The sequence below is a fragment of the Rhinoderma darwinii genome, chromosome 7 (assembly GCF_050947455.1).
Source record: "Rhinoderma darwinii isolate aRhiDar2 chromosome 7, aRhiDar2.hap1, whole genome shotgun sequence".
NCBI lineage: Eukaryota > Metazoa > Chordata > Amphibia > Anura > Rhinodermatidae > Rhinoderma > Rhinoderma darwinii.
This window is the reverse complement of record NC_134693.1, coordinates 41,946,785-42,018,873: the sequence shown is the minus strand read 5'-3', so window position 1 is coordinate 42,018,873 and position 72,089 is coordinate 41,946,785. Positions and strand designations below refer to the sequence as shown.

Sequence of the window (72,089 nt, the reverse complement as noted above, 5' to 3'; positions counted from 1 at the left end):
CCCCTCTGCCTCTCAGCAGCCATAACTTTTTATTTTTTCATTGACGTGGCCGTATGAGGCCTTGTTTTATGCGGGAGAAATTGTATTATTTTTTTCGCTGTTTGGGGTTACAAAAAAATATATTTTTACTGCGTGAATATAGGAAAAAGCGATTCTCTGCATTGTTTTTCTTGTTTATTTTTTATCCTGTTTAGTAACCTGTTAAATTAATTCTTCAGGTTATTACGGTCGTTTACATACATAATATGTGTAGGTTTTTTGTTTTTATGTAATGTAGGGGCAATAAAATATATTTTATGCAAAATATGACCTTTTTTGGGGGGAATTTTTATTTATTTATTTATTTTTTTACTTATTTTTTTACCCATTAAGACAGGGTCCGAGTGTCGGCCGGGAAAATCGGCCATTTTTGGCCGATTTTCCCGGCCGGTTTGCATCCGGTTTGCATCCGTTCCAATTCCGTTCCGGGCCGTGTTGCCGTTTTTACCTGCCGATTTGGACCCGATTTGCATCCGTTTTTTTCCCTGTCCGTTTTAAAATTGGATGAATTTCATTTAAATTTGTTGCCACACACAGCCCTTTGTAGATAATGCCACAGCCCCCCTGGTAGTTAATGCAACCCAGCCCCCTGTAGGTGATGCCACCCAGCCCCCTGTAGGTGATTCCACTCTGCCCCCTGTAGGTGATGCCACCAAGTCCCCTGTAGGTGATGCCACACAGCCCCCTGTAGGTGATGCCACACAGCCTTCCCCTTCCAGGAGAAGTCACTGACTTCTATGTCCATATATGGACAGTGTAGTCACTGACTTCTGGAGAGGAATTCCCTGCCACAGGTCGTCACTGTGTCCATATATGGACAGTGCAGTCACTCAATTCTCCTGTAGCGGAATCCCCGGCCATAGTGTTGGGGATTCCGCTGCAGAAGTGAGTGACTTCGCTGTGTCCATATATGGACAGTGCATTCACTCACTTCTCCTGTAGCGGAATCCCCGGCCATAGAGTCGGGGATTCCGCTGCAGAAGTGAGTGACATCGCTGTGTCCATATATGGACAGTGTAGTCACTCACTTCTCCTGTAGCGGAATCCCCGGCCATAGAATCGGGGATTCCGCTGCAGAAGTGAGTGACTTCGCTGTGTCCATATATGGACAGTGTAGTCACGCACTTCTCCTGTATCCGGCCGGGGATTGGGGATTCAGACTCCTACAGGGAGCAAAAAAAGACCCTCCTCCTCCTCCTCACATGCACTCTGCACTGTGAGGAGGAGGAGGAGAGAGAGTGCGTGAGCGACGGTAGACCCGGCCATCACTCGGGACACATTCCGGTGATGGCCGTGTATTACCCGGCCCCGTAGACTTCTAGGGGAGCCGGGCGGCCGGGTACCCGGCCGAAAATAGGGCATGTCCCATGTCCCAATCGGTCGTGTGAATAGCCCCATTAGGGGTCTATTGTTCCTAATGCAGCCGGGTGACTGCCGATTTATGAACGGCCGACACCCTGCCGGGAAACCCTGTCGTGTGAATTCCGCCTAAGGGACAACTTTATTTACAACTCAGTTTTTTTACTTGTATGCTAATACATTACACTGTGTCACTATGACACAGGCTGCTGTTAGGGCAACACAGTGTGCCCGAACAGTAGGCAAACTGAACAGAAAACCCTGGGGTGCTTACTAGGTCCCCAGGGCTGACTGCAGAGGGATTCCCCGGTCTTTGATCACATCACCGGGTTCCGGATGCGGTGATCAAAAAAGGGAGTTCTCTTTGATCATACCGCGGTCACGGACCGCGGCGATCAAAGGGTTAAACAGCCGGGGTCCGAATGATTTACGATCCCAGCTGTGTTCAGCAGGCTTCTCTAAGATCAGGAGCTGTAAATGACAGCTCCTGCTTAGAGGATGAGCAGCAGCGCTTATCAGCCTCTTCTACAGCGACGCCAAAAGACATCGCAGTAGACGAAGCACCTGCATCGCCTGCCGTCAAAAGATGGTGAGCGGTCATTAAGGAGCTAAGAGAAAAGAGTGCTGACCTCATACCGGACTACTTTCCCCATTCATAATTTATATGGAGAGCATCTGTCATGGAGACAAACCTCTTATAGGGAATCTATAAGGGCACATTCAGACGTGGTGGAAATTTACAGCTGCAGATTTTTCCGCAAATGTGGCAATTACACAACAAATCTGCAGCAAAATGTGCATATTTGACAGTTTATTCAGACATGGCGGATTTTGCAGCAGATTTGCCACAGATTCAGTCTTTGCATTGCAGACTGTGCATGCTGTGGAATGTAAATTCTGCACCGCAAGCTAGTTTCTGCACTGTTATTTTCCACAAAATCTGCACTAAGTTACCTCAAAAGCAATAGAAACCAAAGAAGAAAAAGTCTGTTGCGGATTTCCACTATGGCCTGTCCGCAGCGGAATTCTGCAGCATATCCGCCACATCTAAACGTGCACTAAGAGGCCAAATAAAACTATGCAAGTGGGTTTTGCCCTAATAACCATTTACCCAAAAATTTGCGCTGACATAAAGGAGTCAAGCAACTTACTCCACTATTCCTATCTGGTGTAGGTCAATCTTTTGTGGGGGATTGTCTGGAGGTTCTAATAGATACTCTTATATAAATGGCTTCGTCTCATATTCACGCTCTTTAAAGTGTGTCTGTAAACTACTACGCAGTGAAGACAACCATTTTCTGATCTGAACTAATATTCTATTATTTTTATAGAAACTGACGTAGGTTGGCTATATAACAACAGCAGGAAAGATCAATGAACATATTAATGAATGAATTACCATAGCCGATTTTTGTTCGTTTCCTGAGACTTTACACATACACGCACAAGTGATTCATTTCTATAGCATAAAGAATTTGTATTCATTCCTATTTGGTATTTAAACACACAAGCAAAAGTAGGACATTTATTTTACTACTATCTACATATTTGTGGAACTTGGAAACGTACTTGATTATTAATACATATGACGTGTTGTATAGTCAGGGTGCCCAATTTAGTCTGCAAGGTTGCTAAATAATATACCATGCACATGTTATGGGAGTTTATTAAAAAAAAAAAGGTCAAAGTTCGGAAAAGGTGACAGTAGCATGTTTTCTAATATTGACACAGTCTGAATAAATAATGCGTTATAGAGCCTGGATTTCAATAAAATGATACCCTTGTTGAATCATATTCCTGCTCGGAGTAATCCTCTCTCTTTATTAAACATTATCTCTGCCATCTGCTCTGGGTGAACACTCAGAAGAAATTGGTACTGATTGACTATATGAGAAACATGACCAGGTTTGGCTCGCTCATAGTATGCATTACCCAAAGGGCAAAGCGGATAACCGATCCATTAATTAAATTAGACACTGTGTAAATCATATGGTGAAACTGTGTACATCTGAAAGCTCAGAGTAAATAGGCTGTATATATCATTAATAAATACCTGGAGAACATTAACATTTCAAATTCTCCAATGTGACTAGTAGTAATGTATAGAAAATACTGAGCTCTGCAAGGGAATCTGGACTTGTAACTTGATGTCTTCTTCCTAGGTACATCAATTAATGCTTTCAAGGTGAAACCTAAAAGCAAAATGTCTCCTTTGCAAGGAATTCATTTTATGTCTGAACAAATATATATTTGTAATTAGAGTTCAACAAATAAAGGGTTTATACCTCAAAAAATGCCAAAACCTCTTCTATTTCGTATGCAAGCTGATATCAATGTAGAGCAAAGGGAAATTGGCTGGCTAACCATTTTGGGTACTACAATAATGTCAAGCTACTATTCAGGAGCTTCAATCAAAGAAGCATAGATGATTGTGCCACAGCAAGGTTTTCATATGTATGCGATACCCTTACCTTACCCGTCATTGTCCTGGCCATACATCCAAACTGAACCCTAGAACTAACAAGTGACATGAATGAGGACGCTGAATTGTTCCAAGTAGTATTGTTCGAAGCAGACTGTGCCTATACGAAGGCCGCATAGTACTTGCACAGTCGTGCCAACTTCTAGCTCTTTCCCACTTTTGTGCCCACAAAGATTGTGTAGTTCATAGAGTAGTATCAACATAGTGATAACATGCAATTTGCTATACCATTGTGTCCACCTCAAAGAATTACTCCTACCAAGGTGCCAGCCACAGAGCAGCAGCCATAAGATAGTTCCAATTACGTAGCAGTGTGGTGTTTGGTAGTCAGGAGCCAGATGAAAGAGACTGCAAGCTGCATATGGCTCTCATGTCACATTACAGCAATATCTCTAAAGGTGGCGATACACATTAGATCAAAGGAATCCCAACCAACTGATTTAGTCAAAATTGGGCAATAGTATAATGTATATGGAGGCCCTCTGACTGTTCCCCAATGACAGATGTCCAAGGGCCAAGTCTGTGATAATGTCCCTTAGCATCACAGTCTTATGCTGTCCTGGATCTTCTTACACCTTACCAAACATTTAGTGTCTCCTACCGCACACCACTTCCTCTCTGCCCTCTCTCCATTGGCATCACTCAAGGATCTGTCCTAATACCCCTGCACTTGTCTTTATATACGTTTGGCCTAGGAAAGCTCATAACACTCCATTACTTTCAATATCACTTTTATGCTGACGACACACAAATTTACCTCTGCGGCCCTGATGTCACCTCCCTGCTATCCACAATTCCAAGGTGTCTATCCGCTCTCCCCTCTTTCAAAACCGAGTTTATCATCTTTACCCCATCCAATTCAACCCCCCTGCCAGAATTATGAATCACAGTTAACCCCTTCGGAACAAAGCTATTTTTTTTATTCTTTTTCGTTTTTCACTCCCCGCATTCCAAGAGTCATAACTTTTTCATTTTTCCGTCAATACAGTGGTGTGGGGCTTATTTTTTGCGGGAGGAGTTGTAGTTTCTTTTGGTATCATTTATAGTTCCATATAATGTACTGGGAAACTGAAAAGAAATTATTTGCGGGCTGAAAATGGAAAAAACTGTGATTCCTCAATTGTTTTTTGGGTTTTGTTTTTACGGCTTTCACCGTGTGGTAAAAACGACAACTTATCTTTATTCTGTGGCTCAATACGCTTATGACAATACCAAATTTATATAGTTTTTTTTATATTTTACTACTTTTATTGATCATAAACTTTGTTAAAAAAAAATGTTTTGTGTCGCCACATTCTGATAGTCATAACTTTTTTATTTTTTCACCGATTGAGCGATGTGAGGGCTTATTTTTTGCGGGACGAGCTGTAGTCTTTATCAGTACTATTTTTTGATACTTAGAACTTTTTGATCACTTTTTATTAAATTTTTTTTTTTGAAAGCTAAGTTGACCAAAAAACAGCGATTTTGGTGGTTTACATTTTTATTTTTTACGGCGTTCACCGTGCGCATTAAATAATGCTATATTGTAATAGTTACGATTTTTACGGATGCAGCGATACCAATTTTGCTTACTTTTTTATTATTTACATTACTTTAGGGGGAAAATAGGAAAAGGTTTTTTTGTTAACTTTTAATATTTATTTTTTTTCACTACTAAAAACTTTTTTGTACTTTTTTCCACACACTTTATGAGCCCCCCTTAGGGGACTTGAACTTACCACTAAATCACTTTTAGACTAATGTTGACTACAATGGCACCACATTGGAGAGAATATCTGAAGACTTGAGAAAGAAACTTATTTCATTGCACAAAAGAGGACATGGGTACATGAGCATTAGTACATCACTCTTAAGAAAAAATAAATAAAAGATAGTCTTATGACGAGCTCCCTGAAATGTTCAGTCCCTCATAATAAGCTTTTAACTCGTGATGAGCACATTTTGCTGTAAAAAGTACATCAGAGCTTGGACCTGGAGCGATTGTTTCATCGCGGACAGTAAGACACATCCTGCATAAAAGTGAAATGTATGGTATTGTCGATGCAGGAAGCTACAGCTGAAGCCAATGCACATGAAAGCCATTTAGCTTTTGCCAAGACTCCAATTGGTAAAGGTCAAGACTTTTGGGAATCCTTACTCTGTTCTGATGAGACCAAAGTCAATATTTTTGGATCTGATGGCATCCTATATGTATATCATCACAAGTGAGAGGAGTACAGTAAGAAAGTGCATAATCCCCACACTGGAGTTCTTATATGGGGATGTATGAATGCTTAGTGGTGTGGAGGAATAGTACTTCATAGATGGCATCATGAATTTCCAGATGTTTCTTTTTATTTTTATTTTTTTCTTTAATCAATAAATCAGCATACATAGGTTGTCAAAGTGTGAAATACATCCCTATTATAATGCTGACATTTATAATTGCTAAAAGTTTAATATAAAGCGCAAAGAACCTGCATATTATGAAGCAGAACAAAGCCAGGACTGACTGCGCATGTGTTATATACACGCCAAACATTCTTCCAAGGCCACTGCTACATTCTTAAGAAAGAACAGAGTGACAGTCCTGCAGTGGCCGGGTATCATACATGACCTAACCCTATTGAGCACCTATCCAGCGAAAGGCACTTTAGGTGTGGTATGGGATAGGCATAACAATATGTTATAAACTTGTACACTCCATGCCAAGAAGGGTCAGAGCAGTATTTAAAAGTACTGGAGGACATACTTAGTACTAGCATGTTACTTATTTGCAGCACTTAATCAATGGTGTAGTCATTTTGCAATCCTGAATTACAGAAAAGTTGCCTAATTTGTTTACTTTACAGATATTAATGCACCGTCTTTCCATAGTGTTATTAAATATATGTGTAATAAATGACAATTGCGTCATCCTACCATGAACTGGTGATCATTTGCTGTGTACCTATTTATGATTTATGCTGTGCACTATACTTTGTATTTTATGCAAATGAATGGGATTGTTGTCATTGGTTCTTACGATTACATGATCAGGAGCCAAACTTTTGGGTTTTGGTCAATGCTTCAGAAGAAAGAGTTGTTACTTAAATTATTGGTTATGGAGCATGAGTGTACAATGAAATGTACCCCAATTTGACACCATTGAGGCCACACGATCATACTGCAGATAAAACCAGTACACACATATAAAAAGTAAAACCCACTTTTTAATAAATTAAACTTTACCCAGAATCCCTCTTTCTACAAACAATTGGTTTATTACAAATAAATAACAGGTAAAAAAAAAAACATTTGGGATTAGGATTTTAATAGAGAAATTGCTTATAGCTCATATGTTGGCGGTGGCTTACAAACAAAGTGCTCATTGTAAACTTCATGTACAAAACGCTCTACTGTAAGAAGATGGAATACAGACTCCAAATATGAATAAAATATTGATTTTATTACAACTTTTAGGGCTTTTTAATTCAGAAACATTGTATATGTTTGCATATTTTTCTGCTTATTTGCATACATGTTTGCATATATCCTGAGAAGATGAGCATTAATTAGACTTTAAAATCAATTTCAGAATGATACTAAGGATGTTTCTTGCATTTTAACAAGGTAACGAAGACTTTTTCTTTTGTATGCTATCTTTGAGGGGGAAAAAACAGACAAGAAATCAACAGTATTACGAGCAGATTAAAACAAAAATAATCTGCCTTTACTGCCTATTAGGAAACAGATACACGTCAGTATTTCTCCTCAGGTGCTAACCCTTTAAATGCTATTCAATTTCTGTTATACAATGCCACTCCTGAAAAAAAGAGACGAAAAAAATACATTTTGGAGGGGTCACATGGCAAAGAGCTCAATCCTAACAGATTTAAAGTTAACCTCCAGTTAGTTGATTTACATTGCTTATTATGTGTTTAATGTGTCGCTGTGTGTGATTATGGCCTTACATCTGTGGTCTCTTTTTCTTCTCCTTTAGGATTCAACTCTCATATCAGGTTTAGGGTATGTTCACACACTTAACAAAAAACGTCTGAAAATACGGAGCTGTTTTCAGAGAAAACGGCCACTGATTTTCAGACGTTTTTGAAGCTGAAAACGTTTTTTGAGGTGTTTTTTGGAGCCGTTTTTCCATTGACACAATGAAAAACTGCTCCAAAAGTGGCTCAAGAAGTGACATGCTCCTTCTCTTTATGGGGCTTTTTTTACACGCCGTTTTTTTTAAAATGGCGACATAAATAAACGCCCTGTCTGAACTAAACACAGTTTTTCCCATTGAATTCAATGGGCAGATGTTTGTAGGGGTTTAGCTACAGTTTTTCCCGGTATATTTCGAGGAGTTTACGCCCCCGAAATACGCCTGAAAACACAGCGTGTGAACATACCCTTAAGGTGTACATGCAGGTCCAGATGATGTGTAAATTGCCTTTTGTCTTGTCTGGTATATGGGATTACATACCAGCAGTCCAGGCTGAGAGAAAGAAGTGGCAGGGAGCAGTAGGTTACATCTTGTGCAGATTTTAGCATTAGAAAACGATGTCTGCAGAGCACATAGCAAGTTCACTCACTCAAACATCTACATACTTGTTGAGAGAGTAATACCAGTAGGAGAGAATAATGTAAATCCGTAGTCATCAACTAGCGGAACACGGTCCGAATCCGGATAACGGATGCCAGTTGTCCGCACCAGTGGCGTCGCCGGGAGACTGCCAAATTCAATTGTATCTACATCCTCAGGACACAAGTAAAATTGAATATTTTGGCAGAAGAGCGAGCTATCAGCTCCCTTCTCTGCCATTCACTATGCCACGTTAGGCCTGCAGCCTATAAGATGCTGGAACAGGATCCCTGCGCAGGCTGGCGCAATGACATCACTGCATCGCACCAGCCTACACAAGGGTCCTGTCTCGGCTCACTGGCCTCACTGGCTTCAGGCCTGAAGTGGCAGAGGAGGCCTGCTGTGGAGCTCCATTCATCACAGGAATGATGCTAGGTGAGTACAAGTTTTTTGTTTAAAGGGCACCCTACAGGGAGTTGTGTGGCACTATATACAAGGGTGTGTGTGTAGCACTATCTACTTTGGGCTGCGTGGAACTGTCTACCTGGGGCTGTGAGGCACGATCTACAAGGGGGTGAGTGGAACTATATATACAGGGGTAACTGTAGGCCACTATCTACAGGGGGTGTGTGGCAATATTTACAGGGGAAACTGTAGGGCACTATCTATAAGGGGCATTGTCAGGCACTGTCTAAAATGGGCATTGTGTGGCATGGTCTACAAGTGGCACAGTGTAGCAACTATCTTTAAAGGGCACTATGCGTGATACAATCTACAGGGGGAACGGTGTGGCACTCTATATGGGGCATTGGGGCAGATAAGCCTCGGATTTCTGCCGTAGATCCACAGGTCAGAACGGCCTATGGCACATCCGACCCATATGAATATAGCCTTGCTATTGGTGTTCAGCTCGAACTTTCACCTGATGGCAGACCCAGGTCAATGGACCTTAAATAAAAAATAGTTGAGTATCCCTGATGTAAACTATATGGTGTGTGTATATATATATATATATATATATATATATATATACACAGGGTGGGCCATTTATATGGATACACCTAAATAAAATGGGAATGGTTGGTGATATTAACTTCCTGTTTGTGGCACATTAGCATATGGGAGGGGGGAAACTTTTCAAGCTGGGTATTGACCATGGCGGCCATTTTGAAGTTGGCCATTTTGTATTAAACTTTAGTTTTTTCAATTGGAAGAGGGTCATGTGACACATCAAACTTATCGAGAATTTCACAAGAAAAACAATGGTGTGCTTGGTTTTAACGTTACTTTATTCTTTCATGAGTTATTCACAAGCTTCTCTTTGTTTACAGCCATTGACATGTCGCAGAGGTTAACACGTGAGGAACGGATAGAAATTGTGTTGATGTCTGGTGAACGCAGTACCCGGATTATTGCAGCAGATTTCAATGCAAGACACCCTACGAGACCACCCATCTCCCATGCTACAGTTTGCAAACTGCTTGCCAAGTTTCGTGAAACTGGTTCAGTGTTGAATTTGCCCAAATGTGGATGCATGAAAACTGTCACTAATGAAGAAACATCAGTGGCTGTCCTAGCTTCATTCAGCAAGAGCCCACAGCGTAGCACTCGCCGCATGTCACTGGAGAGTGGCATCAGTCGAACATCCTTTCGGCGGATATTAGCTACTCACAAATGGCACCCTTACAAACTCCAGCTGCTGCAGCATCTCAATGAGGATGACCCAGATCGGCGCACTGAATTTGCAGAATGGGCAAAACAAAAATTGGAACAGGACCCTCAGTTTACACAGAACATTTTGTTCAGTGATGAGGCAAACTTTTATGTGAATGGTGAAGTTAACAAACAAAACCACCGCTATTGGTCTGACACAAACCCACATTGGATAGATCCCTCCAAGACTGTTGGAACACAAAAATTGATGGTATGGTGTGGTATATGGGGTACAAAGATAGTGGGGCCATTCTTCATCAATGGAAACCTCAAGGCCACGAGATATCTGGAATTGCTACATGATGATGTGTTTCCCTCTTTATGCACTGAATCTGGCACGTTCCAGCAAGATGGTGCACCACCACATTATGGGTGTCAGGTCCGAGCATTCCTAGATGAACAGTTTCCTGGAAAGTGGATTGGTCGTTGTGGGCCAGTTGAATGGCCCCCTAGGTCTCCCGATCTGACCCCCTTAGACTTTTATCTTTGGGGTCACCTGAAGGCAATTGTCTATGCTGTGAAGATACAAGATGTGCAGCAACTGAAACTACGGATACTGGAGGCGTGTGCTAGCATTTCTTCTGCGGTATTGCTATCAGTGTGTGAAGAGTGGGAGAAGAGGGTTGCATTGACAATCCAACACAATGGGCAGCACTTTGAACACATTTTATAAGTGGTCATAAACTTGTAAATAACTAATGAAAGAATAAAGTAACGTTAAAACCAAGCGCATCATTGTTTTTCTTGTGAAATTCTCGATAAGTTTGATGTGTTACATGACCCTCTTCCCATTGAAAAAACTAAAGTTGGATACAAAATGGCCGACTTCAAAATGGCCACCATGGTCAACACCCAGCTTGAAAAGTTTTCCCCCTCCCATATACTAATGTGCCACAAACAGGAAGTTAATATCACCAACCATTCCCATTTTATTTAGGTGTATCGATATAAAATGGCCCACCCTGTATATATATATATATATATATATATGTATATACACACACACACAGCAGTCTTTTCTTTATACCGCTCTTTCCTTTTGGATCCACCGACTTTTTTTAAAGATCTCCACCGGATAGGTTGTCAGTATATGATCGGTGCGGGTCCGACACCCGGACCCTGCACCAATCAGATTCTCCGGCTGCCTGCGGGCATCGGATGTTATTACACAGTATGCAATGTACGGAGCCGGAAGCAGTTGGCTCCGTACACTGCATAGCAGCCATGCTGCAGTACTGCAGCTCAGCCGGTATTCCGTGACCGAAGCTATCTGCTTCCGGCATGAGCGTTAGGTGCTTGGAGGCAGGTGTCGGACCCGCACCGATCATACACTGATGACCTATCCAGTGGACAGGTCATCAGTTGTCCGGTAGAGGGCAACCCTTTTAAGGGTATGTTCACACGGCTTCTTCACAGCCGTTTTTCGAGCCATAAATGCCCCGAAAAACGTCTGAAAAACCGGAAGCAGAACGCCTCCAAACATCTGCCCATTGATTTCAATGGGAAAAACTGTGTTTCGTTCCGACAAGGCTTTTTTTACATGGCTGTTTTTGGAGGCGTTTTTCAATGTCTCAATAGAAAAACAGCTCCAAAGATGTCCGTAAAAAACGCATCAAAATACGCTTGATGCTTTAAAACGGCTGAAAATCAGGGGCTGTTTTACCTAGAAAACAGCTCCATATTTTACGGCTGTTTTTAGTTTTCGTTTTTGCATTGTGAATAGATGAACTCTAATTCACTAATGAACAAACTTCATTTTAAAGGCTATGTAAACCTTTGACGATTTTATTTAAAATAAATAAAAATCACTTTCAAGCAGTATGTTTTGCGCAACTTTATAATTTGTTGTTTTTCTTACTTTTTGAGATACAGCTTCTTTGTATTCTATATACAGAGCAGCTGTATCTTATGCTAAATCCGTCTCCGTTAAAAATCGCTCGAAAATCACTTTCGAAGGTGTACATAGCCGTCAAGATGCAGTGCATGAAAAATAAACTCCATTTATGGTTCCATAATTATGATAGATCAGTAGCAGTTGTGATACTATAATGCTGAGGGCCACAAACATCCATGTCTAATGGAAGATCCACACAGATACTGTACTAGTAAGAGGCACTCTGAAAGGGAAGATAGCGTTCTTAGGGCACATTTAGACGTGGTGGTTTGCGGTGTGGATTCCACACAGAAAATCTGCAACAATTTACAGTACAATACTTTTAAAACTTCATCCACATCTAGTAGAAAAAAAACCTGCAGTGAAAGCAGAGCAGCATGCTCGTTCTGTTGCGAAGAAGCAGGGGATTTTCACTGAAGATTTCAGCATCTGCATTTAACTGGCCCTTATCTGATCTAGATCATCAGACTAATTTTCTGGGAAGCATGTAAAATTTTTAGCATTGCTGTTATGTTACAGAAATAAGAATTGTTGAACCAGTAGTCCGTCTACAACCACTGTATTCTGACTTTGTAGTCCTTTAAGACTGGTATTTGCCCAAGCTGTAATTAAAAGTACAGCTCTCCCACAATAAATATAATTTAGATCAAGCCCCCCAATTTTTTTATACCACTTTTCAATACCCTTGCAAATAAATCAATATAAACATATACAGTAACAGAAATGTCTTCTGAATATACAAATCTTCAACAGATTTTGCTTTTTAAAGAACTGAAGGAACTGTTATAAGCAATAGCGTTATGCTAAATCTAAGTATCAGATAAATATCTGAAGTTAAAGAAAAAAGATCTCCTGGTTTCTTAGCTTTGAAAAGTATATTCACAAAGTCCTCATCTATGGTTGAATTGCACTAACTTTGGTGTTACAAATGGCATGAAGTAGCTCTTACATTCTCACACATAATGGCTGCAACACTTAGGAGAGGGTAGACTTTTCCAAAGGGATTTCAAGTGTCTGCATTATGCATCTTTGCAGCAATAAAACTACAACACAAATACTAAAAAATATAAGGCACTAGCAGAAAACATCAATGATAATCATAACGGTTAAGACAGGAAGCAGACGCTGAACATGTCTACGTTTTGCTGATCCTGCAATGTTTTTGTTATGATAGATTCAAGTAATTTGCTCTTCAATGTGTTACAATACATTACTTTATGTATCGAATGCTGTAAGAGACTTTTCCAAACAGAAGGTATTTACATTTCTGTTGCCAGTTTATATACAAAAAAATCCCTGAAAGCAATATTGATCACTAAACTCTCTCTAGACTTAGGTATGACCATCGAAAAAAAAAATAGTGCTGTAAAAACCGATGGTTACTGGAACAATCTTTTCAAACTTTCCAAGTAGGATAACTAGTTAGGTTATAGTGAGGGGAGTTGAAATGAACCAAAAAGTTCTACAGGGAAGAATTGGGGATTTTGGCGTTGCCCTTCTTAAAACCAAGGGCATTTGCATGTCATCACTTCCAGCACTAATCCAACAGCAAGGGATGTATTTCTCATTTAAGGGTAGGGTATTTAACAATGCAAATTGTTCCTATACCACTTTGGGAAAACGTGTTAAAAAAAAAAAGAAAAGAAATATTCAAATTGAGAGGCCACACTTATCAATTACCAGTTCCCAATTACCTGCTGAAACCACATGTACTCTGCGGCTGAAACCCCAATGTTATAAACACAGCAAGCTCTCATGTCCTACATGTCAACCATCAACCATTCACACACCTACCACTTTGAGGGAATGGCTGCTTAGTTTTTCAGTTGCGCACAGATACGCTGCAAGTCACATTGTCACGTGTAGTGTAGTGTAGTGTAGTGTAGTGTACTATGTTGGGCTAGCAGCCAATTGATCACACCCATACTATTAGATCAGACGACTCGCTCAGCACCCTATACTATACCACATAAGTGCAAACACCACAAACTCCCCCAACATTATAAAGTAAATTTGTATCCTACAAAGGAAGAAATATTTAGGATACAAATATATAATATAAAGGGGTATTATTTGATAATTTGGTAAAACATATGAAGCTCATAACCTGCTAGTTCCATTTAAGCACCTCCGAGGTACTCCCAGCAGCAAGACATAGAGGGGTAGATTTACTATTCAAAATGCGCCAGAATTATGAATCAAATTGAGCTAGAATTCTGGTGTACATGCTAAGCGCCACATTTATTACACTTTTTGCACCGCGCTCAATGAGGAGTGTGGCTTGGTGGGTAAGGGGGCATGGCTTAGGCTAAAGGAGAAGTGGTTAAAATTTGTCGCTGAAAAATTGTGCCAATGTTTTGGTGCAAAAAAACTGGCATTAAAGGGGTTGTCTGAGATTAAGTGACTATGTGTTAATGCTTGTAATTTATAAATGTAAATACATTTGTAATATACTTAGATTTTCCAAAGTGGCCCCGTTTCCAGATCCTGCCGTGGGGTACTTGACGGGTGACGTCACTCTCTGCACTGGCTCTGGCCGCTGTGTTGATCTTCAATTCTTTTCTGGGCATACGACACGTCACTTGTGAAGTGCCATGTATGGGCTGTTCTGTTGCACAGCCCGTAACGTACATGCGCGGTCCCTGCTGTTCTCACAGTCCCTGCTGTTCTCGAGATAACAGCAGAGGCCGCGCATGCGCTTTACAACAGAACAGCCCATACACGGCACTTCACAAGAGACGTGTCGTATACCCGGAAAAGAATTGAAGATCAACACAGTGGCCAGAGCCAGTGCAAAGAGTGACGTCACCCGTCAAGTACCCCACAGCAGAATCTGGAAACTGGGCTACTTTGGAAAATGTAAGTATATTACAATTGTATTTACATTTATAAATTACACGCATTAACACAGTCATTTTATCTCGGACAACCCCTTTAACCCCTTCCCGACATTTGACGTATCCATACGCCAAAGTCGGGTAGGGGAAGTATGGAGCGGGCTCTCGCAGTGAGCTCGCTCCATACGATGCTGGTGTCGGCTGTATGTTACAACCGACACTTCAGAGTAACTAGCGGCATCGCGCTCGAGCGCGATCCCGCTAGTTTAACTAGATAAATGCAGCGGTCAATACCGACCGCAGCATTTAAATCGTCAGAAAGAGGGGGGCGACCCCCTCTAACAGCTCATGTCGCCCCCCGCAACGCAATCGTGGGGGGGCGATGGTTGCTATGGCTGCCTGGAGGCTTAATGAATGCCCCCAGGTCCGCCATCTTTGTACACCTATTAAGCCCTGCCTCTGGCAAGGCTTAATAGAGGAGTCAGAATCACGATATACTGCAATACATTAGTATTGCAGTATATAGAGCAAGCGATCTAACGATCGCTGGTTGAAGTCCTCTAGGGGGACTAATAAAAAAAAAGTAAAAATGAGTTAAATAAAGGTTTTTTTTGTGTAAAAAAAAAATTACAAATTAAAAGTTAAAAAAGCCCCCCCTTTCCCATTTTCCCCTTAGAGCATATTAAAAAAAAGAAAATAAACATAATTGGTATCGCCGCGTCCGTAAAAGTCTGAACTATTACAATATATCATTATTTAACACGCACGGTGAACGCCGTAAAAAAAAAATTTGTAAACGCCAGAATGTCTATTTTTTGGTCACCTCATCTCATACAAAAAATTAAATATCAAACCGTCACACTTACACAAATATGGTATTATTAAAAACTAAAGCTTATCCTGCAAAAAATAAGCCCTCATACCACTTAATCGACGAAAAAAAAACAAAGAAAAACTTTTGGCTCTCGGAATTTGGCGACGCAAAATAAATTTTCTTTTTTACACTTAGGTTTTTACTTGTAAAAGTAGTAAAATATAAAACTATACATATTTGGTATCACCGTAATCGTATTGACCCGCAGAATAAAGTTAACATGTTGTTTTAATTGAACAGTGAAGTCCGTAAAAACGGCGGGTGAAAAACCATGAAGGAATCGCTGTTTTTTTTCATTTTCTACCCCACAAATAATTTTTTCCCGTTTCCTAGTACATTATACAGCAAAATAAATGGTGCTACAAAAAACTACAACTCGTCCCGCAAAAATCAAGCCCTCATAGTACTATATCGACGGAAAAATAAAGACGTTATGGCTTCTGGAATGTGGGGAGGAAAAAACGAAAATGACAATCTGAAAAAGGGCTGCGGCGGGAAGGGGTTAACTAAACCAGCAACCAAGAGGTGGTATAAGGAAGAGAAAAGTGTCTAACATGTCTAGCTAGATGCACCAAATGTTTCATATAGTATGTATAGTCTAAGGCCTCATGCACACGACCGTAAAAACTCCCGTTATTACGGGTCGTAATTACGACCCGTAATAACGGGCTCATAGACTTCTATTGGCGACGGGTACCTTCCCTTTTTCTTACGGAAGGTGCCCGTGCCGTTGAAAAAGATAGAACATGTCCTATTTCAGGCCGTAATAACGGCACGGGCAGCCCATTGACGTCTATGGAGCTCCCGTAATGACGGGTGGCTACGTGTGTGCACCCGTCATTACGGCACCGTTGCTAGGCGACGTCAGTAAATAGTCACTGTCCAGGGTGCTGAAAGAGTTAACTGATCGGCAGTAACTCTTTCAGCACCCTGGACAGTGAATTCAGATCACAATATAGAGCAACCTGTAAAAAAAAAATAAAAAAAAGACGTTCATACTTACCGAGAACTTATTGCTTCTTCCTCCAGTCCGGCCTCCCGGCCGTTGCCTTGGTGACGCGTCCCTCTCGACATCCGGCCCGACATCCCTGGATGACGTTTCAGCCCATGTGACCGCTGCAGCCAATCACAGGCCAATCACATGCTGCAGCGGTCACATGGACTGCCGCGTCATCCAGGGATGTCGGGCTGGATGTCAAGAGAGGGACGCGTCACCAAGGCAACGGCCGGGTAAGTATGAATTTCTTTTACTTTTACCTCGGAAAGGGCTGCCCCTTCTCTCTATCCTGCACTGATAGAGAGAAGGGGCTGCCGATTAGTGCAGTGCAATTTTGAATAGAAAACGTGCCCGTAAATACGCGTGGAATACTGGTGACACCGGAACCGTATTTACGGGCACGGGTCCGTAAATACTGGTGCAAAATGGGTCGAATACGTGTGACACCGGACCCGTATTTACGCCAGTATTTACGGGAGGGAAAAAATACGGTCGTGTGCATGAGGCCTAAGTTTGATAAATTTGGAAGGAGAAAAGGAAGTGTTGTTCCAGCGCTGTATGGAGTTTTAAAATGGAAACGGGTTTCCAAGTTTAATGGTATTCAATTACTATCTTCAAAATACTATCTTCAACTTAAGGGCGTATCCATGGGTGCCAAATTTTCTCCATCGATAGCCAATTTAGTCATGTCCTGGTGGGAACAGTTCTACATTTTTTCTACTGACAACACATATGGCCACTGCATTGAATGGTACGGAAGGTATATTGACGATATTTTACTTATCTGGAAAGGGGACACTGACATCATCCCTGCCTTTGTAGAAACCCTTAACCAAAATCACTGCAACCTCAAATTTACTTATAACTTTGATCCCACCAATATCGTATTTTTAGATCTTGAATTAAAAGGCAAAGAAGGGCAAATAATTTCTACCCAGACTCACCGAAAATCTACCTCCTCAAATAATATCCTTCATGCAAGAAGTAATCATTTAATACAGACCATAAAGGCCATACCAGTGGGGGAGTTGCATCGTGCAAAACGAAATTGCACCTCCCACAGTCAATTTGAAGTTGAACAAAATGAAATCAAAACCAGACTTAGAGCAAGAGGGTATCCCACATGGTCACTAAATAGAGCAACTGAAATCATGACCAAAATACCCAGAACCGACTTACTTGCATACAGTAAAAAACATACTAAAAAAAGTTCCAAAATTCCATCTAAGGACAACCAACCTACCTTAATCTTGCAACAAAGTAACCAGTTCATGCAAATTAAAAAGTTAGTTACCAACAACTTACCTATCCTCCAAGAAGACGATAGTCTACGCTCTATTCTGGCCGAAGGTTGTCGCATTGTGGCAAGAAAGGCACCCTCTCTAGGCAGCGTGTTGTCCCCGTCACTGTTCACACCAAACGAAAATATTAAAACAACATGGCTAGAAACAAAAGGTTTTTACAGATGTGGGCAACATCCATGCAAGACTTGTTCTTTTGCCCATCCAACCAAAACATTTAGTAACTCCACACAAACAGATACATACAGTATCCAGAATTATATCAATTGTAACAGCGAATCTGTTATTTACGTTATTGAATGTACGGAATGTCAACTAAAATATGTGGGCTGTACAAACAGAAAATTAAAAACAAGAATTCTCGAACATCTCAGTTACGTGAGAAATATTAATATCACTAACATCTCCAATGTGTCAAAACATTTTATTGTACAACACAACCGTAACACCAAAAATTTACGCTGTTATGCTATCGAAAAAATCTACCCCCCCAAAAGGGGAGGCGACCTTAAACACAAAACCCACCTCAGGGAGGCATACTGGATTTATAGATTAAAAAACAGATATCCAGATGGCCTCAATCTCAGAAGAGATTTAATGTTCCATTATTAATAACCCAAGATCGAAATCATACTAAAAGACAATATAATAATAATCTAACTATAAGAAAGATCCAACTCCATGGTTCTCCAAGACTCCCTTCCCTATATATTTACAGTCTGTGCATACATAACATGTGCTTTTTGCTATGTACACCACTGTTCATATATTTTTTAAACCACTTTTTCGTTAGTCACACTCATTAATTATGTTTTATATTACACACTATTTTTGCTCCAGTTGTTGTCCTACCCTCACTTCCCTCCCACGTTAGTTCCTCATTATCCAAAAGTGCGCGTCTGTCTCCTGGGAGTACGGAGAAAACCCCTCTAATAACACCGTTTATCAGTATACATTATTACTGCCTACTTACAGCTATTATCAAATAACGTACCACCTACAGACATCATAATACATACCATTCTATAAATCAAAAGAAAAAATGTTAACATGTGTATGACAATACTAATTAACTATGACCAAGTAGTATTTCATTTAAACAAACATATATAACACTTACCTACTTCATATGTATCACAGTCTGTTAGGAAGTCATCCGAGCCACAGGGGAGGGTTGAATGACGAGACCTTCCGTCTATCAAGTTTCCACTCCACACGATAAACATCACCTGGAGTGTGAAATAAGCCCATGTTAGGTCGAACCTATACAACCTCATACCCCAAATCACAATACTGATTCAGCTGTCAGCTTATAATACGCAAATGAAAATAGAATCAACATAATGGGTAGTTACCATCTTCACTTCCGGTTTGCGTTCCAAATGGTTAACAACAGTGGAACGCACTCAGCAATCAGCTGTATCACAGAGACGAGGATAAAAATGAGACAACGCGCGCTTTTCAAAACAGACATTACAGCCAAGACTAAGGATGCAGTAGCATCCGAAACGCGTAGGCTCTGAGGACATTACCGCACGCTTACCCTCACATCAGGACTATACCTCTGGACCATTTTTTAATTGAATACCATTAAACTTGGAAACCCGTTTCCATTTTAAAACTCCATACAGCGCTGGAACAACACTTCCTTTTCTCCTTCCGTGCTTTTGAACGTGTGCCGACACGAGATTCCGGGCGCTGCTGAGACACACTCCTTAGTGTCAGGTGAGCTGGAGGATTCCTCCCCCTTCTTCTTCTATTTTTGTGACAATCATCGGCTTTTCCTACGAGCTCCCTATAGTACTCTCTCATGTTCTAACATAGAACACCGGAGGATCCAAAATAGATGTGTGCATCCTAAGCGTGACTATATATAACCTTTAATAATACAAGGGTCTAAACAACTAACAAAAACTATATATATTATTGGAACGAATACGCTGGTTTTATATTGTGAATCACATTGCTTTTAAATTCACTATATTTTGTACCTGTGTCCTGGAGAACATTCTTGGTCACAATATGATGCATCAATCTGCCAACATGCCCCCTGGGGTTCAAATCACTCGCTCAGAACTAGCTGAAAAAGTTTTTGGCAACCATGGCAATCATACCGAAAACAACCAAGAGTTGGAAGTTTTGTTTCACACCTTAGAAAAGCACCTCGCACAACAGGCTAAGATCTGGTGGGACCTCACAACGTTAAAGAATTATATCGCCAAAGATATGATACCCAGAGGTTTACGCCTCAGGAAAACTCCAACTTTCATCTATACCGAAGAATTTCAAAAGGAATGGAACCAGACCCTCTCCACATGTTCCATGAGTTTGATGAAACTAATTACCAAACAAGAGGAGCTCAAACTATCTGAACTAGACATCAACATCACTGATATTAGAAAATCAATTGATGTTTTTTCAGACTCACCTTCCTTTTCTCTTCTTCAAAATCGAACAACGACTGCCATTGATAAATTGGATCAATCCATTGCTGAAACAAAAAAAAGCAAGTTCCAGCGAGACATAAGAGATTATACACATAATGAAATTTACAATTGGAGCCAGAGAACGAGAAATTATACAAGACCGAGACCCATTCTCAAAAAACGTAACCAATACCGCAACCAATACAGAGATTTACCAAACAGAGTGAGTTTCAGCTCCACAGAACCGGATTCCGCTGATGGCTTGTCAGAAGATGACAACACAAGGACTCGCCCATACTCTGTCAATAGAACACAAAACTCAAGTCACCAGTCAAAAAACGAGGCAGGAGGGGGGGCAGGAAGCACAAATCGAATAAACCAGGACTTCAACCGTTGCCTCCGCCCCCGGAAATTTCAACAGTACTAGAAATGAATGTTACCAACCTATCCTCCTTTACTCTAACCACGGAACAAACTGAAGTTCTATCCTTGGGCCTCAATTTTGCTCCTAAAAATAACTTCAATCTATTTAATACATTACTGGACATTAATAAATTTATCCGAAATTTGACTGTGAAAAAACACTTCCTCACGCAGGAGAATATCCCTCCGGATGATGTTCCAACTTCATCTCCCCCTACTATTTTTGTTGAAGAAGTTGTCCTTCCAGCTCACCCACCGCCCAGTTTAGACCAATTCTCTTTTCAAGAACTTACCACCCTAGCGTGTTTAGATCACTTACGTACAGAAATTCATAATCAAACGGTGACTACAGCTCTGAATTTTCATACCTCCAACCCTAAGTTCTATCCAACGAACTCACGAACAGACTCAATGGACCGTTTCCAAACGGTAATAGAAAAAGAATTGCAAAACTTGGCGGACAGCCTCAAATTTCAACATCCAACAACCAATATGACGACCAAACACAAACAAGCGGTCAAGTCCTTACATGACAACAAAGACATAGTGATAAAAATGGCTGATAAAGGAGGCAGTGTCACTGTAATGAATAAGAACGATTATAAACAATCCATCACCAACCTGCTATCTGACAAAACAACCTATAGGGTGTTAGAGAAAAACCCAGTAGACAATATAAAAAATCGCATGAACAAACTCTTAAATGACGGTCAACAAGGAGGTTTTATAAATAAAAAACAAGCTGAATTTATTCTTGTTGATCAACCCATTACGCCAATTATTCATGCACTCCCAAAGACCCACAAGCTAATTTTTCCACCTCCAATGAGACCAATTGTCTCAGGCATTGGGTCAATTTTGGAACGATTGTCAGAATGGCTAGACACACTACTGCAACCATTAGCACAAACAGCTCCTGGATTTTTAAAGGACACCAAAAATGTCCTTAATTCATTATGTCACAAAAGATGGGAAAAAAACTACACATGGCTCACATGTGATGTCGTGTCCTTATATACCTCTATCCCTCATCACATAGCCCATGCCGCCCTTGACTACCACTTAACCAAACATAGCATGTATGAAAAAAATTTCCAAACATTCATTCTGGAAGTACTCATGTTTTTAATGACGAACAACTACTTCCAATTTGACACAAAATACTATCTTCAACTTAAGGGCGTATCCATGGGTGCCAAATTTTCTCCATCGATAGCCAATTTAGTCATGTCCTGGTGGGAACAGTTCTACATTTTTTCTACTGACAACACATATGGCCACTGCATTGAATGGTACGGAAGGTATATTGACGATATTTTACTTATCTGGAAAGGGGACACTGACATCATCCCTGCCTTTGTAGAAACCCTTAACCAAAATCACTGCAACCTCAAATTTACTTATAACTTTGATCCCACCAATATCGTATTTTTAGATCTTGAATTAAAAGGCAAAGAAGGGCAAATAATTTCTACCCAGACTCACCGAAAATCTACCTCCTCAAATAATATCCTTCATGCAAGAAGTAATCATTTAATACAGACCATAAAGGCCATACCAGTGGGGGAGTTGCATCGTGCAAAACGAAATTGCACCTCCCACAGTCAATTTGAAGTTGAACAAAATGAAATCAAAACCAGACTTAGAGCAAGAGGGTATCCCACATGGTCACTAAATAGAGCAACTGAAATCATGACCAAAATACCCAGAACCGACTTACTTGCATACAGTAAAAAACATACTAAAAAAAGTTCCAAAATTCCATCTAAGGACAACCAACCTACCTTAATCTTGCAACAAAGTAACCAGTTCATGCAAATTAAAAAGTTAGTTACCAACAACTTACCTATCCTCCAAGAAGACGATAGTCTACGCTCTATTCTGGCCGAAGGTTGTCGCATTGTGGCAAGAAAGGCACCCTCTCTAGGCAGCGTGTTGTCCCCGTCACTGTTCACACCAAACGAAAATATTAAAACAACATGGCTAGAAACAAAAGGTTTTTACAGATGTGGGCAACATCCATGCAAGACTTGTTCTTTTGCCCATCCAACCAAAACATTTAGTAACTCCACACAAACAGATACATACAGTATCCAGAATTATATCAATTGTAACAGCGAATCTGTTATTTACGTTATTGAATGTACGGAATGTCAACTAAAATATGTGGGCTGTACAAACAGAAAATTAAAAACAAGAATTCTCGAACATCTCAGTTACGTGAGAAATATTAATATCACTAACATCTCCAATGTGTCAAAACATTTTATTGTACAACACAACCGTAACACCAAAAATTTACGCTGTTATGCTATCGAAAAAATCTACCCCCCCAAAAGGGGAGGCGACCTTAAACACAAAACCCACCTCAGGGAGGCATACTGGATTTATAGATTAAAAACCAGATATCCAGATGGCCTCAATCTCAGAAGAGATTTAATGTTCCATTATTAATAACCCAAGATCGAAATCATACTAAAAGACAATATAATAATAATCTAACTATAAGAAAGATCCAACTCCATGGTTCTCCAAGACTCCCTTCCCTATATATTTACAGTCTGTGCATACATAACATGTGCTTTTTGCTATGTACACCACTGTTCATATATTTTTTAAACCACTTTTTCGTTAGTCACACTCATTAATTATGTTTTATATTACACACTATTTTTGCTCCAGTTGTTGTCCTACCCTCACTTCCCTCCCACGTTAGTTCCTCATTATCCAAAAGTGCGCGTCTGTCTCCTGGGAGTACGGAGAAAACCCCTCTAATAACACCGTTTATCAGTATACATTATTACTGCCTACTTACAGCTATTATCAAATAACGTACCACCTACAGACATCATAATACATACCATTCTATAAATCAAAAGAAAAAATGTTAACATGTGTATGACAATACTAATTAACTATGACCAAGTAGTATTTCATTTAAACAAACATATATAACACTTACCTACTTCATATGTATCACAGTCTGTTAGGAAGTCATCCGAGCCACAGGGGAGGGTTGAATGACGAGACCTTCCGTCTATCAAGTTTCCACTCCACACGATAAACATCACCTGGAGTGTGAAATAAGCCCATGTTAGGTCGAACCTATACAACCTCATACCCCAAATCACAATACTGATTCAGCTGTCAGCTTATAATACGCAAATGAAAATAGAATCAACATAATGGGTAGTTACCATCTTCACTTCCGGTTTGCGTTCCAAATGGTTAACAACAGTGGAACGCACTCAGCAATCAGCTGTATCACAGAGACGAGGATAAAAATGAGACAACGCGCGCTTTTCAAAACAGACATTACAGCCAAGACTAAGGATGCAGTAGCATCCGAAACGCGTAGGCTCTGAGGACATTACCGCACGCTTACCCTCACATCAGGACTATACCTCTGGACCATTTTTTAATTGAATACCATTAAACTTGGAAACCCGTTTCCATTTTAAAACTCCATACAGCGCTGGAACAACACTTCCTTTTCTCCTTCCGTGCTTTTGAACGTGTGCCGACACGAGATTCCGGGCGCTGCTGAGACACACTCCTTAGTGTCAGGTGAGCTGGAGGATTCCTCCCCCTTCTTCTTCTATTTTTGTGACAATCATCGGCTTTTCCTACGAGCTCCCTATAGTACTCTCTCATGTTCTAACATAGAACACCGGAGGATCCAAAATAGATGTGTGCATCCTAAGCGTGACTATATATAACCTTTAATAATACAAGGGTCTAAACAACTAACAAAAACTATATATATTATTGGAACGAATACGCTGGTTTTATATTGTGAATCACATTGCTTTTAAATTCACTATATTTTGTACCTGTGTCCTGGAGAACATTCTTGGTCACAATATGATGCATCAATCTGCCAACATGCCCCCTGGGGTTCAAATCACTCGCTCAGAACTAGCTGAAAAAGTTTTTGGCAACCATGGCAATCATACCGAAAACAACCAAGAGTTGGAAGTTTTGTTTCACACCTTAGAAAAGCACCTCGCACAACAGGCTAAGATCTGGTGGGACCTCACAACGTTAAAGAATTATATCGCCAAAGATATGATACCCAGAGGTTTACGCCTCAGGAAAACTCCAACTTTCATCTATACCGAAGAATTTCAAAAGGAATGGAACCAGACCCTCTCCACATGTTCCATGAGTTTGATGAAACTAATTACCAAACAAGAGGAGCTCAAACTATCTGAACTAGACATCAACATCACTGATATTAGAAAATCAATTGATGTTTTTTCAGACTCACCTTCCTTTTCTCTTCTTCAAAATCGAACAACGACTGCCATTGATAAATTGGATCAATCCATTGCTGAAACAAAAAAAAGCAAGTTCCAGCGAGACATAAGAGATTATACACATAATGAAATTTACAATTGGAGCCAGAGAACGAGAAATTATACAAGACCGAGACCCATTCTCAAAAAACGTAACCAATACCGCAACCAATACAGAGATTTACCAAACAGAGTGAGTTTCAGCTCCACAGAACCGGATTCCGCTGATGGCTTGTCAGAAGATGACAACACAAGGACTCGCCCATACTCTGTCAATAGAACACAAAACTCAAGTCACCAGTCAAAAAACGAGGCAGGAGGGGGGGCAGGAAGCACAAATCGAATAAACCAGGACTTCAACCGTTGCCTCCGCCCCCGGAAATTTCAACAGTACTAGAAATGAATGTTACCAACCTATCCTCCTTTACTCTAACCACGGAACAAACTGAAGTTCTATCCTTGGGCCTCAATTTTGCTCCTAAAAATAACTTCAATCTATTTAATACATTACTGGACATTAATAAATTTATCCGAAATTTGACTGTGAAAAAACACTTCCTCACGCAGGAGAATATCCCTCCGGATGATGTTCCAACTTCATCTCCCCCTACTATTTTTGTTGAAGAAGTTGTCCTTCCAGCTCACCCACCGCCCAGTTTAGACCAATTCTCTTTTCAAGAACTTACCACCCTAGCGTGTTTAGATCACTTACGTACAGAAATTCATAATCAAACGGTGACTACAGCTCTGAATTTTCATACCTCCAACCCTAAGTTCTATCCAACGAACTCACGAACAGACTCAATGGACCGTTTCCAAACGGTAATAGAAAAAGAATTGCAAAACTTGGCGGACAGCCTCAAATTTCAACATCCAACAACCAATATGACGACCAAACACAAACAAGCGGTCAAGTCCTTACATGACAACAAAGACATAGTGATAAAAATGGCTGATAAAGGAGGCAGTGTCACTGTAATGAATAAGAACGATTATAAACAATCCATCACCAACCTGCTATCTGACAAAACAACCTATAGGGTGTTAGAGAAAAACCCAGTAGACAATATAAAAAATCGCATGAACAAACTCTTAAATGACGGTCAACAAGGAGGTTTTATAAATAAAAAACAAGCTGAATTTATTCTTGTTGATCAACCCATTACGCCAATTATTCATGCACTCCCAAAGACCCACAAGCTAATTTTTCCACCTCCAATGAGACCAATTGTCTCAGGCATTGGGTCAATTTTGGAACGATTGTCAGAATGGCTAGACACACTACTGCAACCATTAGCACAAACAGCTCCTGGATTTTTAAAGGACACCAAAAATGTCCTTAATTCATTATGTCACAAAAGATGGGAAAAAAACTACACATGGCTCACATGTGATGTCGTGTCCTTATATACCTCTATCCCTCATCACATAGCCCATGCCGCCCTTGACTACCACTTAACCAAACATAGCATGTATGAAAAAAATTTCCAAACATTCATTCTGGAAGTACTCATGTTTTTAATGACGAACAACTACTTCCAATTTGACACAAAATACTATCTTCAACTTAAGGGCGTATCCATGGGTGCCAAATTTTCTCCATCGATAGCCAATTTAGTCATGTCCTGGTGGGAACAGTTCTACATTTTTTCTACTGACAACACATATGGCCACTGCATTGAATGGTACGGAAGGTATATTGACGATATTTTACTTATCTGGAAAGGGGACACTGACATCATCCCTGCCTTTGTAGAAACCCTTAACCAAAATCACTGCAACCTCAAATTTACTTATAACTTTGATCCCACCAATATCGTATTTTTAGATCTTGAATTAAAAGGCAAAGAAGGGCAAATAATTTCTACCCAGACTCACCGAAAATCTACCTCCTCAAATAATATCCTTCATGCAAGAAGTAATCATTTAATACAGACCATAAAGGCCATACCAGTGGGGGAGTTGCATCGTGCAAAACGAAATTGCACCTCCCACAGTCAATTTGAAGTTGAACAAAATGAAATCAAAACCAGACTTAGAGCAAGAGGGTATCCCACATGGTCACTAAATAGAGCAACTGAAATCATGACCAAAATACCCAGAACCGACTTACTTGCATACAGTAAAAAACATACTAAAAAAAGTTCCAAAATTCCATCTAAGGACAACCAACCTACCTTAATCTTGCAACAAAGTAACCAGTTCATGCAAATTAAAAAGTTAGTTACCAACAACTTACCTATCCTCCAAGAAGACGATAGTCTACGCTCTATTCTGGCCGAAGGTTGTCGCATTGTGGCAAGAAAGGCACCCTCTCTAGGCAGCGTGTTGTCCCCGTCACTGTTCACACCAAACGAAAATATTAAAACAACATGGCTAGAAACAAAAGGTTTTTACAGATGTGGGCAACATCCATGCAAGACTTGTTCTTTTGCCCATCCAACCAAAACATTTAGTAACTCCACACAAACAGATACATACAGTATCCAGAATTATATCAATTGTAACAGCGAATCTGTTATTTACGTTATTGAATGTACGGAATGTCAACTAAAATATGTGGGCTGTACAAACAGAAAATTAAAAACAAGAATTCTCGAACATCTCAGTTACGTGAGAAATATTAATATCACTAACATCTCCAATGTGTCAAAACATTTTATTGTACAACACAACCGTAACACCAAAAATTTACGCTGTTATGCTATCGAAAAAATCTACCCCCCCAAAAGGGGAGGCGACCTTAAACACAAAACCCACCTCAGGGAGGCATACTGGATTTATAGATTAAAAACCAGATATCCAGATGGCCTCAATCTCAGAAGAGATTTAATGTTCCATTATTAATAACCCAAGATCGAAATCATACTAAAAGACAATATAATAATAATCTAACTATAAGAAAGATCCAACTCCATGGTTCTCCAAGACTCCCTTCCCTATATATTTACAGTCTGTGCATACATAACATGTGCTTTTTGCTATGTACACCACTGTTCATATATTTTTTAAACCACTTTTTCGTTAGTCACACTCATTAATTATGTTTTATATTACACACTATTTTTGCTCCAGTTGTTGTCCTACCCTCACTTCCCTCCCACGTTAGTTCCTCATTATCCAAAAGTGCGCGTCTGTCTCCTGGGAGTACGGAGAAAACCCCTCTAATAACACCGTTTATCAGTATACATTATTACTGCCTACTTACAGCTATTATCAAATAACGTACCACCTACAGACATCATAATACATACCATTCTATAAATCAAAAGAAAAAATGTTAACATGTGTATGACAATACTAATTAACTATGACCAAGTAGTATTTCATTTAAACAAACATATATAACACTTACCTACTTCATATGTATCACAGTCTGTTAGGAAGTCATCCGAGCCACAGGGGAGGGTTGAATGACGAGACCTTCCGTCTATCAAGTTTCCACTCCACACGATAAACATCACCTGGAGTGTGAAATAAGCCCATGTTAGGTCGAACCTATACAACCTCATACCCCAAATCACAATACTGATTCAGCTGTCAGCTTATAATACGCAAATGAAAATAGAATCAACATAATGGGTAGTTACCATCTTCACTTCCGGTTTGCGTTCCAAATGGTTAACAACAGTGGAACGCACTCAGCAATCAGCTGTATCACAGAGACGAGGATAAAAATGAGACAACGCGCGCTTTTCAAAACAGACATTACAGCCAAGACTAAGGATGCAGTAGCATCCGAAACGCGTAGGCTCTGAGGACATTACCGCACGCTTACCCTCACATCAGGACTATACCTCTGGACCATTTTTTAATTGAATACCATTAAACTTGGAAACCCGTTTCCATTTTAAAACTCCATACAGCGCTGGAACAACACTTCCTTTTCTCCTTCCGTGCTTTTGAACGTGTGCCGACACGAGATTCCGGGCGCTGCTGAGACACACTCCTTAGTGTCAGGTGAGCTGGAGGATTCCTCCCCCTTCTTCTTCTATTTTTGTGACAATCATCGGCTTTTCCTACGAGCTCCCTATAGTACTCTCTCATGTTCTAACATAGAACACCGGAGGATCCAAAATAGATGTGTGCATCCTAAGCGTGACTATATATAACCTTTAATAATACAAGGGTCTAAACAACTAACAAAAACTATATATATTATTGGAACGAATACGCTGGTTTTATATTGTGAATCACATTGCTTTTAAATTCACTATATTTTGTACCTGTGTCCTGGAGAACATTCTTGGTCACAATATGATGCATCAATCTGCCAACATGCCCCCTGGGGTTCAAATCACTCGCTCAGAACTAGCTGAAAAAGTTTTTGGCAACCATGGCAATCATACCGAAAACAACCAAGAGTTGGAAGTTTTGTTTCACACCTTAGAAAAGCACCTCGCACAACAGGCTAAGATCTGGTGGGACCTCACAACGTTAAAGAATTATATCGCCAAAGATATGATACCCAGAGGTTTACGCCTCAGGAAAACTCCAACTTTCATCTATACCGAAGAATTTCAAAAGGAATGGAACCAGACCCTCTCCACATGTTCCATGAGTTTGATGAAACTAATTACCAAACAAGAGGAGCTCAAACTATCTGAACCAGTGGCGTAGCTATAGGGGTCGCAGCGGTCGCAACTGCGACCGGGCCCCCAGCTTGGGGGGGCCCGCAGGCCCCCCTCACCACAGTAGCACAGTAGTGCTACAATGATTCCTCTGCATTGCTGGGTCCCTGCTGGGGTACAAAAGAGACCCAGTAATGTATTTTAAAGCATTGGTGGCAGCTCGGCGGTGAAATAGTCATTGCACGGAGGGGGAAGACTCTTGCCCTCCCACTGTGCTGTCCAGCCAATCAGCTCGCTTCTAGCTGTTTCCCTCTTCCTCGTGGCCTGTGCAGAGGGAAAGGAATGGCTACAGTAAGCAGATCGTGTGTGTGTGTGTGTGCCGGCTCCTCCCAGGAATCCTGACTCCTGCTGCTCTCTGACCCCACACCCGATGTATGTAAGTAACTGCTAGTAATGCAGCTATTAACCCCTTCACTGTGTATGTCTGTCATGCTGAGCAGTCACACTTCAGGGCTGACTGTTTAGTATAACAGACAAAGTCTATCTATCTATCTATCTATCTATCTATCTATCTATCTATCTATCCATCCATCCATCCATCCATCCATCCATCCATCCATCCATCCATCCATCCATCCATCCAGCCAGCCAGCCAGCCAGCCAGCCAGCCAGCCATCCATCCATCCATCTATCTATCTCTTATCCAATTGCGGTGTGTCAGCGATTCACAGAGTGAACAAGTGACCGGAATGAAGGGGAAGCACTGCTCCCCCTTCAAAATAGCTGATTAGCAGGGGTCCTGGCGGGTGTCTGCTAGGCACTGTATCTAAGCCAACCACATGGTAGGCTTAGATACATGGCACATGTGTGATGCTGGACCCTTTGGATTCGAGGACAACTTCGATGACAGCTTTTTTTTCTTTTGAATAAAATAGTTAATGAGGGTTGTGTGGGGGCGACAATTACGAAGGCGTTAGTAATAAAGTTTAAAAAAAATACAAATATACAGAAAAAACATTTTATTGAAATTAAAAAAACACAGAACCCTCATTATCCATTTCATTGAAAATAAAAAAAACGGCGCCATCAAAGTAGTCCAACATCTGAAGTAGTCCAACATCCGAACCTGTAAAAAAACACAAACCCAAAAAGAATTTGCAACATATAAAAAAGCAAAACAATTCTTATACTTACCTTTCCGGGGTCCAGCGCTGGAGCCGCAATGTCAGTGAATGGGCCCTGTATCTAAGCCTATCATGTGTGATACTGTCTGCTGAGCCAATGTATCTAATCCTATCAATATCTATAGGGTCGTAGTGCTATAGATATGCTGTCTCATATATATATATGTATATATATATATATATATATTGCCCCTGATATTTTAAGACCTTAGTGACGCCCCTGGCTGCCAGTGTTGCATCATTGAGTCACTTAGGAGACCCATTGATGCAGCTGAAAGCTGCGGACCGTCGACCATGAGAAGAAATTTGGGGGGGCCCAAGAAGAACTTTTGCACCAGGGCCCATGAGCCTTTAGCTACGCCCCTGATCTGAACTAGACATCAACATCACTGATATTAGAAAATCAATTGATGTTTTTTCAGACTCACCTTCCTTTTCTCTTCTTCAAAATCGAACAACGACTGCCATTGATAAATTGGATCAATCCATTGCTGAAACAAAAAAAAGCAAGTTCCAGCGAGACATAAGAGATTATACACATAATGAAATTTACAATTGGAGCCAGAGAACGAGAAATTATACAAGACCGAGACCCATTCTCAAAAAACGTAACCAATACCGCAACCAATACAGAGATTTACCAAACAGAGTGAGTTTCAGCTCCACAGAACCGGATTCCGCTGATGGCTTGTCAGAAGATGACAACACAAGGACTCGCCCATACTCTGTCAATAGAACACAAAACTCAAGTCACCAGTCAAAAAACGAGGCAGGAGGGGGGGCAGGAAGCACAAATCGAATAAACCAGGACTTCAACCGTTGCCTCCGCCCCCGGAAATTTCAACAGTACTAGAAATGAATGTTACCAACCTATCCTCCTTTACTCTAACCACGGAACAAACTGAAGTTCTATCCTTGGGCCTCAATTTTGCTCCTAAAAATAACTTCAATCTATTTAATACATTACTGGACATTAATAAATTTATCCGAAATTTGACTGTGAAAAAACACTTCCTCACGCAGGAGAATATCCCTCCGGATGATGTTCCAACTTCATCTCCCCCTACTATTTTTGTTGAAGAAGTTGTCCTTCCAGCTCACCCACCGCCCAGTTTAGACCAATTCTCTTTTCAAGAACTTACCACCCTAGCGTGTTTAGATCACTTACGTACAGAAATTCATAATCAAACGGTGACTACAGCTCTGAATTTTCATACCTCCAACCCTAAGTTCTATCCAACGAACTCACGAACAGACTCAATGGACCGTTTCCAAACGGTAATAGAAAAAGAATTGCAAAACTTGGCGGACAGCCTCAAATTTCAACATCCAACAACCAATATGACGACCAAACACAAACAAGCGGTCAAGTCCTTACATGACAACAAAGACATAGTGATAAAAATGGCTGATAAAGGAGGCAGTGTCACTGTAATGAATAAGAACGATTATAAACAATCCATCACCAACCTGCTATCTGACAAAACAACCTATAGGGTGTTAGAGAAAAACCCAGTAGACAATATAAAAAATCGCATGAACAAACTCTTAAATGACGGTCAACAAGGAGGTTTTATAAATAAAAAACAAGCTGAATTTATTCTTGTTGATCAACCCATTACGCCAATTATTCATGCACTCCCAAAGACCCACAAGCTAATTTTTCCACCTCCAATGAGACCAATTGTCTCAGGCATTGGGTCAATTTTGGAACGATTGTCAGAATGGCTAGACACACTACTGCAACCATTAGCACAAACAGCTCCTGGATTTTTAAAGGACACCAAAAATGTCCTTAATTCATTATGTCACAAAAGATGGGAAAAAAACTACACATGGCTCACATGTGATATCGTGTCCTTATATACCTCTATCCCTCATCACATAGCCCATGCCGCCCTTGACTACCACTTAACCAAACATAGCATGTATGAAAAAAATTTCCAAACATTCATTCTGGAAGTACTCATGTTTTTAATGACGAACAACTACTTCCAATTTGACACAAAATACTATCTTCAACTTAAGGGCGTATCCATGGGTGCCAAATTTTCTCCATCGATAGCCAATTTAGTCATGTCCTGGTGGGAACAGTTCTACATTTTTTCTACTGACAACACATATGGCCACTGCATTGAATGGTACGGAAGGTATATTGACGATATTTTACTTATCTGGAAAGGGGACACTGACATCATCCCTGCCTTTGTAGAAACCCTTAACCAAAATCACTGCAACCTCAAATTTACTTATAACTTTGATCCCACCAATATCGTATTTTTAGATCTTGAATTAAAAGGCAAAGAAGGGCAAATAATTTCTACCCAGACTCACCGAAAATCTACCTCCTCAAATAATATCCTTCATGCAAGAAGTAATCATTTAATACAGACCATAAAGGCCATACCAGTGGGGGAGTTGCATCGTGCAAAACGAAATTGCACCTCCCACAGTCAATTTGAAGTTGAACAAAATGAAATCAAAACCAGACTTAGAGCAAGAGGGTATCCCACATGGTCACTAAATAGAGCAACTGAAATCATGACCAAAATACCCAGAACCGACTTACTTGCATACAGTAAAAAACATACTAAAAAAAGTTCCAAAATTCCATCTAAGGACAACCAACCTACCTTAATCTTGCAACAAAGTAACCAGTTCATGCAAATTAAAAAGTTAGTTACCAACAACTTACCTATCCTCCAAGAAGACGATAGTCTACGCTCTATTCTGGCCGAAGGTTGTCGCATTGTGGCAAGAAAGGCACCCTCTCTAGGCAGCGTGTTGTCCCCGTCACTGTTCACACCAAACGAAAATATTAAAACAACATGGCTAGAAACAAAAGGTTTTTACAGATGTGGGCAACATCCATGCAAGACTTGTTCTTTTGCCCATCCAATCAAAACATTTAGTAACTCCACACAAACAGATACATACAGTATCCAGAATTATATCAATTGTAACAGCGAATCTGTTATTTACGTTATTGAATGTACGGAATGTCAACTAAAATATGTGGGCTGTACAAACAGAAAATTAAAAACAAGAATTCTCGAACATCTCAGTTACGTGAGAAATATTAATATCACTAACATCTCCAATGTGTCAAAACATTTTATTGTACAACACAACCGTAACACCAAAAATTTACGCTGTTATGCTATCGAAAAAATCTACCCCCCCAAAAGGGGAGGCGACCTTAAACACAAAACCCACCTCAGGGAGGCATACTGGATTTATAGATTAAAAACCAGATATCCAGATGGCCTCAATCTCAGAAGAGATTTAATGTTCCATTATTAATAACCCAAGATCGAAATCATACTAAAAGACAATATAATAATAATCTAACTATAAGAAAGATCCAACTCCATGGTTCTCCAAGACTCCCTTCCCTATATATTTACAGTCTGTGCATACATAACATGTGCTTTTTGCTATGTACACCACTGTTCATATATTTTTTAAACCACTTTTTCGTTAGTCACACTCATTAATTATGTTTTATATTACACACTATTTTTGCTCCAGTTGTTGTCCTACCCTCACTTCCCTCCCACGTTAGTTCCTCATTATCCAAAAGTGCGCGTCTGTCTCCTGGGAGTACGGAGAAAACCCCTCTAATAACACCGTTTATCAGTATACATTATTACTGCCTACTTACAGCTATTATCAAATAACGTACCACCTACAGACATCATAATACATACCATTCTATAAATCAAAAGAAAAAATGTTAACATGTGTATGACAATACTAATTAACTATGACCAAGTAGTATTTCATTTAAACAAACATATATAACACTTACCTACTTCATATGTATCACAGTCTGTTAGGAAGTCATCCGAGCCACAGGGGAGGGTTGAATGACGAGACCTTCCGTCTATCAAGTTTCCACTCCACACGATAAACATCACCTGGAGTGTGAAATAAGCCCATGTTAGGTCGAACCTATACAACCTCATACCCCAAATCACAATACTGATTCAGCTGTCAGCTTATAATACGCAAATGAAAATAGAAATCAACATAATGGGTAGTTACCATCTTCACTTCCGGTTTGCGTTCCAAATGGTTAACAACAGTGGAACGCACTCAGCAATCAGCTGTATCACAGAGACGAGGATAAAAATGAGACAACGCGCGCTTTTCAAAACAGACATTACAGCCAAGACTAAGGATGCAGTAGCATCCGAAACGCGTAGGCTCTGAGGACATTACCGCACGCTTACCCTCACATCAGGACTATACCTCTGGACCATTTTTTAATTGAATACCATTAAACTTGGAAACCCGTTTCCATTTTAAAACTCCATACAGCGCTGGAACAACACTTCCTTTTCTCCTTCCGTGCTTTTGAACGTGTGCCGACACGAGATTCCGGGCGCTGCTGAGACACACTCCTTAGTGTCAGGTGAGCTGGAGGATTCCTCCCCCTTCTTCTTCTATTTTTGTGACAATCATCGGCTTTTCCTACGAGCTCCCTATAGTACTCTCTCATGTTCTAACATAGAACACCGGAGGATCCAAAATAGATGTGTGCATCCTAAGCGTGACTATATATAACCTTTAATAATACAAGGGTCTAAACAACTAACAAAAACTATATATATTATTGGAACGAATACGCTGGTTTTATATTGTGAATCACATTGCTTTTAAATTCACTATATTTTGTACCTGTGTCCTGGAGAACATTCTTGGTCACAATATGATGCATCAATCTGCCAACATGCCCCCTGGGGTTCAAATCACTCGCTCAGAACTAGCTGAAAAAGTTTTTGGCAACCATGGCAATCATACCGAAAACAACCAAGAGTTGGAAGTTTTGTTTCACACCTTAGAAAAGCACCTCGCACAACAGGCTAAGATCTGGTGGGACCTCACAACGTTAAAGAATTATATCGCCAAAGATATGATACCCAGAGGTTTACGCCTCAGGAAAACTCCAACTTTCATCTATACCGAAGAATTTCAAAAGGAATGGAACCAGACCCTCTCCACATGTTCCATGAGTTTGATGAAACTAATTACCAAACAAGAGGAGCTCAAACTATCTGAACTAGACATCAACATCACTGATATTAGAAAATCAATTGATGTTTTTTCAGACTCACCTTCCTTTTCTCTTCTTCAAAATCGAACAACGACTGCCATTGATAAATTGGATCAATCCATTGCTGAAACAAAAAAAAGCAAGTTCCAGCGAGACATAAGAGATTATACACATAATGAAATTTACAATTGGAGCCAGAGAACGAGAAATTATACAAGACCGAGACCCATTCTCAAAAAACGTAACCAATACCGCAACCAATACAGAGATTTACCAAACAGAGTGAGTTTCAGCTCCACAGAACCGGATTCCGCTGATGGCTTGTCAGAAGATGACAACACAAGGACTCGCCCATACTCTGTCAATAGAACACAAAACTCAAGTCACCAGTCAAAAAACGAGGCAGGAGGGGGGGCAGGAAGCACAAATCGAATAAACCAGGACTTCAACCGTTGCCTCCGCCCCCGGAAATTTCAACAGTACTAGAAATGAATGTTACCAACCTATCCTCCTTTACTCTAACCACGGAACAAACTGAAGTTCTATCCTTGGGCCTCAATTTTGCTCCTAAAAATAACTTCAATCTATTTAATACATTACTGGACATTAATAAATTTATCCGAAATTTGACTGTGAAAAAACACTTCCTCACGCAGGAGAATATCCCTCCGGATGATGTTCCAACTTCATCTCCCCCTACTATTTTTGTTGAAGAAGTTGTCCTTCCAGCTCACCCACCGCCCAGTTTAGACCAATTCTCTTTTCAAGAACTTACCACCCTAGCGTGTTTAGATCACTTACGTACAGAAATTCATAATCAAACGGTGACTACAGCTCTGAATTTTCATACCTCCAACCCTAAGTTCTATCCAACGAACTCACGAACAGACTCAATGGACCGTTTCCAAACGGTAATAGAAAAAGAATTGCAAAACTTGGCGGACAGCCTCAAATTTCAACATCCAACAACCAATATGACGACCAAACACAAACAAGCGGTCAAGTCCTTACATGACAACAAAGACATAGTGATAAAAATGGCTGATAAAGGAGGCAGTGTCACTGTAATGAATAAGAACGATTATAAACAATCCATCACCAACCTGCTATCTGACAAAACAACCTATAGGGTGTTAGAGAAAAACCCAGTAGACAATATAAAAAATCGCATGAACAAACTCTTAAATGACGGTCAACAAGGAGGTTTTATAAATAAAAAACAAGCTGAATTTATTCTTGTTGATCAACCCATTACGCCAATTATTCATGCACTCCCAAAGACCCACAAGCTAATTTTTCCACCTCCAATGAGACCAATTGTCTCAGGCATTGGGTCAATTTTGGAACGATTGTCAGAATGGCTAGACACACTACTGCAACCATTAGCACAAACAGCTCCTGGATTTTTAAAGGACACCAAAAATGTCCTTAATTCATTATGTCACAAAAGATGGGAAAAAAACTACACATGGCTCACATGTGATGTCGTGTCCTTATATACCTCTATCCCTCATCACATAGCCCATGCCGCCCTTGACTACCACTTAACCAAACATAGCATGTATGAAAAAAATTTCCAAACATTCATTCTGGAAGTACTCATGTTTTTAATGACGAACAACTACTTCCAATTTGACACAAAATACTATCTTCAACTTAAGGGCGTATCCATGGGTGCCAAATTTTCTCCATCGATAGCCAATTTAGTCATGTCCTGGTGGGAACAGTTCTAAATTTTTTCTACTGACAACACATATGGCCACTGCATTGAATGGTACGGAAGGTATATTGACGATATTTTACTTATCTGGAAAGGGGACACTGACATCATCCCTGCCTTTGTAGAAACCCTTAACCAAAATCACTGCAACCTCAAATTTACTTATAACTTTGATCCCACCAATATCGTATTTTTAGATCTTGAATTAAAAGGCAAAGAAGGGCAAATAATTTCTACCCAGACTCACCGAAAATCTACCTCCTCAAATAATATCCTTCATGCAAGAAGTAATCATTTAATACAGACCATAAAGGCCATACCAGTGGGGGAGTTGCATCGTGCAAAACGAAATTGCACCTCCCACAGTCAATTTGAAGTTGAACAAAATGAAATCAAAACCAGACTTAGAGCAAGAGGGTATCCCACATGGTCACTAAATAGAGCAACTGAAATCATGACCAAAATACCCAGAACCGACTTACTTGCATACAGTAAAAAACATACTAAAAAAAGTTCCAAAATTCCATCTAAGGACAACCAACCTACCTTAATCTTGCAACAAAGTAACCAGTTCATGCAAATTAAAAAGTTAGTTACCAACAACTTACCTATCCTCCAAGAAGACGATAGTCTACGCTCTATTCTGGCCGAAGGTTGTCGCATTGTGGCAAGAAAGGCACCCTCTCTAGGCAGCGTGTTGTCCCCGTCACTGTTCACACCAAACGAAAATATTAAAACAACATGGCTAGAAACAAAAGGTTTTTACAGATGTGGGCAACATCCATGCAAGACTTGTTCTTTTGCCCATCCAACCAAAACATTTAGTAACTCCACACAAACAGATACATACAGTATCCAGAATTATATCAATTGTAACAGCGAATCTGTTATTTACGTTATTGAATGTACGGAATGTCAACTAAAATATGTGGGCTGTACAAACAGAAAATTAAAAACAAGAATTCTCGAACATCTCAGTTACGTGAGAAATATTAATATCACTAACATCTCCAATGTGTCAAAACATTTTATTGTACAACACAACCGTAACACCAAAAATTTACGCTGTTATGCTATCGAAAAAATCTACCCCCCCAAAAGGGGAGGCGACCTTAAACACAAAACCCACCTCAGGGAGGCATACTGGATTTATAGATTAAAAACCAGATATCCAGATGGCCTCAATCTCAGAAGAGATTTAATGTTCCATTATTAATAACCCAAGATCGAAATCATACTAAAAGACAATATAATAATAATCTAACTATAAGAAAGATCCAACTCCATGGTTCTCCAAGACTCCCTTCCCTATATATTTACAGTCTTTGCATACATAACATGTGCTTTTTGCTATGTACACCACTGTTCATATATTTTTTAAACCACTTTTTCGTTAGTCACACTCATTAATTATGTTTTATATTACACACTATTTTTGCTCCAGTTGTTGTCCTACCCTCACTTCCCTCCCACGTTAGTTCCTCATTATCCAAAAGTGCGCGTCTGTCTCCTGGGAGTACGGAGAAAACCCCTCTAATAACACCGTTTATCAGTATACATTATTACTGCCTACTTACAGCTATTATCAAATAACGTACCACCTACAGACATCATAATACATACCATTCTATAAATCAAAAGAAAAAATGTTAACATGTGTATGACAATACTAATTAACTATGACCAAGTAGTATTTCATTTAAACAAACATATATAACACTTACCTACTTCATATGTATCACAGTCTGTTAGGAAGTCATCCGAGCCACAGGGGAGGGTTGAATGACGAGACCTTCCGTCTATCAAGTTTCCACTCCACACGATAAACATCACCTGGAGTGTGAAATAAGCCCATGTTAGGTCGAACCTATACAACCTCATACCCCAAATCACAATACTGATTCAGCTGTCAGCTTATAATACGCAAATGAAAATAGAATCAACATAATGGGTAGTTACCATCTTCACTTCCGGTTTGCGTTCCAAATGGTTAACAACAGTGGAACGCACTCAGCAATCAGCTGTATCACAGAGACGAGGATAAAAATGAGACAACGCGCGCTTTTCAAAACAGACATTACAGCCAAGACTAAGGATGCAGTAGCATCCGAAACGCGTAGGCTCTGAGGACATTACCGCACGCTTACCCTCACATCAGGACTATACCTCTGGACCATTTTTTAATTGAATACCATTAAACTTGGAAACCCGTTTCCATTTTAAAACTCCATACAGCGCTGGAACAACACTTCCTTTTCTCCTTCCGTGCTTTTGAACGTGTGCCGACACGAGATTCCGGGCGCTGCTGAGACACACTCCTTAGTGTCAGGTGAGCTGGAGGATTCCTCCCCCTTCTTCTTCTATTTTTGTGACAATCATCGGCTTTTCCTACGAGCTCCCTATAGTACTCTCTCATGTTCTAACATAGAACACCGGAGGATCCAAAATAGATGTGTGCATCCTAAGCGTGACTATATATAACCTTTAATAATACAAGGGTCTAAACAACTAACAAAAACTATATATATTATTGGAACGAATACGCTGGTTTTATATTGTGAATCACATTGCTTTTAAATTCACTATATTTTGTACCTGTGTCCTGGAGAACATTCTTGGTCACAATATGATGCATCAATCTGCCAACATGCCCCCTGGGGTTCAAATCACTCGCTCAGAACTAGCTGAAAAAGTTTTTGGCAACCATGGCAATCATACCGAAAACAACCAAGAGTTGGAAGTTTTGTTTCACACCTAAGGGTATGTGCACACACACTAATTACGTCCGTAATTGACGGACGTATTTCGGCCGCAAGTCCCGGACCGAACTCAGTGCAGGGAGCCGGGCTCCTAGCATCATACATATGTACGATGCTAGGAGCCCCTGCCTCTCCGTGGAACTACTGTCCCGTACTGAAAACATGATTACAGTACGGGACAGTTGTCCTGCAGAGAGGCAGGGACTCCTAGCATCGTATATAACTATGATGCTAGGAGCCCGGCTCCCTGCACTATGTTCGGTCCGGTACTTGCGGCCGAAATACGTCCGTAAATTACGGACGTAATTAGTGTGTGTGCACATACCCTTAGAAAAGCACCTCGCACAACAGGCTAAGATCTGGTGGGACCTCACAACGTTAAAGAATTATATCGCCAAAGATATGATACCCAGAGGTTTACGCCTCAGGAAAACTCCAACTTTCATCTATACCGAAGAATTTCAAAAGGAATGGAACCAGACCCTCTCCACATGTTCCATGAGTTTGATGAAACTAATTACCAAACAAGAGGAGCTCAAACTATCTGAACTAGACATCAACATCACTGATATTAGAAAATCAATTGATGTTTTTTCAGACTCACCTTCCTTTTCTCTTCTTCAAAATCGAACAACGACTGCCATTGATAAATTGGATCAATCCATTGCTGAAACAAAAAAAAGCAAGTTCCAGCGAGACATAAGAGATTATACACATAATGAAATTTACAATTGGAGCCAGAGAACGAGAAATTATACAAGACCGAGACCCATTCTCAAAAAACGTAACCAATACCGCAACCAATACAGAGATTTACCAAACAGAGTGAGTTTCAGCTCCACAGAACCGGATTCCGCTGATGGCTTGTCAGAAGATGACAACACAAGGACTCGCCCATACTCTGTCAATAGAACACAAAACTCAAGTCACCAGTCAAAAAACGAGGCAGGAGGGGGGGCAGGAAGCACAAATCGAATAAACCAGGACTTCAACCGTTGCCTCCGCCCCCGGAAATTTCAACAGTACTAGAAATGAATGTTACCAACCTATCCTCCTTTACTCTAACCACGGAACAAACTGAAGTTCTATCCTTGGGCCTCAATTTTGCTCCTAAAAATAACTTCAATCTATTTAATACATTACTGGACATTAATAAATTTATCCGAAATTTGACTGTGAAAAAACACTTCCTCACGCAGGAGAATATCCCTCCGGATGATGTTCCAACTTCATCTCCCCCTACTATTTTTGTTGAAGAAGTTGTCCTTCCAGCTCACCCACCGCCCAGTTTAGACCAATTCTCTTTTCAAGAACTTACCACCCTAGCGTGTTTAGATCACTTACGTACAGAAATTCATAATCAAACGGTGACTACAGCTCTGAATTTTCATACCTCCAACCCTAAGTTCTATCCAACGAACTCACGAACAGACTCAATGGACCGTTTCCAAACGGTAATAGAAAAAGAATTGCAAAACTTGGCGGACAGCCTCAAATTTCAACATCCAACAACCAATATGACGACCAAACACAAACAAGCGGTCAAGTCCTTACATGACAACAAAGACATAGTGATAAAAATGGCTGATAAAGGAGGCAGTGTCACTGTAATGAATAAGAACGATTATAAACAATCCATCACCAACCTGCTATCTGACAAAACAACCTATAGGGTGTTAGAGAAAAACCCAGTAGACAATATAAAAAATCGCATGAACAAACTCTTAAATGACGGTCAACAAGGAGGTTTTATAAATAAAAAACAAGCTGAATTTATTCTTGTTGATCAACCCATTACGCCAATTATTCATGCACTCCCAAAGACCCACAAGCTAATTTTTCCACCTCCAATGAGACCAATTGTCTCAGGCATTGGGTCAATTTTGGAACGATTGTCAGAATGGCTAGACACACTACTGCAACCATTAGCACAAACAGCTCCTGGATTTTTAAAAGACACCAAAAATGTCCTTAATTCATTATGTCACAAAAGATGGGAAAAAAACTACACATGGCTCACATGTGATGTCGTGTCCTTATATACCTCTATCCCTCATCACATAGCCCATGCCGCCCTTGACTACCACTTAACCAAACATAGCATGTATGAAAAAATTTTCCAAACATTCATTCTGGAAGTACTCATGTTTTTAATGACGAACAACTACTTCCAATTTGACACAAAATACTATCTTCAACTTAAGGGCGTATCCATGGGTGCCAAATTTTCTCCATCGATAGCCAATTTAGTCATGTCCTGGTGGGAACAGTTCTACATTTTTTCTACTGACAACACATATGGCCACTGCATTGAATGGTACGGAAGGTATATTGACGATATTTTACTTATCTGGAAAGGGGACACTGACATCATCCCTGCCTTTGTAGAAACCCTTAACCAAAATCACTGCAACCTCAAATTTACTTATAACTTTGATCCCACCAATATCGTATTTTTAGATCTTGAATTAAAAGGCAAAGAAGGGCAAATAATTTCTACCCAGACTCACCGAAAATCTACCTCCTCAAATAATATCCTTCATGCAAGAAGTAATCATTTAATACAGACCATAAAGGCCATACCAGTGGGGGAGTTGCATCGTGCAAAACGAAATTGCACCTCCCACAGTCAATTTGAAGTTGAACAAAATGAAATCAAAACCAGACTTAGAGCAAGAGGGTATCCCACATGGTCACTAAATAGAGCAACTGAAATCATGACCAAAATACCCAGAACCGACTTACTTGCATACAGTAAAAAACATACTAAAAAAAGTTCCAAAATTCCATCTAAGGACAACCAACCTACCTTAATCTTGCAACAAAGTAACCAGTTCATGCAAATTAAAAAGTTAGTTACCAACAACTTACCTATCCTCCAAGAAGACGATAGTCTACGCTCTATTCTGGCCGAAGGTTGTCGCATTGTGGCAAGAAAGGCACCCTCTCTAGGCAGCGTGTTGTCCCCGTCACTGTTCACACCAAACGAAAATATTAAAACAACATGGCTAGAAACAAAAGGTTTTTACAGATGTGGGCAACATCCATGCAAGACTTGTTCTTTTGCCCATCCAACCAAAACATTTAGTAACTCCACACAAACAGATACATACAGTATCCAGAATTATATCAATTGTAACAGCGAATCTGTTATTTACGTTATTGAATGTACGGAATGTCAACTAAAATATGTGGGCTGTACAAACAGAAAATTAAAAACAAGAATTCTCGAACATCTCAGTTACGTGAGAAATATTAATATCACTAACATCTCCAATGTGTCAAAACATTTTATTGTACAACACAACCGTAACACCAAAAATTTACGCTGTTATGCTATCGAAAAAATCTACCCCCCCAAAAGGGGAGGCGACCTTAAACACAAAACCCACCTCAGGGAGGCATACTGGATTTATAGATTAAAAACCAGATATCCAGATGGCCTCAATCTCAGAAGAGATTTAATGTTCCATTATTAATAACCCAAGATCGAAATCATACTAAAAGACAATATAATAATAATCTAACTATAAGAAAGATCCAACTCCATGGTTCTCCAAGACTCCCTTCCCTATATATTTACAGTCTGTGCATACATAACATGTGCTTTTTGCTATGTACACCACTGTTCATATATTTTTTAAACCACTTTTTCGTTAGTCACACTCATTAATTATGTTTTATATTACACACTATTTTTGCTCCAGTTGTTGTCCTACCCTCACTTCCCTCCCACGTTAGTTCCTCATTATCCAAAAGTGCGCGTCTGTCTCCTGGGAGTACGGAGAAAACCCCTCTAATAACACCGTTTATCAGTATACATTATTACTGCCTACTTACAGCTATTATCAAATAACGTACCACCTACAGACATCATAATACATACCATTCTATAAATCAAAAGAAAAAATGTTAACATGTGTATGACAATACTAATTAACTATGACCAAGTAGTATTTCATTTAAACAAACATATATAACACTTACCTACTTCATATGTATCACAGTCTGTTAGGAAGTCATCCGAGCCACAGGGGAGGGTTGAATGACGAGACCTTCCGTCTATCAAGTTTCCACTCCACACGATAAACATCACCTGGAGTGTGAAATAAGCCCATGTTAGGTCGAACCTATACAACCTCATACCCCAAATCACAATACTGATTCAGCTGTCAGCTTATAATACGCAAATGAAAATAGAATCAACATAATGGGTAGTTACCATCTTCACTTCCGGTTTGCGTTCCAAATGGTTAACAACAGTGGAACGCACTCAGCAATCAGCTGTATCACAGAGACGAGGATAAAAATGAGACAACGCGCGCTTTTCAAAACAGACATTACAGCCAAGACTAAGGATGCAGTAGCATCCGAAACGCGTAGGCTCTGAGGACATTACCGCACGCTTACCCTCACATCAGGACTATACCTCTGGACCATTTTTTAATTGAATACCATTAAACTTGGAAACCCGTTTCCATTTTAAAACTCCATACAGCGCTGGAACAACACTTCCTTTTCTCCTTCCGTGCTTTTGAACGTGTGCCGACACGAGATTCCGGGCGCTGCTGAGACACACTCCTTAGTGTCAGGTGAGCTGGAGGATTCCTCCCCCTTCTTCTTCTATTTTTGTGACAATCATCGGCTTTTCCTACGAGCTCCCTATAGTACTCTCTCATGTTCTAACATAGAACACCGGAGGATCCAAAATAGATGTGTGCATCCTAAGCGTGACTATATATAACCTTTAATAATACAAGGGTCTAAACAACTAACAAAAACTATATATATTATTGGAACGAATACGCTGGTTTTATATTGTGAATCACATTGCTTTTAAATTCACTATATTTTGTACCTGTGTCCTGGAGAACATTCTTGGTCACAATATGATGCATCAATCTGCCAACATGCCCCCTGGGGTTCAAATCACTCGCTCAGAACTAGCTGAAAAAGTTTTTGGCAACCATGGCAATCATACCGAAAACAACCAAGAGTTGGAAGTTTTGTTTCACACCTTAGAAAAGCACCTCGCACAACAGGCTAAGATCTGGTGGGACCTCACAACGTTAAAGAATTATATCGCCAAAGATATGATACCCAGAGGTTTACGCCTCAGGAAAACTCCAACTTTCATCTATACCGAAGAATTTCAAAAGGAATGGAACCAGACCCTCTCCACATGTTCCATGAGTTTGATGAAACTAATTACCAAACAAGAGGAGCTCAAACTATCTGAACTAGACATCAACATCACTGATATTAGAAAATCAATTGATGTTTTTTCAGACTCACTTTCCTTTTCTCTTCTTCAAAATCGAACAACGACTGCCATTGATAAATTGGATCAATCCATTGCTGAAACCAAAAAAAAGCAAGTTCCAGCGAGACATAAGAGATTATACACATAATGAAATTTACAATTGGAGCCAGAGAACGAGAAATTATACAAGACCGAGACCCATTCTCAAAAAACGTAACCAATACCGCAACCAATACAGAGATTTACCAAACAGAGTGAGTTTCAGCTCCACAGAACCGGATTCCGCTGATGGCTTGTCAGAAGATGACAACACAAGGACTCGCCCATACTCTGTCAATAGAACACAAAACTCAAGTCACCAGTCAAAAAACGAGGCAGGAGGGGGGGCAGGAAGCACAAATCGAATAAACCAGGACTTCAACCGTTGCCTCCGCCCCCGGAAATTTCAACAGTACTAGAAATGAATGTTACCAACCTATCCTCCTTTACTCTAACCACGGAACAAACTGAAGTTCTATCCTTGGGCCTCAATTTTGCTCCTAAAAATAACTTCAATCTATTTAATACATTACTGGACATTAATAAATTTATCCGAAATTTGACTGTGAAAAAACACTTCCTCACGCAGGAGAATATCCCTCCGGATGATGTTCCAACTTCATCTCCCCCTACTATTTTTGTTGAAGAAGTTGTCCTTCCAGCTCACCCACCGCCCAGTTTAGACCAATTCTCTTTTCAAGAACTTACCACCCTAGCGTGTTTAGATCACTTACGTACAGAAATTCATAATCAAACGGTGACTACAGCTCTGAATTTTCATACCTCCAACCCTAAGTTCTATCCAACGAACTCACGAACAGACTCAATGGACCGTTTCCAAACGGTAATAGAAAAAGAATTGCAAAACTTGGCGGACAGCCTCAAATTTCAACATCCAACAACCAATATGACGACCAAACACAAACAAGCGGTCAAGTCCTTACATGACAACAAAGACATAGTGATAAAAATGGCTGATAAAGGAGGCAGTGTCACTGTAATGAATAAGAACGATTATAAACAATCCATCACCAACCTGCTATCTGACAAAACAACCTATAGGGTGTTAGAGAAAAACCCAGTAGACAATATAAAAAATCGCATGAACAAACTCTTAAATGACGGTCAACAAGGAGGTTTTATAAATAAAAAACAAGCTGAATTTATTCTTGTTGATCAACCCATTACGCCAATTATTCATGCACTCCCAAAGACCCACAAGCTAATTTTTCCACCTCCAATGAGACCAATTGTCTCAGGCATTGGGTCAATTTTGGAACGATTGTCAGAATGGCTAGACACACTACTGCAACCATTAGCACAAACAGCTCCTGGATTTTTAAAGGACACCAAAAATGTCCTTAATTCATTATGTCACAAAAGATGGGAAAAAAACTACACATGGCTCACATGTGATGTCGTGTCCTTATATACCTCTATCCCTCATCACATAGCCCATGCCGCCCTTGACTACCACTTAACCAAACATAGCATGTATGAAAAAAATTTCCAAACATTCATTCTGGAAGTACTCATGTTTTTAATGACGAACAACTACTTCCAATTTGACACAAAATACTATCTTCAACTTAAGGGCGTATCCATGGGTGCCAAATTTTCTCCATCGATAGCCAATTTAGTCATGTCCTGGTGGGAACAGTTCTACATTTTTTCTACTGACAACACATATGGCCACTGCATTGAATGGTACGGAAGGTATATTGACGATATTTTACTTATCTGGAAAGGGGACACTGACATCATCCCTGCCTTTGTAGAAACCCTTAACCAAAATCACTGCAACCTCAAATTTACTTATAACTTTGATCCCACCAATATCGTATTTTTAGATCTTGAATTAAAAGGCAAAGAAGGGCAAATAATTTCTACCCAGACTCACCGAAAATCTACCTCCTCAAATAATATCCTTCATGCAAGAAGTAATCATTTAATACAGACCATAAAGGCCATACCAGTGGGGGAGTTGCATCGTGCAAAACGAAATTGCACCTCCCACAGTCAATTTGAAGTTGAACAAAATGAAATCAAAACCAGACTTAGAGCAAGAGGGTATCCCACATGGTCACTAAATAGAGCAACTGAAATCATGACCAAAATACCCAGAACCGACTTACTTGCATACAGTAAAAAACATACTAAAAAAAGTTCCAAAATTCCATCTAAGGACAACCAACCTACCTTAATCTTGCAACAAAGTAACCAGTTCATGCAAATTAAAAAGTTAGTTACCAACAACTTACCTATCCTCCAAGAAGACGATAGTCTACGCTCTATTCTGGCCGAAGGTTGTCGCATTGTGGCAAGAAAGGCACCCTCTCTAGGCAGCGTGTTGTCCCCGTCACTGTTCACACCAAACGAAAATATTAAAACAACATGGCTAGAAACAAAAGGTTTTTACAGATGTGGGCAACATCCATGCAAGACTTGTTCTTTTGCCCATCCAACCAAAACATTTAGTAACTCCACACAAACAGATACATACAGTATCCAGAATTATATCAATTGTAACAGCGAATCTGTTATTTACGTTATTGAATGTACGGAATGTCAACTAAAATATGTGGGCTGTACAAACAGAAAATTAAAAACAAGAATTCTCGAACATCTCAGTTACGTGAGAAATATTAATATCACTAACATCTCCAATGTGTCAAAACATTTTATTGTACAACACAACCGTAACACCAAAAATTTACGCTGTTATGCTATCGAAAAAATCTACCCCCCCAAAAGGGGAGGCGACCTTAAACACAAAACCCACCTCAGGGAGGCATACTGGATTTATAGATTAAAAACCAGATATCCAGATGGCCTCAATCTCAGAAGAGATTTAATGTTCCATTATTAATAACCCAAGATCGAAATCATACTAAAAGACAATATAATAATAATCTAACTATAAGAAAGATCCAACTCCATGGTTCTCCAAGACTCCCTTCCCTATATATTTACAGTCTGTGCATACATAACATGTGCTTTTTGCTATGTACACCACTGTTCATATATTTTTTAAACCACTTTTTCGTTAGTCACACTCATTAATTATGTTTTATATTACACACTATTTTTGCTCCAGTTGTTGTCCTACCCTCACTTCCCTCCCACGTTAGTTCCTCATTATCCAAAAGTGCGCGTCTGTCTCCTGGGAGTACGGAGAAAACCCCTCTAATAACACCGTTTATCAGTATACATTATTACTGCCTACTTACAGCTATTATCAAATAACGTACCACCTACAGACATCATAATACATACCATTCTATAAATCAAAAGAAAAAATGTTAACATGTGTATGACAATACTAATTAACTATGACCAAGTAGTATTTCATTTAAACAAACATATATAACACTTACCTACTTCATATGTATCACAGTCTGTTAGGAAGTCATCCGAGCCACAGGGGAGGGTTGAATGACGAGACCTTCCGTCTATCAAGTTTCCACTCCACACGATAAACATCACCTGGAGTGTGAAATAAGCCCATGTTAGGTCGAACCTATACAACCTCATACCCCAAATCACAATACTGATTCAGCTGTCAGCTTATAATACGCAAATGAAAATAGAATCAACATAATGGGTAGTTACCATCTTCACTTCCGGTTTGCGTTCCAAATGGTTAACAACAGTGGAACGCACTCAGCAATCAGCTGTATCACAGAGACGAGGATAAAAATGAGACAACGCGCGCTTTTCAAAACAGACATTACAGCCAAGACTAAGGATGCAGTAGCATCCGAAACGCGTAGGCTCTGAGGACATTACCGCACGCTTACCCTCACATCAGGACTATACCTCTGGACCATTTTTTAATTGAATACCATTAAACTTGGAAACCCGTTTCCATTTTAAAACTCCATACAGCGCTGGAACAACACTTCCTTTTCTCCTTCCGTGCTTTTGAACGTGTGCCGACACGAGATTCCGGGCGCTGCTGAGACACACTCCTTAGTGTCAGGTGAGCTGGAGGATTCCTCCCCCTTCTTCTTCTATTTTTGATAAATTTGGTGCATTTTCAAACTGTCTTGTCTAAGTTTACCCTGTCTAAAACTTAGTGGTGCAGATTTACCAATACTGTCTAAGTTTTAGGAACTAGTAGGTTGATGCAACTAATTTTTAAAGAAGCAAGAGGTGTTGTAGCTTTTACTAATATATATTACTTAGAATTGGAACTCCTTTCTCTTTGTTTAGAGCTCCAATTACCCTTCTGCATTAGCGTGTGTCACGATCCCAGGGTATGTGGACCCACTAGGCCGCTCCACCGTAGCGGAGAGGCAGCTGGCCAAGTCACAGTCTATGCAAGAGTCTATACAAGCTCGTAGCACTGGGGTACCTGAAATAGTCCAGATGGTGGCAGGGGCTCTGGCACAGATGCAAACGAGGTGGTAGACAGTAGGTGCAGTAGGTTGCGCCGGACGTGGCGGATGACAATGGGTATAGCCGGACACGACTAATCACTAAACAGAGTCAGGAACAATAACACAGCACAGGATACAGGTAGCAGGGCACGGGAAACAACAGGAACAGGATAACAGTCTTTGCAAATGGTACCATAGTAACATGGGATTAACTAACAACGCGCAGGCAAGGATCAAAAGGGCAGGGCCCTTTTTATAGTTCAGGAGGATCAGGAAATAATTTATTAATTAATTATTTATATATGCGCGCACTGGCCCTTTAAGGCCGGGAAACGGCGCGCGCCCTCTAGTGATCACTACGGGACAGAGCGGGCGCATGTGCCGACGTCTCCGGGGAGGACGACGCCGGCAGGAAGAGGAAGATGTGCGGGTGGCAGGTAAGTGAAGGTCGAAGGCCGTGACTGCGGCCGTAACAGCGTGCTTCACTTATGCAGTCTTATACAATCCCTTTTACCATCCCTTGCTTTTCCCCATTAACGCCATTTGCTACGTCCTAGACTATTAATCGTGAGGAAGGTCCAGGTGGAACCGAAACATTAAATGTTTATTTTGTCTGGCGATTGCTTGAAGAATAAAGCTGTTATTTCACATATTGTGTGGTCTTTATTAGTTTATCGTCTTGATTTCTTATATACTTCTAGGTGACCAGCTCCTGAATTGGTCACACACCATTACTATTCATTTAATAATTTACTCATCTATCTATTTTATTTATTATGATGAATTTTATTTGTCTCTGGATCAAGACTGTGCAATATTTCACGCGCATGTGTGCTCCATCAACGTACCTGAATATTTTGGAACTGCTAGTTATCTGGACGAAAGTAATTCAAATCCGTTTATGATAGTATGGATAGCCTTGGTACAAATTCTCTCTGTATATCCAACTCCTCCATTATTTTTTCTTAGATAACTATTATGAATTCATTAACGTTTATTATGATATTAATTTATGGGCATATATATACACTATGTGGACAAAAGTATTGGGACACCTACACATTACACTTACAGGAGCTTTTATGGCTTCCCATTCTAAATCCAAAGGCATTAAAATGAACTTGGTCCCGCACCCCCCTTTGCAGCTAAAACAGCTTCAACTCTTCTGGGAAGGCTTTCTACACCAATTGCCATATTACACACTTAATACACCATTACTGAGGGGGCATGACCTTATCTTTTGGTCAAAGGGCTCCATCAACTTTGATACAGCCTGGTGAGCCCCCACCAAAATAACTCCAGTACATTAGAATATCACTTTAAAAAAGGTTAGAAATAAGTCTTCCTAAAAAGTTCACCCTAATACAGCTGTGAAAGCAATTGAGTTGTTTGTTACAGTGGTTCAGTACTAAACCCTAGGCAGAAAAACATTTTCTACTCTATACAGTTCAGGCTCTTGTCAGTCTCGTGCTTTTTTATCGTTCCCATTTTACATAATAATATACGGTAAGTGCCAAAAATGTGAAGTAAAGCAGAAATAAATCCCAGCACATAGCAAAAAGACAGGGCAATATCATCATCAGCCTGTTAGTAAAAAATGATGCTTTTGTATTCACTGTACTAAGTCAACTATACCTATGCACAGATACTAGTTTGATTCACATAATGAGGGTTCATATACACAACTACCGTATATTACTCTTTCATACAACCTCCAAGTTGAACGGAGCCGTAATACATCTGTAGAAGGATAAGGGGCCAAACTGTACCTCTATATTTCTACGATTTCATATAAAGGCAAATTGTACTATGCTCCATCAGATGCCATATTATGTAGATATCCTAGGTAGAGGGTATTATATAAAAATAGGGGAAGTGTTACAAAAAAAAGTTCGCTCACCACATATCCACTGTGTTTCTGTTGCGTTTCCATTGCGTTTGATTGATGCAAGTTGGTATGAATAAATCCAAGTGCTGCAGGTGCTCGTAGATATTCCCAAACTGTTCCTGTGTCGACAGCAGGTGATCAAGGCAATAGTGGTGTATAGTAAAGGTATATCCAGCACTCAAAATAAAAGTTGTAAGGTTTATTTGGTCATGTTTAAAACAAAGAAGTTAAAACAAAAAATCCTGGGACGACACTTACGCGTTTCAGACCAGTGGGGTCCTTAATCATAGCTTAAAGGCATGGTGTTGCCCTAAAAACATGTTTTTTTTAAAAAAATTAAACATTTAGTGTGTAGGTGATTAAACATTGTACAAATTTTTTTTATTTTTTTCGCGAGTCAGGAAATATTATAAATTTTTTCTAATTTATAATACTACCCATTTTTGGTCACTAGATGGAGCTAGTTCCCAAAATTGCAGCATTGCAACATTGGGTTAAAAGCCCTCGCTCTAGTGAGCTCTCAGCATCCCCCCCTCCTTTATCCTGGCTAGTGCCGGGATAAACGAGGGGTTTGAAAGGTTTAACCTCCTACACTGTGTGTCGCCATTTTTTGAGGTAACCCACAGTGTAGTAGGTTTACATACAGTAGTAAACACACACAAACACTAACATACATTGAAATCTCTTACCTGCTCCTGCCGCCGCGGCTCCCTCCGGCCCGTCCGCTCCCTTTGCTGCCGCTGTTCCATGTGCACAAGTCCGGAAGCCGCGACCGGAAGTAGTAATATTACAGTCCGGCCGCGACTTCCGGTCCACAGGAAAATGGCGCCGGATGGCGCCAATTTAGAATAGGACTGTGTGGGAGCGGCGCATGCGCAGTTCCCACACAGACGCCGTACACGGACGTGAATGGGACGGGAGCCGTTCACAGTCCCTATGGGACTGTGGCTGCCGTACTCCATGTCTGTGTGTGTCGTTAATCGACACACACAGAAATGGAACAAAAAATGGCAGCCCCCATAGGGAAGAAAAAGTGTAAAAATAAGAAACAGTAAAACACAAACACACAAATGAATATAAACGTTTTTATTACAGCACTAACATCTTTAACATATAAAAAAATTATTTGCCATGACACTGTTCCTTTAAGGACCCCACCGGTCTGAAACGCGTAAGCGTGGTCCCGGGATTTTTTGTTTTAACGTCTTTGTTTTAAACATGACCAAATAAACCTTACAACTTTTATTTTGAGTGCTGGATATACCTTTACTATACATCACCACTACAGAGGGTATTATATGTCCGTAACACGTTGCTGTACATAGGCACCATGAGGTGGTACATGCTGTATGTGCATCCATCTCTGGCTCAGAAAATGTTAACCTTACACAATTCATGTACTCACGTTACCCTTCAAGTTATTAGTTAAGAACAATTATAATAAATGTTCTCTTCAAGACTGTGAACATTTTTTTCACATCACATTGTTATAAATGACACTATATTGTCACTACAATGCACACAATCCAAACTCTTCAGGGTCATTAGTACCAAACATAACATCAAATCACCATTGTAAAGCAATAGCCAACAGATATTTTATTTGAAAATGCAATTAGAAAACAAAAGCGTGTGACTTCATACAGAGCAAAATCTGCTTCATAATCAGTCCACCATATCGATCTTTCAGAATAACACAAAGGGGCGAGAATGGGATATGAGATCACATGCTTTAAAGAAGAAGCAACTCGCTGTGTCTCAGCATTTTCTTTGAAACGACCCATTTTAATGGACAGCCACTAAACAGTCGATTCTACTCAGTTGGTATTTAAATTTATACTTACTGCAGTTGCTACCAATTATGTCTCCCAAGTCTTTTACACTTATTCTCTTTATGGCATTCAATCTCAAGCTTGAATATCCATTCAGTGGGAAGCCACCATGAGGACAATTACCCACAATTGTACTGTGATTCTATTTTAATTAAATCATCTTGATGATATAGAATGTAATTGCATTTGTCTGTTGCCACATGCTATTCTCTAATCCAGAGAGAGAAAAAAACGATAAGGTATGTCTTTTCCAATCAGTTTTATCATACATTGATTTTTAGAAAATATAGTTAACGTACAAAGTATGAGCTGTGAAGAATTAACCCACATGTGTGTAATATACAGTAAGGGTCCTTTTACACCGGGCAATTTTAGCCGCAATAACGAGCGCCAATCAACGAGACAGCTTGTTGATCGGCACTTGTTTGCTTCTTTCACCAGGAGCTATGATAAGTAATGTATGGGGATGAACGATAGTTACTGCGATCGCTCGTCTCCATGCATTACCACATCTCTGCCAACAACGACAATATTTTCTGCTGCATAAAGGATATGAACGCTCATTTGCCTGATCATTGGCCCGTGTAAAAAGCCCTTAAAGGGAATGTGTTGCTAGAAAAAAAAAAAAATTTTTTACATTTAAACAGTTAGTGTATGAATGATTAAACATTGTTCGAATTTTTTTAATTTTTTCACGAGTCAGGAAATATTATAAATTAGATTCTAATTTATAACATTTCCCAGTACTGGTCACTAGATGGAGCAATTCCCAAAATTGCAGCATTGGCATGTGGTAAAGCAACCACATTGCTTTATGCTGCAAAATTTGAGAATACACACTCGCTCTAGTGACCTCACAGAATCCCCCCTCCTTTATCCTGGCTACTGGCAGGAGAAAGGAGGGGATTGAACGTTCAAACCTCCTACACTGTGTGTCGCCATTTTTTGAGTGAACACACAGTGTAGTAGGTTTACATACAGTAGTAATCACACACTAAAACACGTACATACACAGACCTAACTTACCTGTTCCTGCCGCCGCCGCTCCCTCTGGTCCGTCCGCTCCGTCTGCTCCCTCCACTCTAAGTGCACAAGTCCGGAAGCCGCGACTGGAAGTAGTAATCTTACTGACCGGCCGCGGCTTCCGGTCCACAAGAAAATGGCGCCGGACGTCACTCGGCCGAAGACCTTCAATTTGGACCGTGTGGGAGCGGCGCATGCGCCGTTCCCACACAGACGGCGTACAGCATAGTGGATGGAACGGGCCCCGTTCGCATTCACTATGGGGCTGTATGTGCCGTATTCCATGTATTCCATGTCTGTATGTGTCGTTAATCACATACAGAGATGGAAAAAAAAATGGCAGCCCCCATAGACAAGAAAAAGTTAAAAAATAAAAAAAAAGGTAAAACACAAACACACAAATAAATATTTTTTTTTAAAATAAAACACTAAAATCAAATTGATATAAAAAAAAATTTGCGACGCTCGTCCTTTAAGAATAGCTATTATATTGTTATATTGCCAATAGGCACCACAATGGTGTCTAGAACTGTACAGCACTGCTTTGACTATACAAACCCCCCACCCCCCGTCCGTCTGTCTGTCCACACACACAAAACTACCAGATCTGGTGAACAATCATAGCCATAACAACTACTTGGCACCTGCCCACACTGCCAAAAGTACCAATACCTGGTTTAATAACCACATTATCACTGTGCTTGATTGGCCAGCAAACTCGCCTGACCTAAACCCCATAGAGAATCTATAGGGTATTGTCAAGAGGAGATGAGACACCAGACCCAACAATGCAGGCGAGCTGAAGACCACTATCAAGGCAACCTGGGCTTCCATAACACCCCAGCAGTGCCACAGGCTAATCTGCCCCCAAATTGCCATGCCGCATTGATGCAGTAATTCATGCAAAAGGAGCCTCGACCAAGTATTGAGTGCATATACTGCACATACTTTTCAGTAGGCCAACATTTCGGTATTAAAAATCATTTTTGAAATTGGGCTTATACAGTATAATATTAAAATTTTCTGAGACAAAATTTGGGGTTTTCATTAACTGTTACCATAATCATCAACATTAAAAGAAAAAATGCTGGAAATAGATCACTCTGTGTATAATGAATCTATAAAATGTCACGAAGCGGGTTAGTGGACCCACTAGGCCGTACCGCCGTAGCGGGGAGGCAGCTGGCCAAACAACAGGAAACCCCAGTAATACAATGTCCCGCACAAGGGTACCTGGATAGTCCAGACGGTGGCCGCAGCTCTGGCACTGATGGAGATGGGTGCTGCAAATAACTCCAAATGTGGCGGATGACACAGGAGCCGCAGGTTGCACCAGACATGGTGGATTCCTCCAGATGTGGCAGATGACACAGGATGTGGCGGATTCCTCCGGACATGGCAGATGACACAGGACGTGGCATACTCAATACTAAAGGCACAGCACGGGAAACAGGAACAGGTAACAAGGCCTGGGTAACAACTGGAACGGGAAACACTAAGGGACCATTTACAAGACAGACTGGGAAAACTAACAACGTTCAGGCAAGGATCAGAAGGCCTGGGGCCTTCTTATAGACCAGGAAATCGTGGCAGTTGATAATGATGACGACTTCCTTTGTACGTGCGCTGGCCCTTTAAGGCCGGGCACGAGCGAGCGCGCGCACCCTACGGGACCCAGCAGACCAGAGCGGAAGTGAGCGCTGGCGTCTCCTAGGAAGGAGATGGGGCCAGCGCTCACGGATTCATGGCTGCGGGCGTCGGGAGGTGAGTAAACCCGATGGACGCTACATAGAATATATGAGTTTCACTTTTTGAATTGAATTACTGAAATAAATGTACTTTTTGATGATATTTTAATTCATTGAGAAGGACTAGAATATAAAATTAAAAATTCCCTTTTCTTTCCGTAAAGAGGCTCGGTCACCACATAAGTGCCCTATATTGTACATGATGTGATCGGTGCTGTAATGTAGATTACAGCAGTGTTTTTTATTTAGAAAAACGATCATTTTTGATGGTTATGACCTATATTAACTTTATGCTAATGAGTTTCTTAATGAACAACTGGGCGTGTTTTACTTTTGGGCCAAGTGAGCGTTGCACAGAGGAGTGTATGACACTGACCAATCAGCGTCATACACTTCTCCCCATTCATTTATACAGCACATAGCGGTATAGCTATATCGCTATGTGCAGTCACATAAACACACTATAACGTTACTGCAGTGTCCTGACAATAAATATACATTACCTCCAGCCAGGACGTGATGTGTATTCAGAATTCTGACACTTCGCTAACACAATCCCGAAACTACAGCACAGGAAGCGTAATCTCGTGAGGTTTACGCTGTAAACTGTCATTTCAAACGAGATTACGCTTGCTGTGCTGTAGTGTCGGGATTGTATTAGCGAAGTGTCAAAATTCTGAATACACATCACGTCCTGGCTGGAGGTAATGTATATTCATTGTCAGGACACTGCAGTAACGTTACAGTGTGTTTATGTGGCTGCACATAGCGATATAGCTATATCGCTATGTGCTGTGTAAATGAATAGAGAGAAGTGTATGACGCTGATTGGTTACTGATTGGTCAGCGTCATACACTTCTCTCCACAACGCCCACTTGGCCAAAAAGTAAATCACGCCCAGTTGTTCATTAAGAAAGTAATTAGCATAAAGCTAATATAGGTCATAACACCGTCAAAAATGATCGTTTTTCTAAATAAAAAAACACAGCGCCGATCACAATATAGGCCACTTAAAGAGGCTCTGTCACAACATTATAAGTATTGCCATAATTGTATTGACTCACAGAATAAATGTAACATGTCATTTATACCGCACGGTCCACACTGTGAAAACAAAATCCCCAAAAATAATGGTGGTATTGCGTTTTTTTTTTCCACCCCTCAAAAAGTTATACAATACATTATATTTTCCCCAAAATAGTGACTTTAAGAAATACCACTTATTCCACAAAAAAAGAAGCCTTCCTATTTCTATGTCGACAGAGAAATACAAACGTTACAGGTATTAAAATGCTGCGACACAAACGTATTTTAAATAAAGTATTTTTATTGTGCAAAAGTAGAAAAAAAATAAAATATATATATGATATCACCGTAATTGTACTGACCCGCAGAATAAACTTAACATATCATTTATACCTCATGGTGAGCGCCGTAAAAATAAGACTCAAAAGACAATGGCGAAGTTGCTGTCTATTTTCTACCCCTCCTCCAACAACAAAAAAATATAAAATATATTATATGTACCCCAAAATGTTGCTTTTAAAAAATACCAATCGTTCCACCCAAAAAAATAGCCCTCATGCGGCTATGTCGAAAGGAAAACTAAAAAAGTTATGGCTCTTGGACTGTGACGATGAAAAAAATGGAGTTAACATGAAAATTTAAATATTTCTGAAGCTTAATAAAGCTAAATGTAATTTAATAACACAATCAGTAGTCTTTTAAACCACATCGCTTGGGCTCATTTAGTAGGTAGACGTCTTTGTTTATGCAATTTATGGACAGCCATGGTGCTGAATAATTCATGCTATATCAGTAGGCTACATGTTTGCATGCCAAAAACAAACTAGAAGCCACAATATGTGTGATACTCCCTCTTGCTTTAAATCTGTCTATCAAGTGCTTTAATATTTTTAATATTTCTTGTGTATTCATCGATACAGAAGCAGTGTCACAAATCAACACAGGAACCTCAATTTCAGGAGCAGAGAGTGTCCGGAATGTGATTTTCTTTACATGTTGAACTGTTCATTTTGAAAAGATATAAAAGTTATATGATGGGTTAAAGGAGTGGATGTAGATGTGGCTGCAATTCGGGTTCTCAGATTTTGTGAACATAGTATTGTCTTTTTGGAGTAAATATACAATATATGGCCAAAAGTTTGTGGACGCATGACTATCACACCTATATGAGCTTGTCGGACATACCTTTGGGGCCTTGTCTGGGTCTGAATTTATATTAGGGGTCTAGCCTGGTGTCTGGTTAATTTAGGGGTTCTGGCCTAGGGTCTGATTAATTTAGGGGCTCTGGTCTGGTCTGGGGTCTGATTATTTAATGGGGCTAATCTAGTATCTGATACATGTAGGGGATCTGGTCTAGGGTCTGATTAATTTAGGGGGGTTGGTCTGAGGTCTGAATTTTGGGAGTGTGGGATATGTTTACATAAGGGGTCTGGTTTAGGGTCTGAATTAATTTTGTGGCCTTGTCCGGGGTCTGAATTTATATAGGGGTCTGGCCTGGGGTCTGAATAATTTAGGGGGTCTGGCATCTGATTATTTAAGGGATCTGGGTTGGGTCGTAATTAATTCTGGGGTCTGGTCTGGGGTCTGAAATTTTATAGGGCTCTGATCTGCGGCTTGAATTATTTAGTGGTATTGTCGGGGTCTAAATTTATTTGTGTTGCCACAGAGGCTGGGGATGTCTGCAAATGGCAGGATAAGAGATCCCTACTGTGCTGTTAGAGAGGTCAGAGAAGAATAAAAGGCCATCTATATCACCAGCTAGCAATGTCAATGAAAGGTGAGACGTCTCATTGTATATGTCTCCCTTTTAAATAGTTTAAAGAGGCTCTGTCACCAGATTTTGCAACCCCTATCTGCTATTGCAGCAGATCGGCGCTGCAATGTAGATTACAGTAACGTTTTTATTTTTAAAAAACGAGCATTTTTGGCCAAGTTACATAGTTACATAGTTACATAGTTAGTACGGCTGAAAAAAGACACATGTCCATCAAGTCCAACCAAGGGAAGGGAAAAGGGAAGGAAAAATTTCTACACATAGGAGCTAATATTTTTTTGTTCTAGGAAATTATCTAACCCTTTTTTAAAGCCATCTACTGTCCCTGCTGTGACCAGCTCCTGCGGTAGGCTATTCCATAAATTCACCGTTCTTACTGTAAAGAAGCCTTGTCGCCTCTGCAGCTTGAACCTTTTTTTCTCCAGACGGAGGGAGTGCCCCCTTGTTTTTTGAGGGGGTTTTACAAGGAACAGGATATCACCATATTTTTTGTATGTGCCATTAATATATTTATATAAGTTAATCATGTCCCCCCTTAGTCGTCTTTTTTCAAGGCTAAATAGGTTTAATTCTTTCAATCTTTTCTCATAACTTAAATTCTCCATGCCCCTTATTAGCTTCGTTGCTCTTCTTTGTATTTTTTCCAACTCCAGGGCATCCTTTCTATGAACTGGAGCCCAGAACTGAACTGCATATTCTAGATGGGGCCTCACTAATGCTTTGTAAAGTGGCAATATTACATCTCTGTCCCGCGAGTCCATGCCTCTTTTAATACACGACAATATCTTGCTGGCCTTTGAAGCAGCTGATTGACACTGCATGCTGTTATTGAGTTTATGATTTACAAGAACACCCAGATCCTTCTCAACAAGTGAATCCGCCAGTGTAGCTCCCCCTAGGACATATGATGCATGCAGGTTGTTGGTACCCAGATGCATAACTTTACATTTATCTACATTAAACTTCATCTGCCAAGTGGACGCCCAAACACTTAGTTTGTTTAAATCTGCCTGTAATTCATGAACATCTTCCATAGTCTGAACTATATTACATAGCTTGGTGTCATCTGCAAAAATAGAAATAGTGCTATTAATCCCATCCTCTATATCATTAATAAATAAGTTGAATAATAGTGGTCCCAGCACTGAACCCTGGGGTACACCACTTATAACCGGTGACCATTCAGAGAAGGAATCATTGACCACAACTCTCTGGATACGGTCCTTGAGCCAATTCTCAATCCAATTACAAACTATATTTTCTAAACCTATAGTCCGTAATTTACCCATTAGGCGTCTATGGGGGACAGTGTCAAATGCCTTTGCAAAGTCCAAAAACACTAAATCCACAGCGGCCCCTCTGTCTAGACTTCTGCTCACCTCCTCATAAAAACAGATTAGGTTAGTTTGACAACTTCTGTCCTTAGTAAAACCGTGCTGGCTGTCACTTATAATGCTATTTATTGTCACATAATCACATTTATGCTATTTATTGTCACATAATTGTCGACTTACCTGCAAACGCTGATGCTGCTGCAGAATCAACTGTAGCCTCTGGTGCCGATGTGGCCGTCACGATGCAGGACCTGTGAGTGACGTCACAGATCTGCACTGTCACAAGCTGGGCGTTCTGAAGAGAAGTGGATGATACTTCTCTTCACAGCGCCCAGCTAGTAAAAGTATTAAAAACGCCCCGATGTACGCACCTAATACACGCCCACTTGGACTTTTACTTTTAAACACACCCACTTGGATTTTTGCAAGCCTCATTTGCATAACTACAAAAATGGTCATAACTTGGCCAAAAATGCTCGTTTTTTAAAAATAAAAACGTTACTGTAATCTACATTGCAGCGCCTATCTGCTGCAATAGCAGATAGGGGTTGCAAAATCTGGTGACAGAGCCTCTTTAAAGACTATTAAACTGATTACGTTGAAAAGTTTTCTGAATCTAGTAATTAGTTAAACAGATGCTCAAAAGTTAGTCCGATCATAAAGAAAGGAACACGAAGAACAAGTAGATATTCAGTAGTAAGACTTAGACTTCATGCACACGACCATAGTTTTTATCCGTAATTACGGATAATCTGGGGACCCATTCATTTTTTTAAGCCACGGATACCTTTCCGTATATTTACGGATGTTTGTCCGGGCTGTAGAAATTATCCACAAAATATAGAACATGTCCTATTCCTGTCCGCAATTGCGGCACGGACTCGCCCATAGAAGTTTGTGGGCGCATGCAAAATTGCAGATGCCTATGGATGTGCATCTGTAGCTGTCCGTAATTTCAGAAGCGTTGCTATGCGATGGCAGCGCAATCACCAAGAAAATGGCGCCTGAGTGATCATGTGACCTTTTCAAGGGGTTGGGACATGTTGGTGACATCATTTGTAGCCTCCTTTTTTTTGTGAATACATAAATACGGATGCACTACAGACCGTATTTAAGAACAGCGTGCCAGATATGCTGATGACTTGCAGATGACTTACGGATCCGTATCTGCCGACAGTAAAAAAAAAATACTACAGTCGTGTGTATGAGGCCTTACATGTAGAGCAAACACTTGCAACCAGAGGCGTAGCTAGGCTCTCCTGCACCCGGGGCAAAGATTCAGATTGGCCCCCCTCCCAACTTATTTCCCGACATCCCCTTCGCCATGTTTGCTTTCTCTACCAATCAATGAGGTGTCACACACAGCCCCTTGTAGATAATGCCACACACAGCCCCCCTTGTAAATAGCGCCACACAGCCCCTCTTGTAGATCGTGCCACACCCAGCCCGCTTTCCCCCTTTTAAATAGCGGCACACTCCCCCCTTGCAAATAGTGCCACACACAGCCCACTGCCCCTTTGTAAATAGCGCCACACTCCCCCCCCCCTTGTAAATAGCACCACATTCGCCCCTTTTAAATAGCGCCATACTCCCCCCTTGTACTTAGCGCCACACTGTAAACAGAGCGATGAGCGGGCAGCAGGGTATATAAGGGCAGCATGTTATATAAGGGCAGCAGGCTATATAGGGGACAGACGGGTATATAGGGGCAGCAGGGTATATAGGAGGCAGCACAGATATCTGCATTTTATCTGTTCTATATTAATATTGAAGACACACTTTTACAAAGAGACATAAACGCATGCAGAGATATATATATATATATATATATATATATACACACACACACGTACGTACAAACACAGAGAAACATACTTTATACACACACTACACACACACACATATACAGACAGACACACATGGACACTTACCATGTATCCTTGCTGACAGGATCAGAGGTTTCTTGCAGGACAGGCTGTGGGCGGATCTTCCTCCTCTGCTTCTCGGCTGTTATTTACTCCGTGTGACAGAGTAGACGCAGAGCCCAGTGGCACTCCCTACATGCTGGGAGGGTGCAGCACGTGAGTGGACCCGAGTCAGAACGCCGCTGCATGATCTTCTGGCTCTTCCTAAAGGTGTCCGACATACAGGGCGCCAATTAGCAGCAGTCAGCTGCTCTGTAGCGCACCCCCTTCCTTACCTCCAAGTTGCGCCCGGTACACATTCTCCGCCTGCCCCCCTCCCCTAGCTACGCCCCTGCTTGCAACAGTATACTATCAATAGCCAACTTCAGGCTTAAAGAGGCTCTGTCACCAGATTTTGCAGCCCCTATCTGCTATTGCAGCAGATAGGCGCTGCAATGTAGATTACAGTAACGTTTTTATTTTTTAAAAACGAGCATTTTTGGCCAAGTTATGACCATTTTCGTATTTATGCAAATGAGGCTTGCAAAAGTACAACTGGGCGTGTTGAAAAGTAAAAGTACAACTGGGCGTGTATTATGTGCGTACATCGGGGCGTGTTTACTACTATTACTAGCTGGGCGTTGTGTATAGAAGTGTCATCCACTTCTCTTCACAACGCCCAGCTTCTGGCAGTGCAGCACTGTGACGTCACTCACAGGTCCTGCATCGTGTCGGCACCAGAGGCTACACTTGATTCTGCAGCAGCATCAGCATTTGCAGGTAAGTAGCTACATCGACTTACCTGCAAACGCCGATGCTGCTGCAGAATCATCTGTAGCCTCTGGTGCCGACACGATGCAGGACCTGTGAGTGACGTCACAGTGCTGCACTGCCAGAAGCTGGGCGTTGTGAAGAGAAGTGGATGACACTTCTATACACAACGCCCAGCTAGTAAAAGTAGTAAACACGCCCCGATGTACGCACATAATACACGCCCACTTGGACTTTTACTTTTAAACACACCCACTTGGACTTTTGCAAGCCTCATTTGCATAACTACAAAAATGGTCATAACTTGGCCAAAAATGCTCGTTTTTTAAAAATAAAAACGTTACTGTAATCTACATTGCAGCGCCGATCTGCTGCAATAGCAGATAGGGGTTGCAAAATCTGGTGACAGAGCCTCTTTAAGTGCAACACACACATTTTCAAGAGGCATAAATAGTTGTCATGAGTAAAAAGTCCTAAAAACTCCTATACATCAACCAGACAGCCACTTTTTAAAAAAAAAAAAAAACCTTTTAAGTTGTAGTTTGTTTACTTCAAAAAATAGATTGCCTTTCTAGTTTTCAAGATTCAATTTGTTCATAAAAGCACTAAGCAGCCGATTCTATACACTTCATAAAACACCAATTTATCCAAGTACTGGACATTGAGCTTGAAAATTGGACTTCTCAGCCTTAATTTGCTTGTATAAAACTTCTTTATAGTTGTCTAACAGCAATATGTATAGGATCACTGAAGATGAAGAATAACAAGGCAGTAAAGAAGGTAATCAGTCCTACAGCCACGAAATGCAAGAGATATAGTAATTACAGAGGCCATTGTGTCTGATAATAACCAAGCCACCAGTGCTTGAAATATGAAATACTGCTTATTTGTAACAATAGGAAAAGTATTAACTCTTTGTCAAAAAGGTAGCAGCAGCGTATAATAGTTTCCTAAATTGCTAACAGTGCTAGGTCTAGATTGGAGGAAAGTAATAAACAGTCACCAGCATTTCACCTATTGAACTTTACATATCCCTCACTGGCCGCTGCTATCAAAAGTTCATTGCCATTATCCTCTGTCCTAAACGCCTACTCCAACTGTAAATAACGGTCTGCAAACATTTTGCGCCTTTTATCGTAATAATCCGGTGTCCCTTTGTGCGCACACCCCAGAAGAGGACATCAATGCACAAGCGCGGGATTGTGTGCTGGGGGAAGGCGAGGAGCTGTCAATCAAAAGTAAGGAGGCGGGGTGAACTCGGAAAGACTTGAGGAATGAAGATTTGACTCTTTTCAAACGAAGATTTGACTCTTTTCAAACGAAGATTTGACTCTTTTCAAACGAAGATTTGACTCTTTTCAAACGAAGATTTGACTCTTATGCTCATTAGCATACGGTGTGGGCACACTGAAAAACTGAATACTAAAGCTACAGAGCCGACTAAGAAGACAATTATAAGTTATTTAGAAATGATTTTTCACCCACTATCACAAGGTATTGCTGGTTTAATAGGTGAAATGCTGGTGACAGGTTCCCTTTAAAGGGAACCTGTCACCATCATTTCACATATTGAACTCTACTCACCACTCGCTGGCCACTGCTGTAAAAAGTTCATTGCCATTATCCCCTCCCCCAAACTCCTCCTCCGACCGTAAATAACGGTTTGCAAACATTTCGTACCTGTTAAGGATCTGCCAGGCACAGCTTCTGTATCCACGCCCACAGGTAATCAGTCTGCACCTGCTTCTATGTCTGTGAGACTGACTCCATCTTCCACCACTCAGGATGGCAGGCTTAGGAGTGGGAGAGCCTATCACAGCCTGGCCAGACGGAGCTAGCTCCCGCCCTCTGTCTATTTATACCTGCCTTTCCTGTTCCTCCTTGCTTGTGATTCTTCTCGTTTTGTTTACTGGCCCTGCTGCAGCTTCTTGAACCATTTGACCCTGCTTCATATTGACCCTGGCTTACTGACTACTCACCTGCTCTGCGTTTGGTACCTCGTACACTCCTGGTTTGACTCGGCTTATTCACTACTCTCCTGCTCTGCGTTTGGTACCTCGTAAACTCCTGGTTTAACTCGGCTCGTTCACCACTCTTGTTGCTCACGGTGTTGCCGTGGGCAACTGCCCCTTTTCCCTTGCTTCTGTGTACCCTTGTCTGTTTGTCTGTCGTGCACTTATTGAGCGTAGGGACCGTCGCCCAGTTGTACCCCGTCGCCTAGGGCGGGTCGTTGCAAGTAGGCAGGGACTGAGAGGCGGGTAGATTAGGGCTCACTTGTCTGTTTCCTTACCCCCTTCATTACAGTACCTTTTATGGTAATAATCCAGCAGTCTCATTTGTTCCTCTTCTTATGCACGCCCACCGCCAAAAACTGATTTGCCCTGAATCTGACACCCTGCCCTGCTTTGTCTGGGCCTCAAATCTAGTTATTGTGCATGCGCCGCTATGGTATCCCTTTGTGCGCATGCACCAGAACAGGACATCATCGCACAAGTGCAGGATTACGTGTGTGCTGGGGGGAGGTGGGAAGCGGTCAATCAAAAGTAAGGAGTCAGGGTTTACTCAGAAAGGCTTGAGGAATGAAGAGAAGACTCTTTTCAAACTAAGATTTGACTCTCTTATGCTCATTAGCATACTGCACGGGAATACTAAAAAACTGAATACTAAAGCTACAGAGCCGACTACGAAGATAATTATAGGTTATATAGAAATTATTTTACACCCACTACCACCAGGTATTGCTGGTTTAATAGGTGAAATGCTGGTGACAGGTTTCTAGATAATAAATGAAGACATAAGTCTGGGCACTGCTTTTACACAGTAATATTTTGATGGAATGGAACAGGAGAGCAGTATCCATCAAATTAAAATAAACCTATGCTATTCCACAATGATGGAGCTTCCCATCACTGGTATCAAAGTGCATCAGGGCAAAGCCCAATAACTTATTTTTTTTTAGAGGCAGGGCCATCAGGATAGTTGTACATTTGGTATATTGCCTGTAGTTGAAGCAATCTTCAGAATTAGTGGACCGTATGGTAGCATTATTCCGTCACAGTATGGTGGTATAGTTCTCTGTATAGCTGTATTATTCGATCATTGTAGGGTGATATTATTCAGTCACTATATCTATATGATGGTATCATTCTGGCACAATATGTGGATAAGTGATAAATATTCGTTTTTGACAACTCCTTTAAGTCACTAGTAGTATTAAGCCACAAAAGGGCAGTATCATTCAGTCATTGTATGGTAATAGAATTCACACTCTTCATGCGGATGTTAATTGGTCGCTGTATAGGTATATTAATAAGATGCTGTATGGTGGTATTATTTTACCATTGTACGGTAATATTATTCAGGCACTGTATGACAGTGTTATCTGAAGAGTTCCGCACACCGTGCTCCACTGCTCAATCCCTTTTTAGACAATATAACCCTGGCACTTTTTTAAGATTACATCATTAGGTTTCCCTTCCAATAACTATTTATTTTCTATTCATAATGATAACAGTTATCAAATTGGAAAACTGCAGATTGCAATTGAGAGAAGTATCCTATCCAATAGATCTAGTCAATATGAGCATTAACACATAATGATTTTTTTTTATTACATCCTAGATTCTCGGCCAGATCATAACAGTAATCATTATACGAGGTTACTATACATGGCACAAAAGAAAAAAGTAACATCAAACATTTCTTCATCCAGTGAAACTAGACAACAGTTTTAGGCCTCATTTACACGAGCGTGTGCGTTTTGCGCGCGCAAAAAATGCTGCGTTTTGCGCGCGTTTGTATGGCGTATGCACTGCGTATACGCAGCCTTGTTGCGTTTTAAACGCGCGCACGACAAGCGTTTGCATCGCGCGTAAAAAACGCAGAGGGGATTAGTGGGACGGCCGCCTACAAATAGGCCAGCTGGCCCAACCCCTGCTTGCTGGTAGAAATCTATTTGCAAGGTTAATTCCGCCTCTGCAGAAACCACAGTGTTTGTTTTTCCCTTCAAATTGGAATCGCTTTGACACCCAACTATTATGGCTTCGCCAGCACTGGCGCGTGTGCTTCTTCTCTGGATGATCTCACGTCGGTTTGGCCAGCGCCGACACATGCTGCAGCACCACACGCCTGGAAGAAGTCGCATTTGGGTTCACCCACTTGTGGCCCAACGTACAATAAAAGGGCATTTCCATACCCTGTTTGAGGACTTACGCCGGCATCCCGACAAATTTCGAGCCTTCTGCCGCATGTCTGTGGCCACATTTGACCTTCTGCTTGAGCAAACTCGCTCTGGTCTCACCTTCCAGAATACGAACATGAGACGCTGCATTTCGCCCGAGGAACGTCTGCTTGTGACCTTGAGGTATGTATGAAGCTGCTATAACTTAGTCCATGCCGCTGTCTGCTTTACCAGCCCCCCACTAACATGTGTTCTTCCTTTCTTTTTCTTTCTCTTTATTTTCTAGATTTCTGGCCACAGGCAATAGTTATCATTCGTTGCATTTTGAATTTCTTTTGGGAGTGACCACCATTTCGTTCATTGTCACATCCACCTGTGTCGTGTTGTGGCAGAGTTTAAAGAGCACGGTCATGCCTCAGCCCACGACAGAACAGTGGCTAAGTATATCAGAGGGATTTCTTAGAGCTACTGAATTTCCAAATTGCATTGGTGCCCTTGACGGCAAACACATTCGTGTGAGAAAGCCCCCACGCAGTGGCTCGCAATACTATAACTACAAGCAGTATTTTTCCATGGTATTGTTAGCCTTGGCGGACACTAATTATTGTTTCACTATTGTTGACATTGGCTCGTATGGAAGCTCGGCAGATGCCCGCATATTCCGTACATCAAGAATGGGGAAGCGACTCGTGAATAGGCGACTGGGGTTGCCGGAACCCTCCATCCTCCCAGGCTCCAGCGGGCCCCCAATCCCGTATGTAATCGTGGCAGATGAGGGGTTCGCACTCACAAGGCAAGTCATGCGTCCCTTTCCAAGAAGGGGCTTGGATGACCGTAGGCGCATGTTCAATCTCCGCCTGGGCAGAGCTCGGCGATGTGTCGAATGTGCCTTTGGCATTATGTCGAACAGGTGGCGTGTCTTTCTGTCAACAATGCAATTGTCCATGCATAATGTCACACGTGTTATCCAAGCGGGTGTAGTTCTGCATAACTTCTGCCGCATTAATGATGCAAACTTTGATGCTGACTATATCATAACACACGCAGACACCACTGACAATGTCCCGGTGATTCCTCTAGGGCGATCTGTCTCCTCCGGCCTTCGAGTTCGTGATACTTTGGCGGCATATTTTGAGTGCCCATCTGGACCAGCACCGTGGGGGGCTGATGACCTGTGAAGGGGTGAATGTTCTTTTGACGCTTCACTACCGACCTGAGATGTGGGCATTTTTTGTTTTGTTTCTTTTGTGTGTTGGGGTTGGGGTAGGGACTCGCAAAACATGAGGACCCTTGACGCGGGTTGCGAGCTTATATCTCTCGGGGTTTGAGCAGGACTTTACACAGTTGGCGACTTACTTTGCCCATATATCCTGTTGTGCGGACTGCAGTTAGGGAACTCCAATTGCAAGTGTACTTATTTTGCTTCAGGGCCCATGGCAGGACCTAAACTTTGGAATCCCTTACAAGCCATGTCAAACCACGAGAGATTAACTAAAACCTCATATCACATGTCCATGCATTGGTCCAAAAGGCCAGAAGTGTGTGAGAGTGTAGGCTAAGGAAATGTGTGCCAAACCTTCTGTTGTGTGGTCGAAAAGAATAATAAAACGAAACAAAACCATGAACTTTTTTTTTTTTATTAAGGGATTCGGACCAATCCCAAATTTTTGGCAAAAAAAATAACACACCAACATGGTGTAACGAAATCCAAACGAAAAACAGGATCACACAATATACGTGGCCAGGCCTGCACCACACACAACAGTGCCGTCCAGAAATATTGGCACCAACACACTCAGAGGTGTTGGTATAGTTGGGCTGGGGAGGCATATGCCTGCATTTCAGCACCACTATGCTGGACCTGGAGCTGGGTAGGTTGTTCCTGGCCAGCATAGTGGTGCTGATGTGGTGGCTGGAATGTGGGCCCCGCAAAGTGGGGAGCCATAGGGCGCATGTATGGATGCGGACGGGCCATATGGGGAACAGGGTGAAATTGGCCAGGCACCTGGGCCGTGGGTGGCGGCATGTAAGTATTTCGCCACTGCTCGATTGCCGTGAAACACGGATGGGGATTGTGTGGCGGTCTGCAAGCGTCGATCAATGTGACGATCGACGCCTGCAGACGGCCCATAAGGTCCATCGGCACCAGGCGTAGGAGGGGCACAATGCTGCGGCCAAAGGCATCATTGCCATCCTCCTCTGCGGCTCGCCTCAAATACTCGAGTACCCGCGTATCCACCTGGGCAGATGTGGAGGGCTGTGGGGCACGAAGACGCCGACTGCGGGCTCGCACGGGCCGCTCCTGGGCTGGAGAGCCAACCGGCCGTTCTGACTGGCCTGGTGCGGGCTCCTGGGGTGTCGGCTCGGGGCTGGGTGGCAGGATATTGGGAGCAGGGGCTTCGGCCACAGACTCCCCCACGTCAGTCTCCTCTGCTGTATCCTCCAAATTGTCGGTGGTTCTACAAGGAGGCAAAAAATTATGAGTACAAAATCTAACAATGCCCACAACAACACGTTGACAGACAGGACCTGGACAAACACACAGTACACTCATGCAACGACATAAATGCTTACGTGCGCATATCCATGATGTCCTTCAGGAACATCAGCTGTTTCGTATAAATGTAGGGCCGTTTGCGAGATGCCCCATCTCCGCTGCGTCCCTTGTCACCCATCTCTCGCCTGAATTGATCACGGCAGCTCCGCCACCGTGTCTTGATATCTTGGACTGGTGTATGTAACAAAAACAAAACACGCCATCAGAACTATCACCTCTCACTACAAAATGAAGGGCCCTGCAATGGCAATGCGGTGGGACGTGCGAAGCACCTGCTCCACCAAAGTTTCTCGTGCTCATGTGCGCAATACACATACAGGGCCCAGGTTTTCTATAGGCATGACAGCCATTGACAGAAAATGCAAGGTACTCACCCAACCGAGTGCGGTCACGGGTTCGGCCTGTCTCCCACTCTTGCCCAAAGAGGTTTTTGGCCACCAACTCCCATGCGTCCTCCTTCACCGTCCTGTTGTGATACTCCTCACATCTGTTATCCCATATTGCTGGATGCTCCTGGATAAAAAGAATGAGGCGCTCCACATCCATCCCGCGCGGCATGGCTGTAGTATGTGGCTGTGAAATACTCCAAAATATCCCCAGACAACTCTCCTGGCACTGGCTAGTCTTGCCCCCTCGCACTTGAAAGGCAGGCACTTCCTGGTTTGGAGAAGCTTTGTGTAGCTTTATAGACTAATTAGAATGGACATAACAGCTCTTGCGTGTTTTTCGCGCATGCAACGCAGGACCGTCCGTGTGGCATGCGTTGTTTTCACGCACCCATTGAAGTCAATGGGTGCGTGTTGCGTGAAAAACGCAAGATTATAGAACATGTCGTGAGTTTTACGCAACGCACTCACGCAGCGCAAAATACACGCATCGTCTAAACAGCCCCATAGACTATTATAGGTGCGTACGACACGCGTGAAAAGCACGCGCGTCGCACGCGCGTATAATACGCTCGTGTAAACGAGGCCTTAGACAATGAGATTGTAAATCACAGATTATAAGGATTAACCAGCAATGTATTTTTCAATGTATTGTTCATGCAGTTGCTACAGTCCCACATTGGGGCTTCCAATGATCTATTAGGTTTTTTATCCTCTGTAACATAATGTCCCACTCTACAAGAAACTCAGTCCTACTAGAAGCTCCGTGTGGAGAGAGTCCACCCACCAGACAGGTCATTCTGCGCAGCGACTGGACCCTGAAAGGCTGGCAAGTGTCGTCCCTCCCTCGTCTTCCTTCACATCCCTCCTGATCCCACTTGTAGACAAAGTGTTAATTTTTTTGTTTCCCTTGCGTTTTTCGCTGTGATTTTCGTAATCACAGCAAACAGGGCGCAGTTTTGCCACGATTATAAAATTGCCGCAAAACCACAGAATTTGTGCCGCGATTATGAAAATTGCATATAAAAAAAAACACAAAACATGAAAAAAAACTGTTATGTTAGGCTATATTCACACATTGCGGCCAAATCACGTTTTTGCTGGGATTTTGCTGCAGAAATAAACGTCAGACTTTAATGGCATCGGGTGAACGGAGCCTTAGTGCCCCTTACATTCTCGCAAATGGTTCATCTTCGCTTAAGGCCCCCTTCACATCGTGTTATCGCCCTACAATAACTATGTAATTATCTTGCACGTCGGTAAAACTCCCAACATACACGATAAACGTGTTCATAGGGCTCCATTGTGTCCTTTTAGTCTCCGTCAGGCTGGTATACCTTTTTTTTTTTTAAGGATGGAATAGCGTAGAAGACTTTGCTATTCCACCCTGAGAGATCCCACAAAAAAATCATATACCACTCCTGACATCACTATATGGAAAAAATAGTGATGTCAGGAGCTTCCCAATGCCGAAGTCCCCAGGCAGAGCATCAAAAGTGCTC

At 41.1% G+C, this 72,089-nt stretch overlaps 1 protein-coding gene and 5 long non-coding RNA genes across 6 annotated transcripts; all 6 read right to left on the bottom strand.

Moving 5' to 3' along the window:
• Positions 1-20,465: 20,465 nt before the first annotated feature.
• LOC142657300 (uncharacterized) lies at positions 20,466-23,937 on the bottom strand. Its single transcript, XR_012849885.1, has 3 exons — positions 23,851-23,937; positions 22,735-22,835; positions 20,466-20,530 (listed from the first exon to the last, which is right to left on the bottom strand). It is a non-coding gene; the product is annotated as an uncharacterized LOC142657300 (long non-coding RNA).
• Positions 23,938-25,156: 1,219 nt separating this feature from the next.
• Positions 25,157-28,628, bottom strand: LOC142657301 (uncharacterized). Its single transcript, XR_012849886.1, has 3 exons — positions 28,542-28,628; positions 27,426-27,526; positions 25,157-25,221 (listed from the first exon to the last, which is right to left on the bottom strand). It is a non-coding gene; the product is annotated as an uncharacterized LOC142657301 (long non-coding RNA).
• Positions 28,629-31,367: 2,739 nt separating this feature from the next.
• On the bottom strand, positions 31,368-34,839 carry LOC142657302 (uncharacterized). The gene is made up of 3 exons (XR_012849887.1): positions 34,753-34,839; positions 33,637-33,737; positions 31,368-31,432 (listed from the first exon to the last, which is right to left on the bottom strand). It is a non-coding gene; the product is annotated as an uncharacterized LOC142657302 (long non-coding RNA).
• A 1,220-nt stretch (positions 34,840-36,059) lies between these two features.
• On the bottom strand, positions 36,060-39,531 carry LOC142657299 (uncharacterized). Its single transcript, XR_012849884.1, has 3 exons — positions 39,445-39,531; positions 38,329-38,429; positions 36,060-36,124 (listed from the first exon to the last, which is right to left on the bottom strand). It is a non-coding gene; the product is annotated as an uncharacterized LOC142657299 (long non-coding RNA).
• Positions 39,532-41,081: 1,550 nt separating this feature from the next.
• LOC142657442 (uncharacterized) lies at positions 41,082-44,556 on the bottom strand. Its single transcript, XR_012849933.1, has 3 exons — positions 44,467-44,556; positions 43,351-43,451; positions 41,082-41,146 (listed from the first exon to the last, which is right to left on the bottom strand). It is a non-coding gene; the product is annotated as an uncharacterized LOC142657442 (long non-coding RNA).
• Positions 44,557-69,347: 24,791 nt separating this feature from the next.
• On the bottom strand, positions 69,348-71,081 carry LOC142657143 (uncharacterized). The gene is made up of 2 exons (XM_075832192.1): positions 70,219-71,081; positions 69,348-70,103 (listed from the first exon to the last, which is right to left on the bottom strand). The coding sequence occupies exons 1-2, from the start codon at positions 70,317-70,319 to the stop codon at positions 69,440-69,442; spliced, it is 765 nt and encodes a 254-aa protein (XP_075688307.1). The 5' UTR covers positions 70,320-71,081; the 3' UTR covers positions 69,348-69,439.
• Positions 71,082-72,089: the final 1,008 nt, after the last annotated feature.

Excerpts from the sequence above, each read along its gene's own strand:
- LOC142657143 (XM_075832192.1), bottom strand. The coding sequence starts at position 70,319 with ATGGGTGACAAGGGACGCAGCGGAGATGGGGCATCTCGCAAACGGCCC. Across the intron at positions 70,104-70,218 it reads GACATCATGGATATGCGCAC|AACCACCGACAATTTGGAGG; the intron begins GTAAGCATTTAT and ends GCCTCCTTGTAG.